Source organism: Furipterus horrens, unplaced genomic scaffold, assembly GCF_987537825.1.
Source record: "Furipterus horrens unplaced genomic scaffold, mFurHor1.1.pri manual_scaffold_3, whole genome shotgun sequence".
NCBI lineage: Eukaryota > Metazoa > Chordata > Mammalia > Chiroptera > Furipteridae > Furipterus > Furipterus horrens.
In genome coordinates this window covers 45,379,153-45,440,100 of record NW_028327173.1, presented here as the reverse complement: position 1 = coordinate 45,440,100, position 60,948 = coordinate 45,379,153, and the positions used below count along the sequence as shown (strand labels likewise).

Below are 60,948 nucleotides of genomic sequence, written 5' to 3'. Positions count from 1 at the left end.
TTCTCTGTTCCAGTTATCAGAAGTTAGAACTTCCTCATCATTGATTTAAATCAACATCCTATGTAAAACACAAGTGTGCTCTTACAAAATAAACAAATAAATAAGACTCCACCAGCCAGCCAAGATGCTGACACTTGGGCACACTGATTACAGATGGTGGCCATGGACGGCAACATTCCTGCTGATTCCGCAGTGATTCAAGGCTGCTTTTCTCTGCTGACCTGCCCTTTGAGTCTTTATGAACATTTACTTTGAGAAAGAAATACTTCTTGTTTTTCGCTTTGTCTAAACCCACTCACTTTATCAGACTAAGAAACACATATCTTCTTGCATCAGCCTGTGGTTGTCCAGGTCTAAAATGAGATTTTCTTTGTGTGTATATGTGTTTGGCTTGCATTGTTTTAAAATATACCACCCCTTAGTTAATTTGCTTTAATGGCTGTCTTATGAAAGAAATATATTTATTAAAAATGTGTTGATGGGACAATGATTGTTTTATTTTCATCACACACTAATCAAAACACATCTTTACATGAGAAACTACAACATGGATATAATACATTACTTTTACCAACTGAATACTAGAGTAAAGATGGGCTTTTGCTAATACAGAGAGACAGTGTTAACAGGGTGAAGTTAACATGAAGCATGATATGAAGCAATGCTTATGGCACTGGTAACCTTGAACCATCTTGTAACAAAAAAGAACAAAAGGATGAAATCCTGCATAAGGGCATTTAACTTAAAATGATCCTGGAAATTTAGAACCTAGTGCTTACGAGTAACAAAAAGACTTCACTCAAACCACTTAGATTTAAATCATGAAAACTCATTGTTTAATTACATTAAAGTAAATCAGCATTCTTGGAAATAAATAACAAAGTTTAATCTCTGCCTTGTTTAAAAAAATTCAAATCTGCGCATGTAATAAGGTATGTGCAGACTTCAAGCAGTTTAAATTGCCTTCTCATAGGAATTTAAAAGATTATTACAAATTTAATCGCTGAGATATAAATCCTAAAGAATGAAATACACATTACTTGCCTTCTACCATTAAATGTAAATAAAAGACATTTAAATATCAAAATTAGTAATTTCCTTTAGAAATATGGGGCTAAATTCCCCAATTAAACTCACTGTATTTGTAATTTTTTTAAAAAGATTTTATTTATTTTTAGTGGAGGGGAAAGGAGGGAGAAAAAAGGAGAGAAACCTCAATGTGTGGTTGCCTTTCGCGTGCCCCCAACTAGGGACCTGGCCCACAACCCATAAAACCTTTTAGCGCTGTTCACATTTTCACATTTGGGGATATAGCTAGTTGATTTTCTTCTGATTTCTTCCACTTTTGGAATTCCACAAGATTATAATGTTAAAGTATATCAAGAAGAACAGGAATTTCAAGCAGGATACAAAGCACATCAATACGGAAAATAAGTCTGGGTATTTCTGAGGAGGATCCAATGTTACAGTCATCAGTGTCAGAAGGACCATTGTGATTACTGACAGAAGAAACTGTAAGGAGGAAAAGAAGTATTATTAAGTAACACTAGTTAAATGCACTGGTAACACTCATTTATAGCTGTAACTCAGCAGAATTGCGGGGGAGGGCTGGAGGGTACGATTTTCATGGTGGAGCTCAGCCCCAGCTGCAAGTTAGAATCACCTGGGGTTAAATCTCTCAATGCCCACGCCACACCCAATACCAATTAAATCAGAGATTCTGGGGTAGGCCTTGGTATTTTTAAAAATTCTCTAAGTGATTCCCATGTGTAGCGAAAGCTTGAGAACCCCTGTCATACTTCATACCTCCCAGGCACTGAAGAGACTTATCTGGAACAGATAATGCTAGTGTGAGTAAATTCACAGCATGCTCCAGGACCCTATGTCCCTACAGGATATAAAATTCTAAGCTAATCTAAGAACCCATTTAAGGCAAAGTTATCTGGCAAGTGAAAAATTATATTTCATGCTCACTACGCTTTCAATGAGCTAGTGCTGTAGTAAGCATGGTAGGCCCTATGCAAGAAAATGTCCTCTGGCCTCAGAGTTTTCAATTTAATTAGGGGAATGCGTGAACTAGTTAAATAAAATCACAAGGTCACATTTTACTAAATGCCAAAATGAGGAGTAAAAGTAATTGCATTCACTGTAATTATGTAGCAGTCAGGTTTCTTCTCCAGGCCAGTGCACTGTACAACAGGACTTCCGCAATGATGGAAATATTCTATACCCGTGTGCTCCAAATAGGTAGGTGCTAACCACATGTGACTACTGAGCATCTGGAATGGGCTTGCTGCAAAAGAGGAGCTAAGTTTTTTATTGTTTTAATTTTGCTAAGTTTAAATTTCCACATGCGTCTAGTGGCTACTGTACTGGAGAGTTTAGCTCTATACTATGAGCTCCTTTAAGACATGGACCAGCCAGCTCTTATTTATTTTACTCCTAACATAGTATGTAAGTACAGACACTGCTTAAGTGAATGTATAAAGCAAGCAGTAAGCAACAGTTACGGACTTTCATGAAGGAGGCGGGACATAAATGGAACCCTAAAAGATGCTTTCATGGCTATACCATGAATAGAGAGTAATGCAGCGATCATTCCAGATGGAAGAGTGGGATGGATGAGAGCCAAAAAGGCTTAGAAACAGGTATAAATAGAATACAGGTATCCGTCAAAGGGTAAATCCCTGAGACTTGGGGAGAGTGAAAATTTCTGAAGTGAAATCATCAAATTAAACTCAAGAAATATGGGACTGATTGAAATGTCATAGCACTATGAATTTGAATCAGTATTAAAATACATACTAAAATTCCATTTTTTTAAAATTTGTTGTCATTTTTATTTTTATTTATCTGTTTTTAGAGAGCAGTGAAAGGAGAAAGAGAGGGAGAGAAACATCACTGTGCGGTTGCCTCTCACTCGCGCCTCCAACTGGGGACCTGACCTGCAACCTAGTCATGTGCCCTGACTGGGAGTCGAACCAGCGACACTTGGCTCGCAGGTCGATGCTCAATCCACTGAGCCACAGCAGCCAGGGCAAAATTCCTTCCATTTTTAAACAAACTCCATTGATTACCCCCATTGTCTGCTCTTTTTTACAGCAAAGTTTCCTAAAAGAATTGGCTATAACTTGGTGCATCCAATTCTTCCATTTATTAGTGATCCCATACCAACTAGGCTTTTACCTCAACCACTCCAAGGAAACTGCCCTGGTCAAAGCTCTGTAATAACCTCCACTGTACGAAATCAAATGTTCACTTATTATTGCTTTATATGATCTCCCAGCAGCATCTGAAATAGAACAACGCTCCCATATCCTTGAAACTGCTGTCCTTCCATCTCACTAGTTAATCCTTCTCAGCAGCTTTGCTGGTTCATTCTCATGTCCCCTATCTCTACGCCTTGTACTATCCCAAGGCTCAGTACTTAGTCTTGTTAATCTATACTCACACCTTTGGTGAGCTCATTCAGTGACATGACTACAGTAATTATTATCTATATGCCAAAGACTCAGATTACTGTCTTCATTCTAGACCTTTCCCTTAAATTCCAGATGTATATATCCAAGTGCTTCTTTTTTTTAAAAATTCTGCCTACTATACTTTTTTAAAAAAAATAATTTATTTGTTTGTTTGTTGGTTGATTTTTAGAGAGAGGGGAAAGGAGAAAGAGAGGGAGAGAAACATCACTGTGTGGTTGCCTCTCACTCGCACCCCCAAATGGGGACCTGACATGCAACCTAGTCATGTGTCCTGACTGGGAATCGAACCAGTGACACTTGGTTCACAGGCCAACACTCAGTCCACTGAGTAACAGCAGCCAGGGTTCCAAGTGCTTCTTAATATCTCCATTTGGATATCTAATAAGCATCTAAAACTAAAAACACATAAAAGCTATCTTTAATAAGATTAACGGCTGACTTCTCATCAGAAAACATGGAGGCCATAAGGCACTGGGAAGTATGACATTCAAATTGCTAAAAAGAAAGAAGAGACAATCCTATTTCTAGCAAATGCACCATTCCAAAATTTAAGAGAAATTAACATAAAACAAAGTCAATACATTTAAAAATACCAAAATAATACAAAGTATGTTCTACAAGCATATCAAAATTAAACTAGAATACAAAAACAGGAAGAAATCTGGTAAATCCCCAAATATTTGGAAACAACAGATTTCTTAATAATTCATGAGCCAAAGAATAAATCACAATGAAAATGGGCTATATTTTTAACTAAATACAACATGTCAAAATTTATAGAATGCTGCTTAAACATGGCACAGAAGGGAATTTATGGATTTGAAGGCCTATGTAACACATGGAAGAAAGCTCTCAAATCAATCGACCTTTAAGAAACTAGATGAAGAGTAAACCAAACCCAAAGCAAGCATAAGAAATAATAAAAGTAGAACCAAAATCAATGAAATAAATAAGCCAGGCAGAGAAAGATAATACCATATGATTTCACACATGTGTGGAATCTATGAAAAAACTGAACTAGCAAGCAAAATAGAGACACATAGATAGAAAGCAGGATGACAGCTATGGGGTAAGGGGAGGTTAAGGGGTAGAGGGACTGAGCAAAAAGAAAAAAGGACTCATGGACATGGACAACAGTATGATGATTGCAGTGGGGGAAGGGAGTATAAGACTCAATGGTAATAAAAATTACAATAAAAATACATATTTTTTTAATAGAGAAAATCAATGATTAGTAGTTGGTTCTGTAAAACAGTCAATGAAACCAAGAACCTAGCTAGACCGACCAAGGGAAAAAGAGAAGGCACAAATTCCCAAAATCAGGAGCAAAAAATAGACATCACTCCTTACCACATATGAAAATAAAAACAAATGATAAAGGACTACTATGAACAACTCTAAGTCAACAAATTAGATACCATAGATGAAATGAACAAATTTTAAGACACCACTACAAATGTCTCAAGAAATACAGAAAGTCTAAATAGACCTATAACAAGAGATTGAATTAATCATTTTTGAAGTCCCATAAAGAAAGGTCCAGGCACAGATGGCTTCACTGGTGAATTATACCAAAGGTTTATAGAAGAATTAATAGCAATCCTTCATAAACTCTTTCAAAAATTAGAAGTGGAACACTGCCCAAATCATTCCATGAGGCAAGTATTAATATTAACCCTGATACCCAAACCAAAAAAAGATATCACAGGAAAAGAAAACTTCAGATCAATATCCATTATGAATATAGAGGCAAGTCTACAAATGCTGGCAAACCCAAACAAGTGGCATATAAAAAGGATACGTACGTCATGATCAGTGGGCTTATCCCAAGAATGCAAGGTTAGTTCAACATACAAAAAAGCAACGTAACATGCCATATTAATACAATAAAAGGAGGGAAAAAAATCACATGCCCATATTATTAGATACACAAAAAGCATATGACAAAATCCAATAGCTTTATATGCTAAAAAAAAACACTCAATAAACTAGGAATATAAGAACTTCCTAATCAAGGCCATCTATAAAAAAAACTCACAGCTAACATCATAGTTAAGGTAAAAGACTAGATGCTTTACCCCTAAAATCAGGAAGAAGAAATGTTCACTCTGGCCACTTGGATTCAACATTGTACCAGAGATTCTACCCAGGGTAATTAGGCAAGGTGTTAAGAATTAAATGGCAGCCCAGACCAGTGTGGCTCAGTTCGCATTATCCCACAAAGTAAAAGGTCACCAATTAAATTCCTGGTCACAGCACGTGCCTGAGTTGTAGGCCTAGACCTGATTGGGGCATGTGTGAGAGGTAACTGATTGATGTTTCTCTCTCACATCGATGTTTCTCTCCCTCTCTTTCTCCCTCCCTTACCTTCTAACAATAAATAAATTCTTTAAAAATAACTATAATATAAAGTTATAGTAATCAAGACAATGTAGTAATGGCATAAGCTAAGTACCATTCCTTAAAAACTGAACAACTCACCAAACAGTGTATAATTCTGGGAAGAAATGTAAAACATGGAAGATATTTCCTAACAGAAATGGAAAAGGATTTCAGCTGTAGTTCTTCTTCTGAAGTCTTTTCAAATATTGAAAAGGAAGTTGCACAAGTTATAAAAAATGCCATCATTGTCACAACTGTGGGCATTAGGAGGTCATCCTTCAATAGAAGAGGTAGCATACTGTAAGAGAAAACAGAAACCATAATCACTTTGTAAAAATGTTTTAAATGAGTTTATAAGAACTATACTGAAAATATCATATGGAAATTGGTTTGACTCACCTAAATGTTGACACAAGTAAAAACCAAGTAGACATAAAAGGAATTTCACTTAAAACTAAGCAGACAGGCCTAGATATAATAAAGAAAAAAAATACTTTAGTCTTACAGAATATAATTTCAAGTCTTGTAAAAAAATATAAACATATTTTATGCCTTATTTTCAGGATAGCTAAAAGAACAAAATTAAAAACAGCCAGCAAGGTCTTCCTGTGGATTACTGATTCATTTTTTTATAGCTATCAATCCAAAGTAAATGAATCTAAACGCAGAGAAGGTGTCAACTACTTAAAATAACTGGAAAAGTGTTCTTCCAGAATTCGCTCTACCAATGGAATATTTTTTCTGTCATACAAAAAACAGCTTTAAAGAAAGTATCAGATACACAGATCTAACCAGAGAAAGACAGCTGCTTCAATATATTTGATCCTACTTAGTAAACATGAAATGAATTTCCAGTATAGTAGTTTTCACACTTCTTCGTTATGATCCTCCACGTTACATAGTACTCAGCTAAATTAAAAACTAAAGTTGTAACAGACAGGATCATCACCTGCCACTAAAGAGAGGACAACAGAGGCAAAGAACTATACAGGGAAACAAGTTGATGACAGTAGAATAAATAAAAAGAGGAAAAAAAAAAACAGTATGAAGAGGCTACATGAAAAGAGCAATAGTACAGGAACAGGAAATGTAATGCCAATAAATGGAGACACTGACTTTACTAAAGAGCTGTTTAGGGTAATAAGCCCAAACTCTGCAACCTTCTTACCACCAACCCCTAGTCCCATTACTTTCTAGATTCAACTGTGACAATAACGCTCAAGAAGGGGGCTAGCCAGAAGACCTGAGTCCGAGTCTCGTCTCTGCCACTTACTTACCGTATGTGCTTGAATAAATTATTAGTTTAACCTTTTTCTTATGTGTAATTGAAATAATAATATCTTGTATTGTTAAGTAGTTAAAAAAAACTCTTTATAAGTATTATCTAGTATTCAGGGCCTAAGAGCTAATCTGAATGGTCAGATTATAGGTCACTGAATGGGCTGGGCTGCCTTTCTATGGGATAGAAATTCTAGGGAAAATATACATGTTTGAAAGCAATACCTCTCTACAGTTCTATCCCCTGGCACTAGGGATTACTGTGGGGTCAGCCTGGCTTCATATAATAGTGGTAACTGAGGTTTAGACTTAGGAAGATGAAATCAAGCTGTCCTCCAGACTGAAATGATATGAGACTATTTTGTTCAGAGTAAAGGGGCCTTCCACACAGGCCAGCCCACTCACTATAAAGCTGTACACTGAGGTTTTATTCCAAAGCTCCACCTTCCATTTGCCATTGGTCTATCTGTACATTATCTTCCATAGGCACCTAGCAAACAGGGTGAGGGGTATAGAGGTTGTGGGTTTGGATTCAAGTATTCCAATGGGTTCTGGGAAAATATTGATACTATTTTAATATTGGGATAATATACCCCTGTCACCCAATTTCTATGAAGACCAAGAAAAAAATTTAATGCTCCTAAAACAAAGTAGTCTAGTTAGAGATTGCCAATAGGGTTTAACCAAAGGTTCTGACAACATGCATAGAAAGGAGCCAACATATGAAAACCTCTGAAGAGGTGACAGGAGAGAGAAGCAGGCTGTTGAATAGATATGGAAATGAGAAAGGCAAAGATGACAAACAGCTCCAGTCTGAGGAAAGCCCCTTTGGAAGACATATTTTTTATTAGCATATAGAATATATAGGAAGAAATAGAAAGAAATAATAAGTATATCAGTAATAATTCTATGAAATATTTTTTCATTTAAAATATAAAGAAGTAAAATTGTAAAAGATCATCGTTCTGAAAAAAATGTAATTTAAGAATTAATTTTGAGAGTGAATCCTGACTTCCGGCCAAGATGGAGGCGTAGACAGACATGCTGCATCTCCCTCCACAACTAAGAAGGAATACAACTACCTCAAAACTAGAAACAACCAGAAGTTCCAGAAAATCAAACTGCATGGAAATCCAGCAAACAAAGATATAAAGAAGGAATACTCATCCAGACAGGTAGGAGGGGCGGAAACAGGGCGGAGAGGACACAGTGTGGCCGGCAGAAAACGCAGTCACAAGTTTTAAAAAGTGAGGAGGGACATCTGGGGAGCGTTCCCAGCTCCTCACCGGACCTCGCAGCTCACGGTCCCAGCACCGGGGAAAATCAAGCCTGTTTTGTACTGTGCAGACCAGTGAGGGTTGGGGAGAAGGCACAGACTGGAGGTCTCTCAGCAGAGTCCACTTGTTTGTTTAAAGGGCCCCCATGGTCCTAAAAAATCCGCAGACCCACCCACTCTGGGGACAATGGCCAGGGCAGCAGCTAGAGGGGCGCCAGTCCGGTGTGGAAGTGGGAGAGGTGCCTGGAAAAGGGGCGAGTGCTAGGCAGGCAGCATTGTTCCCTCTTGGACCCCTCCTCCACATACAGTGCCACAACATGGTGAAACAGGTCGCCCTGTACTGACGAATGCCTAAGGCTCTGCCCCTTACAACATGACAGGAGTGACAGCTCTACCTGGGACACAGAGGCAAACAAACACAGAAGCCTGTCAGAATGAGGAGACAGAGAAGTATGGCCCAAAGAGTGAATGGATCAAGGTTCCAGTGGGAGAACTAAGCAATGAGGAGATAGCCAACCTCACAGATGAGGAGACAGACAACCTAACAGACACAGAGTTCAAAATACTGGTGATAAATATGCTCACAGGCTTGACAGATATGCTTGAGTACGGCAGACGCATAAGAGAAGAAGTGAAGGCTATGCTAAGTGAAACGAAGGAAAAATCTACACAAAACCAATGGTGTAGGGAAGGAAACCGGGGTTCAAATCAATGATTTGGAACATAAGGAAGAAAAAAAAAGTCAACCAGTGCAGAATGAGGAAGCAAGAATTGAAAAAAATGAGGAAAACTTTTCAAATTCTGTGAAGGTGAAGGACATACAGATCCAGGAAGCACGGAGGTTCCCAGGCGAGCTGGACCCAGAGGGGACCATACCAGGATGCGTCATGATCAAGATGCCAAAGGTGAAAGATAAAGAGAGAGTCCTGGGGGCAGCAAGAGAGAGAGGCAGAGAGTTGCCTACAGGGGGGTGCCTATAGGACTATCAGCTGATTTCTCAGAGGACACTTTGCAGGCAGGAAGGGACTGGCAAGCAGTATTCAATGTGATGAAAGGCAACCTGCAACCAGGATTACTCTACCCAGCAAGGCTATTATGTGGAATGGAAGGGCAGATGAAGTGCTTCCCAGACAAGGTAAAGCAAAAGAAGTTCCTCATCACCAAGCCATTATTATATGAAACGTCAAAGGGACTTACTTAAGAGAAAGAAGATCAAAACTATGAACACTAAAATGACAACAAACTCACAACTATCAACAACTGAATCTAAAAAATAAAAACAAAGTCCAACTGAGCAAACCAGAACAGGAACAGAATCATAGGTAGGAGGATCATCTGGAGGGTTATCAGCTGAGAGGCGGGAAGGGGAGAAATGGGGATATGGTGCAGGGATTAAGAAGCATAATCGGTTGGTACAAAATAGACAGGGGGAAATTAAGAATAATATAGGAAAGGGTGAAGCCAAAGAATTTATATGAACAACCCATGGACATGAACTAAGGAGGGGTGGACTGCTGGAGGGAATTGGGGTGCTGAGCAGAGGGGAGCAAAGGGAAAATAAAATTGGAACTACTATAACAACATAATTAATAAAATATACTTAAAAAGAATTAATTTTATGCAACTATGTAACATTTGTGTACTTGTGTTTTGCATTTAGGTAATTATATGTAAGTAATAAATTTATCTATTATAAATACATAATTAATAATAAGTAAATAAAACACTTGAAACATTTTTACTTACAATGATACCAAGAGAATGGACTTTTCATGTACGTGGAAAGAAAATAAAAAGAATGATAGTGCACAGGTAACCTTTAAGAAAAGGAAAAATGAGAAAAATAAAATATAACAACGTATAAAATAAGATAGCAATTTAATTATGAGTGTGAATAAAAATAATTTCAAGTAAAACTTTAAAGTTTACTGTATATTTTATTCAAATATGTAATCAAAATATTTTTGAAAAAACTGATTATAACACTATATTTAACCATCTAAAATAAACTCCTTGAAATTGTTATTAATAAACAAAACTACTAAATACTTCAGACACAACAGTCATACCATCATCCTCCCTTGGACTCTGACAATTTAAATTAAAAAGCATGAAGGAAAAGGTCAAAATCTAAAACTGGCAAAACAAATCTATTTCAGTGTTCTTAAAACATGCATTACAATAAAATATATTAAATGTTTTATAATCATTTATATAATACATATGATTTCACCGATATGTGGAATATAAAACAAAAAGTAACAAACTAACAAAACAAAAACAAACTCATAGATATAGACAACAGAATGGGGGTTACCAGAGGGGAAAGGCGGTAAAAGTGAGGGTGACCTGGGTCAAATACCTGGTGACCCAAGGAAACTGGATTTGGGGTGAAGACTATGCAATAGAGTACACAACTGCTGAATTGTAATCTACACCTGAGAATTATATGTTATTAATCAATGTTACCCCCAACAAATTCAATTTTATTTTTTATTTTTAAAGATTTTATTTATTTTAGAGAGAGGGGAAGGGAGGGAGAAAGAGGGGGAGAGAACATCAATACTGTATGTGGTTGCCTCTCGCACACCCCTAAATGGGGACCTGGCTGCAACCCAGGCATGTGCCCTGACTGGGAATCAAACCAATGACCCTTTGGTTCGCAGGCTGGCGGTCAGTCCACTGAGTCATACCAACCAGGGCAACAAATTTAATTTTAAAAGAAAAAAAATGAAACACTCACTTCAAAAAACTATAGCAATCATTTGTTATTTGGAGTGTTAAGTAAAAAATTACTTAGATCTATTTTCAGAAGTTTATATTCTGAATATTAGACATCTATGTATATACATCCGGTCTAGTTGTTTAAGTAAAACTCGTGGGTCACCAGCTTGTACATGCTGCACATCCAATCCCCCAGCCAGCCCTCCACACCGCCTCCTACATACACTATCCACCCGCTTCTCTCCGTTCGCTCTGCTGATGGTGGTGGGCGGGTGGGCTGCGCCTCCCCCACCTCTCTCTTGGGCTGCTGCAATAGCCTCCTCATTAGTAACACTCCTGCCTCCTTCCAATCCACTCTCCACTCAGCCGCCATGTCAGATCATGTAAATTTCCTTGTTTAAATTTCTTCAGTTGCTTCTCTTTGAATAAAATCCACACTCCTACATGAGCTGGGTCCTGCTTTCCTCTTCTGGTCGATCACTGTCCCCTCACACACTTCACACTAGCACTTCACACCTGTGCCTTTATGCCTCGAACATGCCAAATGTCTTCCTGCCTTAAGGAAAAACTTGCTTCTATCAAGTCAGAGCTCAGATCTTCTTGCGATCAGCTCTTTCTGGCTGGCCATTCAGTTCCAGGCTCAACTGTCACTTCCCTCGAAAGGCCTTCCCTTGCTCAGTCTAAAGTAGTGCCCCCTCACCATGCCCCACCAGCATCCTTTTTACATAACACTTTTCTTCATAGCCCTCATTACTCCCAGATACTTTCTCCTTAACTCATTTATTTTGTTCATTGTAATTCTTCTGCCACCAGCATAAACGGCCCCAATTAAAAGAGCAGGAATGCGCCCTGGCTGGTGTCGCTCAGTGGATTGAGCGCCAGCCTGCAAACCAGAGGGCTGCTGGTTCAATTCCCAGTCAGGGCACATGCCTGGGTGGCAGGCCAGGTCCCCAGTTGGGGGTGCACGAGATGCAACCACACACTGATGTTTCTCTTCCTCTCTTTCTCCCTCCCTTCCCTCTAAAAATAAATAAATAAAATATTTTCTTTTTAAAAAGAGAGAGCAGGAATGTGAACTGTCATTCACTTACATGCCAGAACTGTCCCTGGAACTCAATACATACTACTTGAACAAATTAAATATAAGTCATTTTGCTGCTATAAATAATTAGTATTCATACCATCAACTACCTCCATTATAGACTTCTATTGATAATTGAATTGAGAATATTTCAATCTTCATTGAAAGGAAAACACTTTAAAGTAATTGAAATGAGAAATGTTTATAAAGCTCTCAGCAGTATTCAACAAGAATTCAAAACATCACCAACGAAAATAAAATAACAAGTCATTAATATAAATTTTTAGTTTTTTAAATATAATGACTTGTATTAAAACATAGCACATAGAATAAAATTAGGAAACTCAGCAAAAGAAAATCTTTTTTCTGGCTTTTAATCCCTAAAAGTCAGTCACTCTAGCACCGCCACAGTTACTCAAACTCTGAAATTCCATTCCATCCTCTTAGAAATATACCTTTATTTAACATGCTATTTCCTAGAAAAACAACATTATCTTGTATGAGCTTGCAAATATTTCAAGTTAGGCATATTAAAGACATCAGAGCATTACTAACCACATCCTTCCTATCCTGAAAGTCCTATAGAATATTAACTACAATGACTTAAGTGTGCTCAGAATTCATTCACAGACTGAAACAACAGAAATCATCAATAAAAAGGGAATCAAAAGAAGAATATAAAGCTATCTTTTTTACTTCGTGGTACCCATATGCACTTTCAGAATATTTCACTGGTATGCTATGTTCTGGCTTGCTCTTAGAATGCAATGTATGTATGAAACCCAGAATTGAAACCCGATTTCTAAAATGTTGTCCCCTTATAAAGTCCACTGACTTAGTGTTTGCATAAACCATATTTTCTCGACATATTAAAAGATATTTATAAATGCCATTTTATAGGCCAAGGCACACAGAAACAAAATTATAAGTACCATGGAAATACAACCTGGAGGAAATTGTGAACCCACTCAGAGAAACTCTAAACTGAAGGACATAGAACCAATGCATGCATCTTCAAACTGGCACAAATCATCTTCCTAAAACAGAAATCTGTCCCCTCCTCTGCTTAAAAATCTTTTTCTTGGCTCCTTTTGCACACAAATCCAACTGCAACTTACTCAACCCGACATTCAAACTCTTATACAGTTCCATGGTTTTTGACTCTGATCTCTCACTAATCCTCTCAACACATACACACACACACATCACATAAATTTCATTATTCAATAGCCATTCCTAGAGCATTCCCTATTGTTTCTCACCTCTGTACCTTCAAACTCTTCCTCTCTCTTGAATTCTCTCCTGTTATATAACCTATTCCAGATCTTGCCCAGCTTTTAAAACTTGGCTCCAATCACGCTTGCTCTAAAAGGCTGTCTGACATCTGCACCTCAAGTATTTATATCTCCTTTTCCTGCACATCCATAGCACCTAATCTGTACCAAATAGAACTTAATACCATCTACTTTGGCACAGAATTATTTGAGCATATGTCTATTACACTGTTGTCTTCTTTGTATTCCCTCATTGACTAATACAAGAGAACTTAAAAAACTGTTAAATGAAACTGAGAGATTCTAATTGCTCAACCTAGTGCCCAACCCAGCACCTATGTCAGACACTCATAAATGCTCATCAGATAAACGAATGTCCCAATCCAATAAAACTGTTCAGAGCAAAAAAATAATTTTCTCTATTTTTAAAAGAACAGTTGCAGCAAGAATTAAGTAATGAGAAACTTACCAGAGTAAATCTGAATCCTCTGGGGGAGGGCTGGACTGTTAATTTTATACATGCAGGAAGCAGGCTCAAAAATGTAAAACAAAAGCTAAAAAATAAATTGAAAAATATTTTCTTTGCAGAGGTATATAGCTAAAACAAAGACTTTTTAAATGTAAGGATCACATTACTTATCAACTTAAATTGCTTTCAAATCAAAGTTTATTTTTATTTTTTAAATTTAAGACTAAATAACAAATAAAACCCACACATTGAAATATGTACACTCTTTAATATATACAAGATTATATAATAAGGAACAAAATATTACAGTTTTAAATGTTGCTTATGTTATTTTACTAGTTAGTATCATTTACAGAAAAGATACAAAGATAACTAGCTAAACGTCAATTATCGAACACTCAAAATAAGAAAACATAACCAGGTATAAAGAGACAATGCTACATCTGTAGCAGAAACATTCATTGAATGTACTCATAAGAGAATCTCTCTGGCACTAGCCAATGTGGCTCAGGGGTTGGAGCGTCATCTCGTAAAGTGAAAGGTCGCAGGTTGGATTCCTGGTCAAAGCACATGCCTGGGTTGCAGGTTTGGTCCCCAGTCGGGGCACTTCCAAGAAGCAACCAATCGATGTTTCTCACATCAATATTTCTCTCCTCCTCTCTCCCCCTCCCTTCCCCTCTCTCTAAAATTAATAAGCATGTCTTTGGGTGAGGAAATAAACAAACAAACAAATAAATAAATAAAATCTCTCTCAGGCCCTCATTTCACCAATAGCTGATTATCTGATTTTCGAGCCCATGGAAAATAAAAAATAGACAAATTAGAAAGGGAGCGGGAAGCTGCTAGAGCTCCCCCTCAGTGTGGCTGGTGGCAGGGGGAGCAAGAACTCAGGGAGCAGAGCCAGCTGGAGCCATGAAGTACCATGGCAATCAGCACCTGAAAGCCCTGGAAACAAGGAATATAATGCAACACAGGAAGGGATCTTCCCACTTGTGGTGGCTTCGTTGTGTGTCACTTGGCTAAACTGACTACAGTCCTTGTTACACGGGCTACAGAGGGAGGCAGCACCCATTCTGTAGCTCACACACACCTTCACCCAGTTATTCAAACACTAACCTTGGTGCTGCTTGGAAGAGATTTTGCAGATCTAATAAAAGTCCCTAATCGGTTGATTTTTAGTTAATCTATAGGAGGATAGTTGGAAATCCTTTAAAAGGGTTCAGTCCTTCCTTAAGCTCAGAGAGTCTTAACAGCAGCTGGTTCTGAATCACTCCTCCTTCCCCTGAAATATTCCTTCCTGATGCCTTGCGGACTTGCAGCTTGCTTAGCAAGCCCCCCAACCTGTATAAGCTGTTTCCTCATAGCAAATTCATACATGCGGGGACACACACACCGATCTCCCACTCATTCTTCTTCTCTAGTTGAACCCTGACTTACACACCACTGAAAATCACGACTCTTCAGCATAATGTCCAATCATGTTGAGCATTCGCAATTCGCTCTGTTTAAGGAGGAGGCAAGTAGATACAATCCAGGAAGATTTTCACATAAAATATTTCAAATAAAAGTGTTGCTGTATAGAGGGACGGGTTTACGTTATATGGAAAATTCCCTAACAATGCCAGGTAGGTGAGATATTACCATAACAGTTTTAGAGAAAAGCATATAAAATACTATATACCAACTTCATGTCTCTTACCTGATTATTATCTGGATGTGATGTGGCAAAATATCCTTGATCTTCAGAAAGACATTTAAGCTGCACCAGATATTGGCTACTTTATCCTTAAAAAAGATTTCTTGGTTTTACATTCTCATATAATTGAAAGAAATATTAAACTCCGCAAAGTACAGTCCATAAACTCTAAATAAACTTAGAGACATGAAGCTTTTGTTCAGTTTTATAACTAAGTTGATTAAACTCTCCAAGTTTTGCATACATACATACACAGACTAGCATTTTTTTTCCTTTTCTTTTTAAATTTTTTTTGCAATGGTAGTTGATCTCAATCACTATCCAACCATAATCTAGACGTTCCTAAGAAATACTTAATATTTTTCAAAGAACAGCACACTATCTCTAAATAATCATTATTAATCTTTAGAATATTTTCTAGAAATCAATTGTTTTCCTAATTTTAGAGCACATATTATGTGACTTGTTTTATCACACATCTGAAATTATCCAACTAACCTTCCTTGCTGCTAGCAATGACAAGAGTTAATTGCTAATACATCAAGAAGTTTAAAGACATTAGCAGTTGTGCTAGGATCACTTTCAAAATTAAATTTGTCACTACAGCTCTCTGTTCATGAAACCCATCCTCTACACAGCTGCTTGACTCACAGCCATGCAGGCATCACATCAAGAAGGCAGCCATCACGGGACAGCTGTACCATCCTACTTCCCTCACTCAGATCAAAGAAAATGCTCTTCAGATTTTGAGAGCAACAAGTGACTGGAGGCGACCTGCAACACCATCAAACATATATGATACTCATTTTTATAATTATCATGATAAACACCATTCTTGAAATGAACGGCAAGGCAAAACACCAGGCAGCTCACATGGAGAATTGAAGTTTTCTTTATATAAGTGTTAAGATTAGAAAAATATTTGAAAGTAAGCGCAATTTTCAAAGTTAGATCACAGCTTTGCCACACACTAGCTATATGACCTCAGTTTTCTGAACTGTAAAGTGGGTATAGAAGCTACCTCAGAAGTATTGTACAGATCAAACAAAATCACATGTGAGATATCTGGCATCCGAGTGGTGATAATAATAGTGATTATTTATGATCATCAACATCAGCAGCGGCAGCATCTCCATTGACATACAAGTCACACATTCCTTTTCCTTCACAAAACCAAACTCTTAGTCTCTTTCAAAATGCTGGTTCCATCCCCTTACAGATCCAATTTATATATTCAAAAAATAGATATGTATGTCTTTAAAATTCTTTTTAAAAGAAAAGCTTATTCAAAAGCAAATTATAAATATGTTGTCTCTGTCTAACTTTATTAAAAGATCTTTTGTTTCAGAAAAATGGTTTGTTTAATTTAATCACTAAATCTAAAACATCAAATTATCCATGTAATAAAAATTTAACAAGAGTGATTAAGCTATCATTAAATGAAATGAAAAATTCTCATTAAAAATTACTATGAATGAAGGTTCTATTTATATATCTCATAATGAATTATGAGATCTTTCTGAAGCAAACATGATTATTAGTTTAATAAATAATTTCCTAAGATTAAAAAGAGAATATAAACAATTTTTAAATATATTTATTGGTTTTAGAGAGAGAGGAAGGGAAAGAGAGAGAGAGAAACATCGATTAGTTTTTTTCACTTATCTATGCATTCATTGGTTGCTTCATGTATGTGCCCTGACTGGGGATTGAACCTACAACCTTAGCATATTGGGATGGCGCTCTAATCAACTGAGTTACCAAGTCAGGGCTGTAGTTGCAACTTCTCATGCTGTCTTTCATTATGAACCCCATTTCATTAGAAAAGAATGTATAATTGAATTATGGATCTCATGATGGCATAAATACTACCTATGCTTGTAATATGCTAGAACATGTCAGCTGAGCTAGAGGTTATATACTGGATTAAATAGTTGGCAAGGAATGATTACAAGAAGAGAGCAGCTGTGTGTCTTTTATAGGAAATCCCAGAGGTCACAGAAAAAGTAGCAGAAAGGAGTGTGAGAATTTTTAAACATGCCTCAAATAATCCACGATCAACTGGGAAGAGCCTTCTTAGAACCTGCAGGGTTTGTTCCTTTTCTGTAAAGAACGGCAGCCAGCAGAGAATGAAGGAAGCCACAACAGTACAAGCCAGCTTAATTAACAACACAAACCTAGAACAAAAACAAAGACAGCCAATAAGACAGGGAGAGGTTAATGCTTCTGAGAAATCAATCTGAATCTCACTAAATATAATAAATGCAAATGGAGAATAATGATAAATCTATGCCACCAATACAGGTTTAAGATAGGAGTCTACTCAAATCAGAGTGAAGAAATTCAAAACCATTAAGATGTGCACTTCTCCAATGGAAAACCTATCACCATCCTAATTAACATTTAACTGAGATGCCATTCCTATGCAGCCATGAAGAAATATGTCAAATCAGGATGTATTTCTAATTAGTATATAATGTAATGCTCTTAAATGGATGAAATCCTACAGCAATGCTCTAACAAACCAACCCACATTACCGTCAGTAAATGTACATTGATCAAAATATTTTTCTAGTTAGGAAGATTTAAAATAGCATAGAAAATGACTTACTCTCTCTTCCCACTCACCCCTTAGCCAACACATTAATAAGACATTACCAAAAGGGAAAACGAAAGACCCCCTTCCTCCAGGTAAGTCTGCCAAATAAATTCTCTGAAGTAATTTTTAAAATTCTGGTATTTAAAAGCTACTCACCCTTTTCCTTTGAGACCTTTTTTAAAACACTTGCCAAGTAAAAAGCAAAAAAATGGCAAGGAGTGGTAAAGTTCCATCTGTTTATAATTTAGAGCTAAGCAAAATGCCAGTGATCCGAGCAGGTCCCAGTTCCAAGAGACTCCAAGAACACCCCACAAAGCAAAGCCAAGACTCACAGAATTATATCTGTTCCTGTGTCAAGGAAATTATCTCCATAATTAAAAGAAGCAGATCTTGCATTTCATAGACTGTATTTTTCACACAATTTGAAAACAATATTTAATGAAAGCTATTTCTAAATAGAAATTGAAAGTATTTAAGTGATAAACATTTGGAATGATAAAGAATGGCCTCAAATATATTAAATCTGCTGTTAAACAGAGGAACTGACTTGTGTAGATTTAAAAGAACTCTAAATAGTTAACATGTAGCTTTGTTCCTGCTAGACTATTTCACCTAGAGAATAAACCTAGAGAATAAAATGATGCTTCAAAAGCATCAAACCTACCAAAACCTAGAGAATAAAATGATGCTTCAAAAGTTAAAAAAAAAACAATTTACTGATATCACTATAATTCTTCAATAATTAATATAAATTAATATCTGTGCTTGATTATAAACGAATAGCATTGTGATATTAAAACAACATCACCGTTGTAATGGTAAGCTAAGCCCTCAGGTTTACCTCCTTTCCTTCCCTAGACCCCCTTAAAATGATAGGAAATTTTTTAAAGTATAAATTCACAGCCATAAAGAGAACGGGGAGATGGGTTACAACAGATCTAGATTTCAACACATTTCCAGAAGACAGAAAGTGGTAACAGATAAAACAGGATGGAAGAAGCCACAGCACAGAAGCAGCTTAGGCAAGCAAGGAGCCAATCTACCCTGCGAGCCCTAGAGAACTCTGGAGACACCAAGTATGTTAGAGGGCTTGAGCAATATTTTGAAAAGAAATCAAGAGGATTAACTGAAAATCCCTAGATGAAGATATCAAATCCCACCTCACTCCTGTGCAAAGATTATCTAGCAGCCAAATCATTTACCCTCCCACCCCCACCCCAGCCAACAAAAGGACTATTTCCCCAAAAGAAATGGAATAAACCACCTGGGACAGCTAGTGGGGAAGTTAACCCTATAGTGCAAATCTCCCCACGCTCTGAAATTTAAGGATCCCAAAGCGTACTGGCCAGCTCCCTGCCCACTTCACCTACAATGGATCGAATAAATAAAGATCTCACATGCAGCTTTTTCTTCTGACTCTTAAATAAGAATATACTCTAGGATCAAATAGACATTGAAGACAACAACCTAAGACCAAAATGAAAAGGGAAAAATATTGACCCTAGAAGAATGGAAATAATTCAGAAAACACTAAGAGGGAAAAAAAAAGAGTAAATTGAAATTTAAGATACACTTAACAAAACAAATGATATTCAATAGAAGTGTTAGAAATACAGAAAAGATAAATCTTCCGAACCATAAAAAGACAGATGCTGAAGATGGAGATGAAAGACTAAACAACACCTGTCCAATGAGCTCAAGAAAGAATGAAGTGAGAAAATTATCAAAGAAATAATATAATATAAGAGAATATCCCAGAACTAAAGAACATTCGTCTACAAAATGAATGACCCACAGAGTGTCCAAAACAACTGTCAAAAACACCTAATGCCTAAATAAATCACTGTAAAACTTCAGAGTCCAAAAAATAAAAAATAGTACTGACAACAGCAACAGTAACAACAGATAAAAATAGCAATACTTACACAGTACTTAGTATTTCCCAGATATTGTTTTAAATGCTTTACAAATATTAATTCAATTCATTCTCAAAATGTGTACAAAGTAAGGGTTATTATTATGCTCATTTTACAAATGAGGAAAGTACACAGTAGTTTAAAAATGTGTCGCCATAAACCGACATATCCCAAAAGCTTCAAGAGCTTGATCCAAGTCACCGACGAGATTTACCAGAAGGTTAAAATGAAAATGAATGACAATTGGTGAAGATGAACACCTAAAACTTTTATACCATTGTTAATGGAAGTGTTAATTAGCATAGCACGCTTCAAAATCATTTGGGAATATCTAAAATTAAACATGTGCACACCCTGTAACTCAGCAATTCCACTCATAAAAATATATATTCATATGTGTAGAGACATGAACAAGAATATTCATAGCAGCATATTCATCACAGCCAAAACCTGGAGGCAATCCAAATGTCGATCAGTAGTAGAATTCTATGTTTTCTTGCAATGGAATATTATAAAGCAATGTAAGTGAACAAATTACAGCTACATACAACTACATGAATAACTCTCACAAACAAAATGTTGGACCCAAAACACCAAACATGAAGGAACATCTAGGGTGTTGTCTCTTGTATATAAAGTTCAAAAAGCGGGGCAGACTAAACTAGAATAGTAGTACTTTGCTACCTTTGGGAAGGGAGGAGGGAGAAGAACTTGGGAGGCAAACAAGTGTGGTTTGGGGTACCGGCAGCATGCTATTTCTCGATATAGGTTATAGTTTGCCAATTCACTAAACTGCGCACTTACATTTAGTGCACTTTTCTGTATCAGTGTTATATTTCTAAGTAAATATAGCTTTAAAAATCAAAATTACACATAAAATCCACATAGTAAATTTTAATTTTTCAGTTCAGTTTCCTGAAGTTTCCAGTAGCACTGTTAGAGAAACATTTTGTTTTAAAACTCAAAAAACTACAAGACTGTTTTTCCTTTGTTAGTGTCAGATAACATTTACAAACGAGAGAAGGTATGTTACACCTTTTTCAAATCAGGAGAGTATAACTATACTTGGCCTTCTTTTTTCCAGCTCTCCAGAAGAGCTAACCACTTACCAAGCCAAATAGGTGTGAAAAAGCAGTCCTACTTTTAACATTTAAGTAAAAGCTCCATGAGGAGATTCTTATATACCACTGTGAAAATAGTTTACAGAAGCAAGTACCCAACAAATAAGATATTACATAATTACACCAATTGAGCCTAGATTTCATAATATGTATGCATTTGACTTCATTTCTAAGTTAGTAAAGGATACTGAAAATGTCCATAGTCAATAAGAATAAGGCCTGGATACAGCAATATGCATAATGCATTAGCAACCTGTAAAGAAAAACACTGTGAATTAGCAGAGTAATCTTGTTAACTTAAATCAAACAGGGTAAAAGTGTAGTTTGATTTAACACAGTAGCAAATGTTCCCTTTCTCACCATCTGGTTACCAAAAAATTTTCATTTTTATAAAACAACTCTAAACACTAGTTTTTGTGGAGGTGATACATGGATAGGATACTTCAGTAAAAGGAAAAAATTACTAAAAGGTATTTGTCAGAGAAAGCACTTTTAGATATACAGATCAGAGATGTTAATCTAATTATTAACCTATATTAAATCACCAAAAAGAGTACTTGTTAACTGTGTCTACAAGACAATATAGCAGCTTTGCAAAATGCCTTTCAGTTCAGTCATTCTCACAAGCCAACTCAAAGCTCAGATTTACCCATTAAGCAATAAACTCAACATCCTGTGTAATCCAGCAGTATATTACTTTGAGCATTCGGTGCATCTTATTGCTATAGTTGGGCATTAAAAAATTAAGGTAAATTGATGTTTTCTAAATGAAAATTAACTGGTAGAGACATAAAATTCCCTATTAGTGTTTCCAAAAGCATGGCTCCCTTCAGTTCCATACTCAATAGTTAAGTTAATAAAGTATTTCAGAGACGAAATGTAAGGTTGTTTTAAAACTCACCTTTTTCTTAGCTGACATTTCTTTTAAACAACAACAGTATAAAACCACTGCAGGTATGTAAATCAGCAAATCAGCAATTAACACTACAAGAAACAAGCAAGTGATTTTAATTGTGAGACATTAAGGATCCATATACAATAATGTATTAATTGTATCCCTCCCTCCAACACTGAATGGGAATTCTATTAACACAAGGTTCCCACCCACTCTGGACAAGTTCTCCCTTCACCTCTGCTAAATTTCAATTGATATGGTTTCACACAGTCTCTTTTCTTAATTTTTTCTAACAAATTCACACATTAAAGCAATTAGATGTATCCAAAATTAATTCTCTCTTTGCTCTGACTTGGATTTAATAATTAAGAATACTCAAAGCAAGAGAAGATAATCTTTTTAAAAAATATCTATATAGTCGAAATTTTCTGGTGTGAAGAATACCTCAAATGTGGGGACAGATACATATAAGAATCTTTTAAAAATATTATTTAGCCCTGGCTGGTGTGGCTCAGTGGATTGAGCTCTGGCCTATGAACCAAAGATCACAGGTTTGATTCCCAGTCAGGGCACATGCCTGGGTTGCAGACCAGGTTCCAAGTTTCTTTCTCCCTCCTTTCCCCTCTCTCTAAAAATAAATAAATAAAATCTTTAAAAAATATATTATTTAAAAATACATAAACTTGTACTAGTTAATACATACAAAGAACTTGGGAGAGCCAGAAAACTTAAGGAATGTTTTTACAAAAAAGCAACTCATAATTCCAAATGTCCAATCCTTTTAGACCACAGAAAAACAAATAATGTGCATTAATTTCTTCAACAATACAATGCAGCTATCCAAAGAGTCCATTTTTTTCTTGTACTACACAAAATAGTGTTCAAAATAAGGTAATGATAGAAATCTGTCAGTGTTAGATGCATGTGATCTATTTTCTGCTCCAGATGCCACATTTAAGATGACAAACCAAAGTGACAAACATATTCCCAAAGAGCACAACCAGAGGCCTCAGAAACAGAATCACATTCAATAAACTCATCATCTAAGGAATAACTAAACTATCTGACAATGTCTAATCTGGAGTAGAGGTGACTTCAAATGTCTTCAGGTATTAAGGATACAGTATAAAGGATTAGACTTGTTCTATGCAGCCCAAGGAAACAGAACCTAAAATAACTAGTGGAAGTTCAATATAAGAAGGAAATTTTTAATGATTGGGGCTCTCTAAAACTAAAATAGTCTCTAAAGACTGTAAATTCCCACCCTGGCTGTATAGCTCAGTTGGTTAGTGTCGACCCAATACACCAAAGCTACGGGTTCCATCTCCAGTCAGGGCACATGTTAAGAAACAACCAATGAATGCATAAATTAAGTGGAACAATAAATCAATGTTTCTCCCCCCACCAATCAATAAATATTTTTAAAAAGAAAGAAAGAAAATTGTGAGCTCCCTGCAGATATGAGGGGGAACCAAAAACAAACAAACAAACAAACAAAAATGGAATTACGTTCTGGAGGGCGGGCGCCTTGTAGTACAGGTTCCCCCTGCTAGGTGAGTATTCTAGGAACCCATCTCTATCAGTGTACCAGCTGGTGTGGTTGTGAGAGGCTGCATTGGGCTTCAGTGAATTTTTTTAAGACATTTTCAACACATAAGTCCATTTCATGATGGGTAATTTACAAGTGTACCTGCCCACAATGCACTGAGTGTTCAGCAGTTTTTGACCAAAAACAGCATGACCCCTATTTCCTACCCTCCCTGTTCACTGACTCTCACCCAAAGTAACCTTTTTTTGTTTCCCCAGATTAAAAGGTCCTCAAAGAGAAACATATTGCCAATGTGGAAGAGGTGAAACAAAAAATGATAAAAGCACTAAAAGGCATCAAACTCAATGAGTTCAAAACTGTTTTGAGCAGTGGAAAAAAGTCTTGATCGGTGTTCTGCATCAAACAGAGAGTACTTTGAAGGTGACTGAAGTTTAAGGATATAAGAAAAATAGAGAATTTTTAATAACTATATTCCTTTTTTGGGGGGGTCCCCCTCATATAGGTGTTGGTGCAAGGGCTACATAACCATGTGGTGAGGATGCAGCTCAGACAGGAGTAGAGGACTGTGGGGAAAAGGGAACGGTGTGGGAGAGGGAAGGCCAGGCAAGACAGATTATCACTTGGGCCTGAGATTCCATAACTGGATGAATAATAAAAAGAAAAAACTCTACTAAATTTAGACTGATTAAGGAAAAGTTCCAGGCTAGCACTAAAGTCTAAGTCATGTAAAGCTTTTAAAGCAATCTAAGCTTACTACCTTCAAGTCTTGGAATAGAACACAATAAATTCTCAATAAACATTTGTTAAGTGGATTATTTAATTTAGTGACAAGGCAAAGCAACAGAATAAATGACATACAACTTAAAGTTTACTGTAAGAAAAAGGCTAACGGGATTTGGAATTAGGGTATTAAGCAATAACCTAAACCACTAAAACTTCAGTTTATAGCTATCCAACCTCAAGTGAGCTATTCATCTCACCTGTGCCTCAGTTTCTTCACCTTAAAATAAAGGTAATAGCAGTATTTACTTCATTTGGGTGTTCAAATTATTAAGACAATAAATGTAAACCACCCAGAATTATTCCTTTCTACTTTTTCCTCTTTCAGTTTACAAGTCACATTGGTCATGCATGCTACATATATATATACACACACACACATATATATGTATATATATATATTTGTATAGTCTTAAAATAAGCGGGAACAAAAATTAAAACCTTTTACTAGTTCAAAAACTTTTTTTAAATCAAAAATTTCACTTAATACCTATTTGTTCTTTTACCTGTTGCACGCATGAAGAGTTTGTGCGCCTGACTCTCATATCCACGTGAGGTATGGAGAGCAATCCAGTCTGGATTTATAATCTTTGCCCTGCAAATCAAAGCATATATACATGTACTCACTTTATTCCCCGTCACTTTCAGCATAAGGACATCTGAGGACATATAAGTCTACTTTGAGAAGCGGCCACCGCTCTTATAAACCAATAGAGTCAAGGTCTAAGCTTTAATCTTTTTATTTAATCATGTGAAACTGACTTAAGCTATACAACAGTCTGCCTTGCTCACTTTCAATGAAACCTTGAAATAACACGTTACTAAGAACCGTACCTTCACAATTCTTTCCGTGTAAAAACAATCCGATGTGTCACATTTCATTTATTAGGCACATATTTTATAAAGAACAATATGCTGGTATTGACCAGAGGATCATGTTTTATGATTTATAATCTTTTCAGTTATCATAACAAAAAGCAATAAAAAGCTATCAATCATTAGTCATTGCATAAAACTAAACTGTTAAAGATAAAATAAGTTTTCAATCACATTATGTTACCCTGAACACTGCAAAATATAACTGATTATCATGTAGTCTGAGAACTTGTTTTTAATCCAGGAAGCTATTTTTTATGAAATACAAAATAGTAAAACAAATAGGATGAGTTTGGAAGATACTGTGAAGAAGTTCCTCAAATTTCTGCTTACACACTTCAAGTCTGAAATGGAATAGCACTACAGAGAACTGTTTCTCCACCAAACAGAAGTTCCTAATCATCTATAAACCACTCCATTTCTGTAAAAGAAGGAATTCTAATCCCAATCTTAAATCACAAGTGAAACGCTAGAGTAATTCTAGTTTCTAACTTGACAGGGTAATCAGAATACCATTTGGATCCATATTTTTCATTTACTTGGGGCCATTCCAGAAAAAAAGCTTTCCCATGCACAACTAACCATATTAGATATATTTCTCAGTCATCCATGCATAATTGGTAACAACTCTGCTAGATTTTTGCTTTTCTTTTTATTGTTATTATGATTTTAATCTTCACCCAGGGATATGTTTATTGATTTTAGAGAGAGAGAGGGAGAGAGAAACATGGATGTGACAGAAACATGGATCACTTGCCTTCCTCACGTACTCCAACCAGGGATCAAACCCACAACCCAGGTAGTGCCCTGACCAAGAATCAAACACACAACCTTTTTTGGTGTACAGGACGATACTCCAACCAACTGTGCCACCCTGTCAGGGCTACATTTTCCCCTTTCTTTCTAGCTTTTCCTCCAAAGGAATTATGCAAATATTCAAACTCGGATAGTTAACTTTTTAACAAGCCAACTGTAAAGGTATATTGCTTTCTTTGCAAACCATAATAAAATTTTAGCTACAAACAATCTCTCCTATATTCAATAAAGCCAGGTCACGCTGTTCTTTACTATATCTGTTAAGAACATAAATATTTAGTTACATTAAGGAAGAAAAACTTACACATATGCACACAAAAGACTGTGATAAGCTGTAAGAGGTGGATAATCCAGTCCCCAGTATAGTAAATTGTTATCACTGCTGTTAAAATACCTGGAAAAAAGAAAAGAAAAAGCATCATTCTATTAATCAATATTCAGGACAAGACTTATATTTAACATCTCATCTCATTTAACTTAATTAAAATGAAAAGATATGTTAGATGAGTTTTAAAAATTCATCTAAATGTTCTTATCTTTTCCCTTTCTAAAAATTGTTGTGAATTCACAATTAAGTTATTATTGAGTAAGTAACTAAATAATTTGTCTAAACCAAGACATTCTTGAGTAAAAGAGGAAGCTATCAATAATTAAGCCATAAAAATAGATGTAAACCAGCATTGTCCTAGACAAACCAGAACTTATCACTCAGCTATTACTAAACTTAATCAATGACTAACTTATATAAAAGAAAATATGCAACAACAAAAAACAAATTATTTCTTAAAATCTAAAAAATTAAAGAAACAATATCAAAGCACAATCTTAAAAAGAAAAAAGTGAATATCAAAGAACACAAAGATTTTGTTTATGGGAAGAGAAATACTTCATGAAACAGGTGGAAGACTTTGAAAACAAGTCAACCGACATGTAATGAGAGCCTATGTTTTGCAAGATTCTGTGAATTAAGGAAGAAAACTACGTCTAGTGTTCATAAACTAATAGGCTCCTCCCGATGGCCAGAATGGAAAGAAACTATACAATTACTATGATTCAAAAAATAAAAGTAAAGTTTATACAAAACAAATTTCCAAATTATATCCATGAAAACTAGTCAGCTGCTTCTATCCAATTTCTTTTCTCAGTCGTAAGAATTTACAGTAATGGAGACCAAACTATGTAACTCACAAATAATCATTGTTCATAATAAGCCTGTTTAAATGGGTAACAATTTCTCAGCATCTTATGTTGGAATTTAAAAAAAAAAAAAACTTTTTAAATTAGCACTCATTATGATCCCAAGTCTGTTAATGTCCATTTTCTTAATGTCAGTCACACAGAGGTTTAAATGGAAGGAACTGGGATTAATAAAACGATCAAAGTGTGCTGGACAGCCAAGAGATCTGGGCATAGGGTACTAAGTATGGTACTATCTGGTGATGAGTGCAGCAGTCACATCCATGTAAGTAATCCAGGATCCTATAGCTGGCTGGGACCTGAAGCCAAGAGGCAGTGCATCCAAGAATCTCCATGTTCGCTGGAGCCCCTTGAGGCAGCTTGAATCTGAGAAACTGGGCCAGCCATAGTGGAGGCCAAGGGCCCACTTCTCTAAACAGGGTTGCTTGAAGATAGGCACCAATTATGTTATTTCCAAATCCATGTTACTGCAGGGCACATTAGCATCAACTTTTATTATATAAACCTCATAGAGAGAGGTGTCAAAGGATGTAAAGCTGTTAAACCACTCCCTGACACAAAGTGCAAAATAGCCGTTCTAACTTGACTGTTAGTCTCAAAACTATTGCATGTATATAGCAATAGAAAATCATCAAAAGACTCAAGAATCACATTTTGACAACCGCAATTTGATTTAGTTTTCAGCTTCTATTAAGGCAAAAGCTAGTTTTCATTTATTTTAACCTTGAGATTCAATGGAGAGAAGTAAAAGGTGCAGAGGGTAAGCAGTAAGCATGCAAAGATATATACTAATAGTATATGCTAGCAGAGATATACTAACTGAACGGACTTGGAAGAAAGGACAACTGTGTTCCCTATTCTTATGGACATGCATAAGTAAGAAAAGAGAAATTAATGAAAAGATACTTAAGTGTTCAGTAAACTTCAAAACCTATTTTACTGCTCAGTTTTGATCTTTCTCTTTTTCTTAAATAAGTCCCTTCAGCATTTCATATAATAAAGGTTTGGTGATGATGAACTCCTTTAGCTTTACCTTGTCTGGAAAGCACTTTATCTGCCCTTCCATTCTAAATGATAGCTTTGCTGGATAGATCAATCTAGGTTGTGGATCCTTGCTTTTCATCACTTTGAATACTTCTTGCCAGTCCCTTATTGCCTGCAAAGTTCCTTTTGAAAAATCAGCTGATAGTCTTATGGGAACTCCTTTGTAGGTAACTCTGCTTTTCTCTTGCTGCTTTTAAGATTCTCTCTTTACTTTTAACCTTTGGCATTTTAATTATGATGCATCTTGGTGTGGTCCTCTTTGGGTCTAGTTTGTTTGGGACTCTCTGTGCTTCCTGGACATGTATGTCTACTTCCTTCGCCAAATTATGGAAGTTTTCTTTAATTTTTCACATCATTTTTCAATTTCTTGTTCTTCCTTGTCTCCTTCTGGTGTGCCTGATTCAGATGTTGGCACTTTTGGAGATGTCCCAGAGCTTTATACTCTCCTTGTTTTTTTGAATTCTTGTTTCTTCATTCTGTTCTGGTTGAATGTTTTTCTTATGTCCAAATCATTGATTTGAATCCCAGCTACCTTCCCTTCAGTGTTGGTTCCCTGTGGATTTTCCTTTAGTTCACTTAGTGTAGCTTTCATTTCTTCCCTAATGTTTTTGCTTTACCCAGTGAGTTTTCTGAACATCCTGACTACCAGTGTTTTCAACTCTGCATCTGTTAGGTTGGCTATATCCATTTCATTTAGTTATTTTTCTGGGGCTTTGTTCTATTCTTTCATTTGGGCTGTATTTCTCTGTCTCCTCACTTTGGCAGCCTCCCTGTGTTTGTTTCTGTGTACTAGAGAGAGCAGCTCTGACCCCCTGTCTCAGCTCATCTGTTATGTTGTATGGGGTGCAGCCTTAAGTATTTGCCAGGTTGGGGCAACCCACTTCACCATTTTTTGGCTCTGTGGAGGTGTGGGGTCGGAGAGGGACAATGCTGCTGCTTGGCTTCTGGAGGCTTGCCTGGCACTCACTCGGTTTCCAGTCACTTCACTCACTTCACCCACTTCCCCTGTGTCTGGCACCAGTCTAGCTGTTGCCCTGGTGGTAGTTCCCAGAGTTGATGGGTTTGCATATGTTCTAAGCCCATGTAGACCCTTTAAACAGACTCTCCTGAGAAACTCGCAGGTTATTATGCCACCCCAACCCCCACTTGTTTTTACAGTCAGAGGTTGTGAGGCTTTATCTTACGGGTGCTGGAATCCTGGGTTGCGTGGTCTGGCCTGGAGCTGGGATGGCTCGCTCCCAAGGTGTCCCTCCTGATTTTTATCCACCACATGTGAATATGGGGCCATCTGTTCCACTGCTGCTGCCACCACCACCATCACTCTGCGCCACACCATGTCCTCTTCACCCCAACTCCCAGCCTCCACCCCTCCTACCCATCTGGATGAACTTGGTTGTTGGACTTACATACAAGTCAATTTTCTGGCAGTTCTAGGTGTTTTTTGTTTTGAGGTTAGCTTGATTCTTCTTGTAGTTGCGTGAGGAGGCAAAGCATGTCTAGCTACGCCTCTATCTTGACCAGAAGTCCCTGAACTAAAACATTATATACCTGGTAGCTCAGAGATTCACCCACATCCATGGTTCCAGGCACAGCCAATACTGGTAATTCTGGCTCCTTCCCTCCACTCACTCTTTACTCTGCCCCTTCTCCCCTCCCAAATTTTTATCCACTACACGTGGATAGGGACCAGTCCATTCTGTGTCTCCGCCCCTCCTACCAGTCTGGATGGATGTGGTTTCTTTAATGCCATAGTTGTCAGACTTCCATTCAACTCAGTTTCTGAAAGTTCTGAGTGATGGTGGTTCTATATTTTAATTGTAATTTTGATGTGGTTGTAAGTGGAGCTGAGTCATGTTTGCCTATGCCACCGTCCTCTATTAACATCTCTGTTTACATTGGGAACTACTTACCAAAGAACAGCCAAGAATACAATTATCTTCTCTGTGTAATATTTACAAAAGAATAGAAAATTGCAAAGCTCAAAAGCAGTGGTCTGATTCTCTGTAACAAATATACCTTATTCTACTTATCAAGCAAGACAACAATATTATGAATGTACTAATAATCTGAACAGTGATGTGTACTGGTTAAATCAATGTCTGAGGATCTGACCAAAGCAATCAACAGAACAATATAAAGATTTTGCATAGACAGTCTCTAATAAAACAATCTAACAGACATCCAACAAAGTCAATAAATAATGTCATCAATTATTATCAGAATATGTTCAATAAAAATGACAAAAGCAGGAATTTCTGTGACAATATAACCACAGCTAACATTTATTGAGAGCTTATTATATTGTAGGCACGAGTGTACTTTATATATGTCATTTTATTCAATCCTCAAATAACCCAGTGAAATATGCATTCTATTATTTCCATTCTACAAGTGATAAAACTATAGCAGAGAAAGTTTAAAAACTGCCAAAGGTCCCACAGCTTGTAAATAAGCAGTAGTGCCAGGACCTGAATGCAAGTGGTCTGACTGTAGCACCTGTATCCTCCACCCTCAGCTACTCGTTTTCTTCATCTCATATGTTCCCAACAGAGAAACTTGGCGAAATCTCCAGAGGAAATATTGTTAGCCCATAGACCTCCACTGTTTATGTCCAGAAGAGCTTCTAGGCACAGAGTGTTCTACCATCAAAGTTCTAGTTCAGTATTATATTCCAGCTGGTAACTGATTATACAGGTAACTTCCAGAGGTATGATATTTCAAAACAGGCCTACCCTATGCAAAGTAATATATGTGACATCCTTATACAGAAAGATGAGGATGTTCAAGATGAAAAAATTAGTAGCATTATTTTCCTTTTAAATATCTTAATTGACTATGATAAACAATAAAATCAAGTTATAATTGTCCATACCATTGTTTGATTGGTAAATTAAAAGTAATTTCTTGCCAGTGTCTCTGAGCTTCATAATCACCAAACATAGGGGGTTTTCCAGCACCTAAAGTGAAAAGTGAAAAGAGCAAATCAACCATATACTTTAGAGTATCAGTGATTTTTATTTCCTTATAAAAATTTTATAAATTTTAGAGGTAGCATAGGTATAGAAAAAGAACAGAGAAGTTACCAGAAAAGTCAGCCAGGTGAGATCTGAATCCTAGCACTGCCAGCACAGTCGGTGAATGTGTGACTTTAGGCAAATTATTTAACCTCCCTAAGCTTCAGCATGTTAAAAGCAGGATCAATACTACCTAGTTAGAGGACTATTGGAATAAAGAAGATAATAGATATAAAATGCACAGTACAGTACCTAGCAAAACAGTAAACATTCAATAAATATTGTTAACATGAGTTATTAATGTTAGTTATTAATTAGTTGATATTACTAATTATGATATATCCAAGTTTATTTTTATTTCATGATACTATCAACTATACTGTCCAATAAGTATTAAAAACAATAATAATAACAACTGTCTGCATTTGAAAGAGGGCTTTTATAAACTAAACATAAGTAACTGAAGGTCAAGTATAGAACCAAAAAAAGAGACTATATATTACAAAGATATGAGTTAGGTCAGGCTTTACTATCAAATGAGTTATATCGTCGTCGTCGTCGTCGTCGTCGGCAGCCGTCCGTCTCAAGAGACGATGGCGTAGCTTCCTTCTTGAGAGTCTATCTGCACCCCCGAGAATGGCTGTGCAGTCCGACTCGGGAGTGACAATCCCTGCCGCACTTGTTGCAGGTGAAGGCAGATGGCTGTTGTTGCTGCTGTTGACGCTGCTTCCGCCTCGATCTTTTCTGGACCGCCTCCTCGTTGCGCGCAGCCTCTGCGCGTGACGTACCTTGCCTGACCGCGAGCCTCCAGGCTAGGCGGTCGTCTGCTTGAACTTCCCATGTGTTGAGATTGATGGAGCATTGTGTCATGTCCTTTTTGCAGATGTCTTTAAACCGTAGTTTTGGGCGCCCTGTCATCCTCTGACCTTCTGCTAACTTGCCGCAGAGGAGGTCTTTGGGAATATGGCCTGCATCCATTCTTTTGACATGGCCGAGCCACCTGAGGCGTCTCTCACTAAGAACTCCATGCAAACTGCTCATGTTGGCTCGCTTCAGCACCTCGGTGTTGGGGACCTTATCCTGCCAGGCGACATGCAGGACGCGCCGCAGGCACCTCATGTGGAAGCTGTTGAGTTTCCTTTCGTGCCTTGCGTAGGTGGTCCACGTCTCGCTGCCATAGAGGAGAGTGCTGAGTACGCAGGCTTGGTAGATGCGCAGTCTGGTTTTCTCAGTGAGGCTGGAATTGTTCCACGCTCGCCGGTTCAGTTTGGCCATAACTGTGGCTGCCCTGGCAATTCTCCGGTTGACCTCCAAGTCGACTGACAGAGAGCTCGAGATGGTGGACCCGAGGTAAGTGAAGTCGTTGACAACCTCCAGAGTGTATCTGTCGATGGTGATGCATGGGGGAGTCCCCGTGCCTTGAGCCATAACGTTCGTCTTCGTCAGGCTGATGGCTAGTCCGAACTCCTTGCATGCGTGGGAAAGGCAAGTGACTAGCTGCTGGAGTCCCTCTTCGGACTGTGATGTCAAGGCTACGTCGTCGGTGAAGAGCATCTCACGGATGAGCACCTCTTTGACTTTGGTCTTGGCTCGTAGGCGGGCCAGGTTGTAGAGCTTGCCATCGGATCTGGTGTGAATGAAGACACCCTCGCTGCAGTCCTTAAAGGCGTATTGGAGGAGCATGGAGAAGAAGATTCCGAACAGCGTAGGCGTGAGGACGCAGCCCTGTTTTACTCCGCTGCTGACTGGGAAGGCCTCAGAGGTTGCGCCGTTGTAGGACACCGTGCTGTGCATGTTGTGAAAGGACATGACCACAGCAAGCAGATGTGGTGGACAGCCAATCTTCCGTAGCAAGCTGAAGAGTCCACTTCAACTGACCAGATCAAACGCCTTCGTGAGGTCGATAAAGGCGAGGTAGAGTGGTTTATGCTGCTCGTGACACTTCTCCTGCAGCTGGCGTAGGGAGAAGATCATGTCCACTGTTGATCGGCCAGCTCTGAAGCCACACTGGGACTCTGGGTAGACGCGGGAAGCAAGGGTCTGCAGGCGGGCAAGAGCGACCCGGGCGAATACTTTGCCGACGACGCTGAGGAGAGAGATGCCCCGGTAGTTGTTGCAGTCGCTGCGGTCTCCTTTGTTCTTGTACATGGTGATAATGTTGGCGTCTCTCATATCCTGGGGGATGTAACCCTCCTTCCAGCAGAGACAGAGTAGATGGTGGAGCGGCTGTAGCAGGACTGGTTTCCCGCTCTTTAGGATTTCTGGAGGGATTCCGTCGCTTCCTGGTGCTTTCCCGCAAGCGAGGCGGTCGATGGCTTTGCCGAGCTCTGCCACAGTAGGTGGGGTGTCTAGCTCCTCCATGACTGGTAGGTCTGGGATGGCGTTAAGAGCAGTGTCTGTTACGGTGTTCTTCGTTGCGTACAGCTCGAGGTAGTGCTCGGTCCACCGCCGCATTTGCTGTTCCTGGTCAGTGATGACCTCACCTGTCTTGGACTTAAGGGGGGCGATCTTGGAGGGGATTGGGCCTGTTGCCTTCTTGATACCCTCATACATTCCTCGTGCGTTGCCTATATCGGCGGCTTCCTGGATGCTTCTGCACAGGTTATATAGAAACTGGTAATTTATACCTTTTTTTTAATTTCAAAATTGCAAATGAAGTGATAATGGATCTTTAATGTAACAACTGATAGCACCTACTACAAGCCAAATACAACAGTGTACTAAGTATTATTATTATCCCCATTTTACAACTGGAAAAACAGAGGCAATGGCCACCCAGGTAACAAACAGCAGAGTCTGGATCTGAACCCAAGAAGCCTGGCTCCAGAATCCATGCTCTTAGTTCCTCCTCCATATTGCCTCACAACTTGGTTACATCATTTAAAATGACATAAAGATAATTGCATTTAGTAAACACCCACTATTTAACTAGCAGTTGACTACCAAATTGTTACAAGGCCCAAAGAGGTACAGTACAGTCACAGGTTTTTCAATCAACAAGTGAAAATCACTTAGGCAAGGTGTGCCATATTGGAGAATGATATATTATTGCTCACTGATATTTAACCCAGATTATATCCCGCTTTGAAACACTAGATTAAGTAGTTGTTTTTGTTTTTTGTTTTTTTTTTGTTTTTGCATCTAATAGCTGTATTATACAATATTCTTTAAATTTAGCATCTCCAACCAAGGAGGTACTCCCACTATGAGACAGTCATGGGAAAAGCAGTTAACAACTCCAAAGCAGATGCATTGAGTGACTGTCACAAGGAATTATCCACAGTACATAGACACATTTATGTATGTACACACACACACACACACACACACACACACCAGTCTCTCATAAAGTACTGTATCTTGTTTATTTTTATATTCTCTGGATGTAATGACACCTAGTAGATTCTCACTGAATGATAATATAGCAAAGATGTTAATATAAACAGTGTGATATAGCAAGGATTTTTTTAAAAGATTTTACTTATTACTTTTAGAGAGGAGGTAAGACAGGGAGAAAGAGAGGGAGAGAAACATCAGTGTGAGAGAGAATATCAATTGCTTGCCTCTCACAGCCGCTGAAACCCGACGGAACCTGCAGCCTAGGCGTGTGCCCTGACCAGCAATCAACCAGCGAACTCTCGCTTTGGGGAACTACACCCATCCAACTGAGCCACACCAGCCAGGGCCAGCAAGGATTTTTAATTCAAAAGATTTGAGTTCCTGATTTTCCACTTACTCAATGTGTAACATTAAATAATTTTTAGTGGCAGACCAATTAATTATGCCACAGCTACTTTGCCTGTATATTGGTTCTTGCCCCAAAACATCTTTAAGTTACTGTCTGACAGTGAAATTCCGAGCCTCTGTTCATGCTGCCTACTCCCTATTCATGCATCTCTTCTATAAACTGATATCCAACCTACAAAACCCCCCTAAATTCCAAATTCTCAATGAAACTTTCCCTTATAAATTAAAAATATATTGATCATTAATTACTGACGTCTCACGATACTTACATTTTCAATCTCATATGTTTTGTCACATTACTATTTAGTTTCTGTGATTTTCCAGAATTCAAAGGAAACATTACTAGGCAGAGAGTACATACTTTCATTAAAAATGTCCTTAATCAACTGAACAGGAGGGGGAGAATAACATAAATTTTTAAAAAGGTAAAATGATTCCCATTGAATTACTTTTTTGTATGTGTATTTTACCGGTGTGTGTGTTCCTGTTTTCAGAAATATAGCCGTTGTCTATAGGGGAAAGGAACTGATTTTTATTTTTTGTTTCTTTTTTTAATTTGTTTATTTTGGGTCCACTGGGATAATAAAAGTCATAAAAATTTTTACATAATTTCCTATACCTGAAAAAATCCAGCTTTCTAGATTTTCTGAAACTGCTCTAGACTGTGGTCAAATGTGGAAGAATTTATTACCATTTTCTAACAAATAGAAGAATGGATAATGACTCTCTTTAGAGTTGAGAAACAAGTTTCTATCCAGAGTCTGACCTACTTCAATAAATTCAGCTGACACTGGCTATGAAATTAGTACTTAAGTTTTTAAAACCGCTAAAGTGCCCTTAAAGCAACCCAGAAGGACAACCCAACTATACCTATGGGAGCTCCACCTGGGAAGAACAAAAAGGATTTCTTTCACTCTGATTAATTCTACAAATTCATTTATATGAGATTCCGGATTACATAAAGAAAACACACTAATGTATTTACAAAGCTTCAATTTTGTCTCATTCTCAGGAAAGTGGGTTTAAGCACCACTTAAATATTCTTTTTATTAACTGCTGAATTATTCAAAATTGTTAGAATTTTAAATAATAACAAGTAGTTTCTTTGAAAACAATATACACTCCTTGCCTTTACACTGAAATTTTAAACATCCTAAGAGAAGAAAAATTGGCTAAAATTTTTCAGAATAAAATCCCCTTTTTTTATGTTCCTGGTGAGTAAGAAACATTACAGCCCTGACTGGTGTGGCTTAGTAGATGAGCACTGGCCTGCGAACTGGAAGGTCACCAGTTCGATTCCCAGTCAGGGCACATGCCTGGGTTGCAGGCCAGGTCCCCAGTCGGGGGCATGTGAGAGGCAACCAATCAGTGTTTCTCTCCTTATCTTTCTCCCTTCCTTCCCCTCTCTCTAAAAATACATAAAGTCTTTAAAAAAAAGAAACATTACAAATGGCAATAGGTAAGCTGAGAGAATTTAACCAACTAAACAGAACACAAACATACTTTAACAATTAATATTTTGCAAAAAGAAAAAAGAAAATCATTCCCTATGACTTTCTCTTCCAGAACAGCCAATAGAGCTTTGGGAGAAAAGAAATAGTTATTAAAAGTGGTTCAAGTGTTGCTATTTGCTCTAAAATCATCGGTAATACTTTAGATCAAGTATAAAGGAATTATGAATCTCTGTAAGATATGATAAACAATCAATATGAAAATCAGAATTTGTCTCCTCCCATGGCTTGTTTAAAAGTAACAAGCGATATTTATTCAGTATGTTTAGGTCTATAAAAACTAATTACATAAGCAGCATGTGTATTTATACCTCTTACATATGTGAAAATATGAAAGGGGTATACATTTTAGAAAACTTTAAATTACAATATAAATAGTTTCTCTATCCAATATATGCATTTCCAAAGAAGAAATAGAAACTAATACTAAGCTTCCCCACCCCTGTGCTCCCTAATTACAATCTAAAAATAAATTAAATAAGAAGGAAACTAGCCCTCAATTGGTGGCTCAGTCAGTTGGAACGCTGTGCCATGCACCAAAAGGTTGTGGGTTCAATTCCCAGTAAGGGCACATACTTAGGTTGTGGGTTTGATCCCCAGTCAGGGAGTGTATGGAAGACCACTGATCAATGCTCCTCTTTCACATCAATGTTTTTCTTTCTCTCCTACTCTCTCTAAAAAAAAAAAAAAAAAAAATCAACTGATTTTTTTTAAATATTTTAAAGCAAACTAAAATAAGCATGTCAAAAACAAAGTATAACCACCCCCACCAAAAAATTATGGCATTTAGTAGAAAGAAAAAAATCTTAATGAAATCACAGATGTTATACTTATTCATTAATTCTCCCAGCCTCCCATGACACAGAAGTTCTTCACGTGTGAATGCAAAATCACTACCTACGAAAGATGCCTATAAATATTCTACTAATATATAACAACAATACTTCTCTCATACAGTAATCCAAAAGTAATATTTTTCTGTTGACTTTCTTATGGGACAATTTAAGAGCATAGATGCTAAAATCTAGCACTATACTTTTAAAAAAAAAGATAATATTGGTTTCCCCTGCTATCCAAAAGTAGAGCATTCCTGCTCTGGCTGATTTGGCTCAGGAAGTTGAGCACTGGCCTGCAAACTGAAGGTTGCCAGTTTGATTCCAGTTCAGGGCACATGCCTGGGGGTGTGGGCCAGGTCCCCAGTTAGGGGTGTGTGAGAGGCAGCTGTTCAATGCATGTCTCATACATCAATGTTTCTCTCCTTCTCTTTCTCCCTCCATCCTCTTTTCTCTAAAAAAATAAATAAAAATGTTTAAAAAAAAAGTGAGACATTTCTATGAAAACTTTCATAAGCTGAAATGGCATAAAGCAGAGTATCTCACACTTTCCAAAAGTTCATGTTACCCCATTTTTACAAAAGGCCTACATTAGTACAGTAAACAGCTTTTTTTATAGAAGTTAAAATCTTCACATTTCTTTCAGATAGCAAAAACGGTACTAACGTACAAATAGGGTTATTCTAGGAATACAAGGTTGGTTCAATGCTAGAAAGAACAAAAATATACTCAGTCATGAATTAAAGGCACCCATTAAAATTAGGAACAAGGTAAAGATGCCTGAATCACTACTTCTATTCAACACTGTAACAAGGTCCTAGCAATAAAAGTAAATAAAAAATAACTTAAAAATAAAAAAGAAATTTAAAATGTAAGTAGTAGAAAGTAAGAAATAAAACTGTCATTTGCCCTGACTGGTGTAGCTCAGTAGGTTAGCATTGTCCTGTAAACCGAAGGGTGGCCGGTTCAACTCCCAGTCAGGGCACATGCCTGGTTTGCAGGCCAGGTCCCCAGTGTGGGGCTCACTAGAGGCAACCTATTGATGTTTCTGTTACACATCATGTCTCTCCCTCTCTTTCTCCCTCCCTTCCCCTCTCTAAAAGTAAATAAATAAAATCTTCTTTTTAAACTTTCATTAGTCCCAGATCATTTTTTTTAATAGCAAATCCAAAGGATCCTTCAGATAAATTACCAGAAATGAGTTTAGAAAGGAGTCAACTACATTTTTATACACCAACAACAAGCATTTAGAAACATACATTTAAAAAAGATACCATCTACAATAGTCAAGAATATATATATATATATCTTAGAAATTTATATCTATGTAGGTATAGATATAGATATAGCTATAGATATATCTTAGGAATACCTCTAAGAAAGAGTGTGTAAGCCCTTTACATAAAACAGTAATTTTTAACCAGTGTGCTGCAGCAGGCACACAGTTGTGCCACAAAAACTTTAAAACATGCAATACCTACTATTTTATCAGTGGCACTAACTTCTATTTCCTTAGACTGTCAAATAAAACAATGACAACAGCCAACACAATAGCCATCTAGTGTGAATTAATCAAAATTATACCTATTTTTTTGTCAGATTAGCAAGAAATAAATTTTTTGTTGTGCCATGGAATTTTAGTAATTAGTTTATATGTGTCATGAGGTGAAAAAGTTTGAAAATCGCTGATATAGAAAAGTATAAAATTTTATTGAAAGGCATTAAAGACTTAAATAAATGGAGGGACATACCATCTTAATGAATTAGAAGTCCCACTATAGTAATGATTGTCAATCCCTGCCCCCACGCCACACACACACACACACACACACACACACACACACACACTAATCAAAAATATTGAAGAATGTAATTCCAGTAAAAATCCAGTAATAACTATGTATGTTGTCAGATGGGTACTAGACTTATTGGGGGAATCACATTGTAAGTTATATAAATGTCTAACCATTATGCTGTACACCTGAAACTAATATAACATTGAATGAGAAGTATAATTGAAATTTTTTAAAATAAAAATAAAAAATAAAAACATCACCGAAAACTAAAAAAAATTTAAGAAACTGCTATTCATCAAAAGACAACTTAAAGTGTGAAAAGATAAGCCATAAACTAGGAGAAGATACTTGCAACTTGTACAAAGGTTGGCTTCCAGAATATATAAAACACCTAAGGAAAATAACAACTATATAGTATAAGAAAAAATGTAATAAAATATACAAACAATATAAGCAAATACCACAGAAAAGAAAAATAAATGGCCAATAAACACAAAAACATGCTCAATCTTTTAGAAGTGAATTAAATTCAAATTAAATAAATTTAGTAATAAAGAAAATTCAAATTAAAACTACAATAAATATTTCACACACTGCAACCTGGCAGAAATTCAAAAGTTTAACACTACCAAATGTTGTGAAAAATGTGGATTTGCTGGAACCCTCCCACTTGGGCACTGCCTCAACATCAGAAGGGCTTAGAATGGATGACCTAGATCAACTTTGCTCTGGGAATTGGCATAAATATTTTCTAGTTCATCTCTTGTACTTGCTTTACTCTACATCTGAGGTTGGGTGTGAGCTGAGAGAGAAGCAGGACTAAAAGGACCTGCCTACTTTGGTTCTAGCAGAGAAGAAAGGAGTCATGCAGTTGGCCCAGCCTGTTCACTAGAGAGCTGCACTCAAGTATGAAGTTGGAGCCTAACTCTAGTAATTAACTGCTCTGTGATCAGCTGAAGATGGATATGGACTTATGTGTTCCTGTGCCTCCAGACATAAATCTCATCTCTCAAAATTCACTCTTTTTAGTAAGGCTAAAATGTACCCAAATCCAACTCCTTCAAACCTGAACTCAAACATCATCTCCAAAAAGTCTTCTCTAACGCATCCTGATCATTTATTTATCTGTCATCTTGGTACCTCAGACATACTTCTATGTTATATAACTATATAATGATCACACTGTATTATGACCACTTATCTACAAAAACGTGGGCCCTTTAGGTACTGAATTTTCACCTTGTATTTCTAAAGCTGAGTACAATGCCTGGAACATGAGAGGTGCTAAATAAATACTCACGGGGTTAAATTTAATGTCATCTCCAGTCTCCAGGTCCACACTCCATCAAGTCTCCCTCCCTCCCTCACATCACTCTCAACCTTCTTCTCCACTGATCTCTTCCTTTCAATCTAGTGACATGCTTTCTCTACCCTAAACAAAGCAAACAAACAAACACAAGCCTCCTTTGATTCTACTCCCCCTTGAAGTACTAGCTCATTTTTCTCTCCAAAGGCTAGTATATAAAAATTGCAGGCCATTGTAACCGCATGCAAAGCCCATGCCTCTGCTTAGCTCTTACACAAATTCTGTTTATTCGAATTAAATGTATTTTCTTGACCATACCAATAAAACCTGAAATTCTTCTCTGTCCCACTTGAAAACTGTAAAGTATTACCAAAAAACAAATAAACAAACAAAAACTATTCAAAGGAATATTTACCAGTCTTTTAAACAGTAAAAATGTGTTACCTGAATAAGAATTAAGAGAAACTGTCCATCGTACTGTTAGTCCTAATAAGACCACAGTTGTCATCAAGTACCATTTCTCCATGTTTCTTCAAATTTAGGGAGGGAAAAATGGGACCAGTGCCGGTATACTTTTAAGTCACTTCTTTTCTAGATCAGAGAATGTTGCCAACTCTTTGGAATTAGGAGTTTAGGAGGATTTTAAGTGATGCTTCTTTTCCAACCAGTTAAATATTGATTCTTTTTCTTTTTCTCTTTTGTCTAGGAAGAAGTAGCCTGCAGAGGGAAAGAATAAAAGGATACCAAGATTTAGCTGAGCATAGTACCTATAACAACAAACCCATTAAAACAAGTAGAAAGATGGAGAATTGCAGGGGGCGTGGGGTCAGTCGAAGGGCCCAGAGGAAATGGGGTAGTTTTGATTCCCTTCTTCCTTAGTCCTTTAGTTGGTAAACATACCTAAAAAGGCAGCTCTCCCTGTTAAATGGGACTCAATATATCTAAAGATAAAGGATCTGCTCTTACAAGCAAATATTTCTGAGTATAGAAAAACAACAGAGATATGTAGATAGTAGAACATTCAATTCTATCCAGATCATGTTCACCTACAGGTAAAAATAAGACCACAAAGGTAAACAAAGGGGTGATTTATACTTGGAACAGGCAAAGGAATTTTTCTTTCTTTTTAGTTTGAGAAAGTCTTTCACTAAAGTAATTATCTAGTTTGATTTTTTTACTTCTTTTCTTCCAAAATATACTTGCACTAACTACACCAACTCTGCGTCGTAAGAGAATAAGCCTGCAAGAATCAGAAAGAACAGTCCCGACTCTTAAAAAAAAAAAAAAAAAGCAGTAAAATGCAATTAACCACTTACATTTTTTTTCCACTTTTTCCTATGAGGTTTTAAAATCAGAAAGCTTTTAAAAGTTGTGGGCGAATGCACCTAGATCATTACAACATTTTCACCTGTATCCAAACTGATCCTCAAAACCCATCCCAGTTCCCTGAGAGAAGTTGGAACAAGTTCATTTTGCCTGTGGAAATCCTGGCCATTCTTCCAAGTTCAGTTTAAGTTCAACCTCCTCAGTAAAGATTTCCCTGATCACTTCCAAAGCTCTTTCCCCCACTTCTAAACACCTCCAGTCAACACTGTCTATGTCATTTTCAGTAAAAAGAATATTTCCAATCCATACATTAGGATCTAAAAACAAAAACAAACAAACAAAAACTGTGGGGCCATTTTAACCACAGGATATACATTCATTTAAATATATTTTTAAAATACAATGAAATAAATCAACTGAAAATTTAGGGAAAAATTGGCACATTCCATCAATAGGTGGACAAAAATGATTTTCTTATTCTAGAACTAATTAAGTCAAGCATCTCAATCAGGTAGAATGACACAAAGTGTTTAGTAAAGCTATGTAACTATGTAATTCATATTTGGGTTACATAAACCCCCTCTTTCTTCCCTTCTACTACATCATCTTTGATCATTTTAGTGTTCACTACAATTTTTATCATAGAGGCAAAGAGAAAAAATTATAATTAAATCACTTTTTGATGCTGATTCTGGTTTTGACAAGGTTATAGGCCCTTACAAACTATGCAAATTCTAGTCTAACTCAAAAAGCTCCTTTTATCAACAATTTCCATTATATATACCAAAACTGCAATACAACCCTCTACATTTTGCTTAGACGCCATATATAAAATTGATTTTACAAATGCTGGCTCCTGGATTTAAACATATAGCTTAACTAATATTCTGTCTTGGAAATTTAAATCACTACTATGACCAAGTTAAACCAATTATTCACAGCTCCAGATAATCATGTTTAAGTACTTCCCCGTGAACCAATAAACTACCAATAACAAAATAATCACAATGAACTTAAAGAATATAATGCTTAATAATACCATGCTGATCAAGTTTGTTAATCACACAATGATGGAAGGGATAGCTAAGTGACACACTAAAGACTCATACCCAAAGAGATATGGACAACATCTATGATGGACCAAATCTAACTCCAGAATTCAAGTCCTGCACTTAAACATGAAAAAACAAATCAACAAAAATCAACTGCATGAGAACTGAAAGGAAAGCAACAGATAATAGATGATAATGATCAGTTCTGTATGGTCCCAGAACTGATAACCAATGTTACAGATATTTTGATTAATTATTAGGAAATCTTTTCTAACAATTAGAGCTGTCCACCTTGGCTGGGTAGCTCAGTTGATTAGCGCATTGTCCTGATAAACCAAGGTTATGGGTTCAACCAATGAACCATAAATAAGTGGACCAACAAATCAGTGTTCTGCTCTCTCTCTCTCTCTCTCCTGACCCCTCTTCCTTTTTCTCCCTCCCCCCCCACCTTCCTCTCTCTTTCTCAAATCAATAAATTAAAAATTAAAAAAATAGAGCTGTACAAACATGAAATGAGTTTCTTGAGAGAGGAGTTCCTCTTTAACAGTTTCAAACACAAGCTGAGCGACTACTTGACAAGAATATTTTTAGTGTAGAATAAATGACTAATTTATAAAGTGCCTTCTAAATTGATTCTGCAAGCATATTATGTACCTGAATTAATATAAATTATGACAATACAAAAGAAGATCTGGTCTCTCAACATGTTAATGTTTCCCCTAATTCCCAATAGTTGCCCAATACTGTCACATTTATAGGGTTTCTTTGATGAGTAAAACGGATAGGCCTTCCCATCCTCCACAAGTGGCTCATGTTAGAAACTGAAGGATATCAAAAACATCTCTTCCAGACATCCATTACGCTTACCATAAAATCCAAATACCCCAGCCATAAGACCTTCTATGATCTGACCCTTACCTGCCTCTCCAATTTCGTGTCCTTCCACTTTCCCACAAGTTCTTCCTCTCTAGAACCTGTCAGGTTCATTCACACCTCAATTCCTTTCCAGTTCTATTCCCTCTTCTTAGAATGCTCTTAACACAACTCACTGGCCAATCTTTTGTCCTTCATGTTATATCTCAAGTCATTCTCTCAAAAGACCATCCCTGACCATACCACAAACGTTTCCAGCTCTTACTCTTTGTACCATTACCTTCTTTAATTTTCTTCCTAATTCTTTTCACCATCAGAAATTATATTTTTACACAACATGAAACAATCTGACAAACATAATTCTAAGTAAGAAAAGCTAGACACCATAAAATATATTTGGTTCCACTTATGAGAGCCTCTTAATAGGTAAAACTAATTTAAGGTGGCAGAAATTAGGAAAGAGACTATCTTTGGGGAGAAAAGAGGACATGGTAATTGAAAGAGGTCTCCAGGGAGTTCTTCTAAGATGCTATGAATGTGCTGGTTCTTGATTTGAGTGTTGAATAGATGTGTTTACTTTATGATAAATCAACAAATTACAACTTACGTGTACAGTATTATCTTGTACAGTATATCCCAATAAAAAGGTATAAAAGGAAATTACTTTTATTTTTGTCAACTAGAATATAAGTATGCTCCATACAAGCAGGGAGGGATCCTCCTGTCTCAACTGTTGCTTTGTTCCTGCACTTATAGAAAAGGTCAACAGAAAGCAGGTCATCACACAGTACAGGCTGAACCTGACTTACCATGGTTGGACTTAGGACTTCCAACACTACCGCGGTGAGAAATCTATATGCATTCAGTAGAAACCATACTCGAATTTTTAATTTCCGTCATTTCCTGGGCTAGTGACATGCTCTACAATTCTAATGCTGGGCGGCAGTAGCCAGCCCACCTGCAGATCCCTGTCAGCCACACCAGTACAAGGGTGAACAACCCATACCCCAGAGTGGACTACTGTATTGCTAGCGTGTTTTGGACTTTTTCCACATCCCATGAGTCTACAAAACAACCTATATGTCTCTTGCTTCTGGTGAGAAGGGGAAGACAATTACTCTTGAGATGAAACTCAAGATAATTGCCCAACTTTAGACTAATATAAGTGTTCTGAGCAAATTTAAGGTAGGCTAGGCTATGATGTTGGGTAGTTTAGGTGTATTAAATGTATTCTCAATTTAGGATGGGTTTGACGATGGGTTTATCTGGATATAACCTCGTCCAATAGGAGGAGGCCTTATATTTGCTGAATGGTGATCTTCACGTGTGAAATGAGGAAGTATCTAGTTTTACTGAGTCCTTAATGGTTAACGATTTATATGAGGCTCTTCTTCTCATTCAGTAAAAAGGGTTCTTCATTAGTTTCCGTCTGTAAAGTAAAATACAGTAACTTTCTAACCTAGCCACTGAGCCAGGAAGTTGCCACGTTGGCAGCTGAGTTTTCCATCCTGCTTTGCCCTGACAGCGCGTCTCCCATAAGAAATGCCGGCTGTCCACTTCCCAGGGGCCGAATCTGTTCCTTTTGGTCTGAAAGGTCCTTTGCCCAACACCCAGGGAGTGCTGCCTTCCCAGGTGAGCACATCTTGCAAAAAGGACCCCTTCCAATGCCCCCCGCCCCCGCCTTTCTCCAGAGGGCCAGACCCTCAGTACCGCAGGAACAGGGGGCCAAGCCGCTCCAGCCAACGGGTCCCCCTGCTATCATGTCACCGCATCCTCCACCCCACGCTCAAGCGAGCCTGCAGACTGGGTTGCGGAGGCCTGGATGCAGTCCTTTTCAGAGAAGAGGAGCTGAGAGCCGAGTCGCCAGCTGCGCGCAGCTCGCACAGGCTCGCGACGTATAGCATGTCCCCAGCGCCTCCCCACCCTGACGGGGCGGTCCAGAACCCTAGGACACGAGCCTTACCCCGCTGCCCACTGCACGTTGAGACTCGAGCCTACAGCGGATCCCATGAAGGCGCCTGCGCGCTCGCCCTCGCGGCGCAGCGCCCCTCCGTCCTTCCGTCTTTGCTTGCTCGCTCCCCCCACCCCCGCCCCCGTGCGCCCGGCACGGGAGCGAGCCCGTCCAGCGTGAGGGGAGGGGCGGAGGAAAGGCGCGGAGAGGTGGTGGCCGATTTAGGAGGCGTGGCACGAGCGGCTGGAACCCAAGAGGCCTGCGATCCCGGGTTATGCTTGGGGCAGGTGGAAAGCCCCTCGCTCTTCTTTCCTGGGATCGCGGCCAAGGCCTGAGCTGCTGCTTAGTCCACGAATTCCTGCCAGGGGCGCGTCCTGGCTCTCTTCACTCAGTGGAGAGCCCTGAGCTGGTTCTCATCACCAGGCAGTAGGTCTTCTGGGCCTGTGTCCTCGAGAAATCAGAAGGCCAATCTGCTTCACTTTCTTCAAGCTGCCTGCCTGTATTAAGATTAGGAAGGCACTTCACGTAAGAAACGTTATTGAACGTCCATTTTTGAGAACCTGAGGGTTATGCAGAAAAACAGCCCTGTCCTCCAACAGCCACTACACTTTCCCCATCAGGCAGCTTTTCCAAACCACCTATTCCCGAACTGCCAAAAACAACTACATTTCCTCCTTGTTCAGAGAACACTCTCATTCTCCCCTCTGAATCCTGCCATTCTGTATAAAAACGCCCCTCTAATTTGTAATCCGTAAGTATCAGCAAATATTTGGCTCTGGCTTTATACTATGCAGGTCTGAATGACTCTCTGGATCTTTTTTCATCTGTGAAATGAGTGAATGGGACTAGGTAAATAAACTTTCAGATATAAAACTTTATTCTATATTTAAAAGACCCTCGGCACCGGAAATATGAACAAATATGGCCAAGCCTCTGCCCTCAAGATCTTTAATTCTTATTGGAAAGACATTTTCATAAGAGGATAGAAAGCAACAGAAGGGAGCATATGCTGAATGCGGGTTATTGTTATATGCATTAAGCATTATAGGAGTTCAGAGAAAAGGGTTCACTGTAAACTAAAAAACTATCAGGAAATGCTCTCCCTGGAGGAATCGGTTGAGCTTTGAAGGAAAGCCTGGGCTTACATAAACCAAAAGGATGGGAATGGGACTTCAGATCAAGGAAAAGGTTCAAGCCAAATTTATGCAGGTGAAAAGTGCAGAACACATGGGCCTGGACTGAGATGGTGACTGTGGAACTAGAAAAGAAGAGATTACTACAAAAGGAAAAATGTACAAGTCTTGGTAACATACTAGACATGTAGAAAAAGTGAAACAAAAGAGGGAAAAATCAAGGAGGATTCCCAAGAGTTCAATCTGAATTACTAGGAAGACCTAGGGAATCCCAGAGAAGAAGCCGACTTGGAGTGAAAGATATGCATTGTATTCAGTTTGAGGTGACACTGAGTCAACCAAGTAGTAACATTCAGGTGCCAGTTGAGAGTCAGACTCTAGGAAGAAAGTTGGGGCTGAAGATAAAGATATGAAAAGTCTTTCATTTGGCTGAAGAATAAGGGATACAGTACAGTACCAGAGTAGGCAACCATACTTGAGTAAACGCATGTTTAAGGCGAAGCGGAGAAAGGCAAGTTGATGAAGAATATTAAATGGTTACAACTCTAGGGGGAAGTCCAGTACGTTGCAAGATTTAATCATGTTGTGAACGAGAACCATGTTCGGCATACCAAAAATCACAATTTTTAGATTCTAATTGACTTCATCAATTGTAAGAAGCCCCAGTATTTTATATACTACTAAGAAGGGGGGAAAATGTTACCATTTAAACTAGTTATGATTGTAAAACATATAAATTTCAGAAATATTAAGATATGAAAAATATACAACTTAAAATGGTGAAAGTTGGTATCAATCTCTCCTTTCTGGCACATTATTAACAAAGTTAGTGCTTAAAATGTTCATTGAATAAAGAGTAGAGGGGATTTCAAAGCCTTTAATTCATAGCCGAACTGCCCCACTTTGACATCTACATACCTTCCAGTAGGTACTATCACCTCTGAATGCCCAGTGCCTCTCCATACACATACTCGGGAATTGCATTTTGAATGAGGTCATTAGGGTAAACCCTAATCCAATATGACTAAAAATTGTATAAGAAGAGGAAATTTGTACACAGACATGCCCATCCACAGAGGAAAGACCATATGAAGAGACAGAAAAGATAGCTGTCTACAAGCAAAGGAAAGAAGTCTCAGAAGAACCCAAGTCTACTGATACCTTGATCTCAAACTTCTAGCCTCCAGATGTGTGACAATATAAATTTCTGTTGTTTAAGCCACCCATGTATTTTGTATGGCAGCCCTAACAAATACATACCTTTCCAAAGATAACATGGTTATTATCAATAAATACTTAATGAGCTAGTCAAACCTCCTCACACAAAACATACTTTCATGATAGTTTCTAGTCTCTTCCCTGGATCATTGGCACCCACTAAGAGAACAAACTTTTTTTCTATATTAGGCCCAGGGCTTCCCTGATTCTAAGTAAAAACCATTCATCTGATTATAGCTCTTTGAAATAGAATCCCTTTCCCTGCCTGTACATCTTCATCAATTGATCCTTGTATGTCATTTCCCATTCTTCTGAAATCTCCCAAATTTCATTATTCCCTTGCTCCATCCAGGGACTAACTCTGCTCTTTAAGTAGCATAGAGTTAGAGTTAACCTCAACATTTCCAAGTTTCAATATAGCCATTAACAAAACAGTAGTCTCTTTTATATACTAAAGTCTTTCCATCCCATTTATTTGATCCTCACAATAACGCTGAGAGAATGAATGGTGGAGCAGGTATTATTATCCTCTTTTGACATACAAGAAAACTTGAGAGCAATATTTTCCAAAGTATGTTCCAAAGAACTTTCATTTAGTGAAATAACTACTGCACACACACACACGCGCACACGTATGAGAATAGTCTCTAAATGCAGAGATAAGTTTGAACACAATGCATTCCAGAAATCAAAAAAGAATATCTTACTCCAAGTCTTCTCAGAGCCTTTTATGTGTTATAGACATCATGATTCTAGATGAATACAGTCAACCCTTGGATAGCACAGGTTTGAACTGTGTGAATCCACTTATATGTCAATTTTTTTCCAATAAATACCTGCACTGTTTTCAATTTGCAGTTGAGAGTCTGTGGACACAAAGACCCAAGTGTGCATTGGTCTATGTCATTTTACATAGGAGATTTGAGCATCCTGGGATTTTGGTATTCATGAGGGTGGGGAGTCCTAGAACCAATTCTCTGTAGATATTGAGGGGTAACTACATTTTGGGAGAATCAGAAGTTATGTGCAGATTTTAACTGTCAGGAGCTATGTGCCCCTACACCCAAAGTTATTCAAGAACAACTGTATAGAATTTTCAGCTTTATTTAACCATGGAATCTTATCTCCACACCCTACCTCACCTCCCACTTCCCATTCTATAGAATGGTCCATGAAACACTTTAAAACGCTGGTTTGAAACATTATGTAATTTCTCTAAGAGATACAGCAAATAAATGTTAGAACTATGATTAAACTCAGATTTTAATTACTTTCATTCATTTCCAGGTCTATAATTAAAAAACCTCAAAAGTACAGAAATTGCACACAAAAGAAAGACAAAATATTTACATAATGACTGTCATTAGTATGACTGTGACTTTTGAAAATTAAGTTAGTTGTGAAAGAAAATTAAATGGAAAAATAAATCCATAAAATTCAGAAATAAAATGAAATGAACTTAAGTGTGTATCCAGTTGGTGGCTTGATACACAAAGAATAACTGTTCCTAGGGACTTTGAAATAATAATTTGATGGTCGGTCACTAATAGGATATACCCTAAGAAAAAAGATCTGTTTAAAAAAATAAAGAAAATAATTGTTAGAATCATGTTGCTCGTATTAGAATTAGTACTGTTGTTCTAAGACTACTGTATGTGTAAAACGGGATAAAGAAAATAAAGATTTATGTGATATTCAAATTCTGTCATCCCTGGTGTTTTGTTATCCGGATTCTTATATGGGAAAAATGAGTTAAAGGTGTAAGATAGAAATTAAATATCAGTATGAACTCATTTTTTATTTTATTGAATTATTGAAAAGAAGAAAGTAAGGAAGACAGAAGTAGAGGAAGAGAAAGAGAAAGAGGGAAGGGAAGAAGGAAAAAAGGAAGGGAGGGAAGAAAGGAATAGAAAGAAAGCCTATTTCCTAGCTCTTTTTACTGAAAGGACTAAAAACAAAGCTCAATTTAGCAATGAGCATCCTTAGCACACAGATTATGGTCTTGAAATACTATTCCTATTAAAAGGAACCAGGTATCCCTGTAGAATAACTAATTACAGGTTGGAAAACAAATGTACAATAATAAATCTGGAATATTTTGTTATACCAGATATCAAGGAAACTATCAAAAACCACTAGCGTCAATGTCAAAAAGACTTGGAACCCAACTTGAAGAGACTCCCACTGGCCATAGATGGGACACACTGAGCATCAATAAGTGTAAGAACTACAGTGGATTGAAACACATCAAATGTTAATTGACTGCTAAATTGTCTATTGAATTCTCCTTGAGTTCATAATGATACTTTAAAAAAAGAAAAGGTCGCCAATGGAGGAAGTTAGTAAACCACTCATTATTTTGAAATCTGGTAAAAAAAGAAATCCAGATGTTATTCTGCCTTTGTTATATAAATTATTCCACATGTAGCCAAATATAGTTGATACAGGAAAGATTCTCTTTATAGAGTATTTGAGCTTCTCTTCCCTTCCCACTCCCTCTCATCCTTCCTCTTTCCCTTACCTTTCCTCTTTTTTGCACACATGTGCAGTCACCCTTATTTCAATATCAAACAGCCTTATAGAAGACAGAAGTTGCTTTGGGGACTGCAACAACTAACCTCCTATTGGAATGGGACCAAAATAAAATCAACCTAAACTGCATTGTTATCTGCTGTGAACAAAGTGATTTAAATTTCTTTATTGCTTAAATAAAGCTAATCAAGTTAATTTATAATTATCTATGGATGTATTTACTTATTTAACAAATATTTATTTAGTAAATAGCATGTCCTTAAGGAGTTTATAGACCAATATTACATGCAGCCCAGGAGGATATAAATCATCGTTATTTTTACTGTCAATTTCAGATGCCACTTATAATTATTTTTATACAAATACAGATTTTTCGAATGTATATATGTATATAATATACATATAAAAATAACTTTGGCCCTGGCTGGTGTAGCTCAGTGGACTGAGTGCTGGCCTCCGAACCAAAGGGTTGCTGGTTTGATTACCAGTCAGAGCACATGCCTGGGTTGTGGGCCAGGTGCCCAGTTGGGGGTACCCAAGAGGCAACTATACATTAATGTTTCTCTCCCTCTCTTTCTCCTTCTCTTCCCCTTTCCCTAAAATTAAATAAATAAATAAAGATTTTGTCAATATGGATAATAAAAGAATTAATACATGTTCCTGCCACATAGTTCAAACAGTGTTATTGTAACAGAATCTAGGAAGAATTCTAAGAACATACATTCATATTTTTATGTCTTTATATAAATATTCCACAGATATAATTTGGTGTGTAAGTCTATGTTTTATAAAATCATAAAATTTTAAAACTCTTATTTTTAAAAGTTATTAAAACAGAAGATGGTGCTTATAGCTTTACTGATAAAAAGAGTTCTCTAATGTGCCAATGTAATGTGTTCATTGGTTCATGGTCCCCAAAACTCCAAGGAGTATAACAAGTTGACATCTCTCTCAGCCCAGGATTTTGAATTTAAATTTAAATATATACTATATGACATAACTTAACCTAACCTATTTTGCAGAATTATAAACATCTATAATTTCCAATAATGAGTAGCACTATTGGGTCAGTGTTCAAGCAGATTTGTAAAGCCAATGTGATAGTACAAATGTTACTTTATTATTTTATGTCCAGTACCTTTCACAACTGAGTGGATTGTCACACTCTATTATGTGGCACACAGATCCATCAGCTAGAGCTATCATGGTACTTGTCTAAAATGGTCTTTGAAAATGAAAATTTGAACTAAATATAAAGGAGGCAACCTGCCAGTAAGAACTATTCAAACCAAAAAGTCTCCCCAAGGAAAATGATATGAACTCCATTTTAAAATCATATAAATCAAACTGGTAGGAGGTTCCAACCTGTAAATTTTACAGTAAGTACATCAAAATTTAAAGTAAGATTTTTAAATAAATTTTTATTTATAGTAAAGAATGAAAGTCCCTACCAAAGAAACAGGGTAAGTGACAAAATAAAGCCTTTTTCTTCCTACTTGGATTATTGCTTTTGATCTCAATTTTTTTTCTTTTCTTTTTTTTTTTAAGATTGCCAACTAAAAAAGAGCACTGAGGAGGGGGGTGGAATATGATATAAAAACTACGTTTTATCATCATTTTGTTTTACAGTGAGTTGGGGGTCTGGTTTTAATGAGGCAAGGGATGGCAGGTATTGTCAATAGTAACACTCCTAAATCCTCTAGGAACATGGATTTAAAAATCTAAATGAGATACCACATGTGCCCAGTAATACTGGCTACTACATATCACCTGAATGATTCTCATAAAATGAAGAAAAGAACCTAGGTACTATGATGGCATGAAGAAAAATAATCTTGCCTGGATATGCAGTGAAGACAGGTTTTGGAAAAAAAAATCTATCTATAAAAAGTTATTTCTATAATTGATAGAGTTAGTTTTCTGGTATAAAAGCTGAATGGAACAGAACTAAACTGTTATTGAATCCATGGTAGTCAGTTAAGCAGAAGAAATAACCTCTAGGTGTCCTTTCTCCTCCAGGATTTCTTTCAGGATCTGGAGAAGAGGGTGAGAAAAAGGAAAGTATCTCCTCCCCTCAATTACGGCACCCAAATCTGCAACCCGAGAATGTATGATAAGAAGAAATTATTTTTGAAGTTTTTTTCAAAACCCCTACCCAAAGCTGTAGTGGAGTATCAATGTGTTTACTTCTCAAATACTGGCGCGCTTGTTCTTTATAATTGTTCTTGGGAAAGATTGGAACTATAGCATTACCCTGGGTACACATTTAGGCTGATTGTGAGGGTGGGGCCAGAGAGTACTAAATCCTATTCAGATAAATGAAAGGGGCTGGAAAAGAAAAGTGTGAACAGTCATTCTCCAAAATAGATCCCAATGAAATGCAATTACAATTTATCAGGTACCCTGTGTTTTCCTCTCCAAAGAATTCTACAGAACATTGTGGTTTAAATGAAACACACCAAAGCTGGTATCTAGTTACATTAAGTCTTAACGTGACTGCTTGGTTTGCTCTCTGCTGGAAGCTTTCTGTCTGTATATACTTCTCTTCACAAATGAATTTTCCCTAGAGGCATCAGGGGAATGGAAACCTTTCTCTGGGGACTCCTTTTCTAATTTTTGCCTCTTGCCTTTTGTAAAATACTCAGGTCCTTTAAGCCATTTCACAGTGTGAGATTTAATTACATTCTGAGTTGTTGTTTTTTTTTTTTTGGTCCTTCTTTGGTGTTACTAATTTAACGGACCCCCCCACCCACCGCCACCACCCAGTAGAGGTTTTCTTGAGTTCTGAGATCTATGACATGCATGTCAAATTTTGAAAAACCTTGTGTTCTTAACAAAGTTCTCTACTTTCTCAGCATACCTATCTTATATTGAATTAATAAAGTTTTTGTAGTTGTTTAAATAAATTAAATGTCACACTTTAAATAGAGAAGGCTCTACCTCACTGACCTATTTTTCATCTGTGGTTTAGAAAAAGGCAAGATTAGCATGGATATTGCATTTTCAAGGACCTCACCACTATTAAATAGACTGTTAAGTGCATTTTATGGCTGAAGAGTCTGTTCCCAGTTCAGTCTACAAGACGTGCCACGTTCATCTCTACCTGCTACATTGAACATTCACTGACTAAAATACTTGCGTGGATGTAATACCCATGCTCTGTATCTTTTAAGTACATAACTCGAAATATTTTAGGACTAGTAAAATGTAACTCAATAGAAGTCCTAAGAATACGTATTGTCCCTCAAGAAAAATACAGTGTTCATATTTATTCAATGATATGCTTCTTGTGCTCCATTAGCACCTGCATATTATAAGGTGACCAGATGCTGAAAAATAACACAGGCACTCATAAAATGAGATTACAAGTCTTATTTAAACCGAAAAAGAACAACAGTAGCTGGTTAAAACTCCATCCTCACATCAACCTGCTCTCAGGGTTTCAAGGCTCTGAAAAGATTGCTTTATAGGCTTATATTTCTTTATTTTAAAATATTAATTTTTTTGGAGGAAATGGGAGGGAGAAAGAGAGGGGGAGAAACATTGATTGGTTGCTACTAGCACACTCCCTGACCAGGGACTGAGTCCACAACCCAGGCAAGTGCCCTGACTGGGAATCGAACCGGTGACCTTTTGCCTTGTGGCGTGTTGTCCAGCCACTTGAGCCACACTGGTCAGAGTATTACTATGTTTTAATAAACAGGATAGATATTTTATCATCTATTCTCATTGTAATTTGGGCCAACTTCAGCATTTGTTATTGTTTTTTAGGAATTTCTGCCTGTTTACAATTTTACACAGATGATCTTTAACACAAAAGAAAATATCAATAAATGAGCATACGATAAAACTCTAATAAATTAAGAAATTATTTTTCTGCATCTTTCTCTTTCATCAGAGTTTATAATCTACTGTATTGTGTTAGCAATCCCAAAAAGAAGTAAGTCTGGTAAAAGAGAACTCTATTAGTAGGACTACTTACATGCTTTTGCTCATTTGGCATGCCAGGACTTTGATTTCAATTGTTTGGTAGACTCCACGTAATCTAGATCCATGCATGGTAGTAATTAAAAGGATTCTTCAATTCAGAACTATATCTACCAAAAAAGATCCCCTTAGGTGGGGAAAAAAGACAATCTGTTCTGAGGGTTCCCAGTAGCTCAGACATGCATCCTAAAGCACTTAAGCCTTTTAAATTCCCCAACTTTAAGTTTCTCTGAGAAAATTCTCTTAATCATTCTAAATTTAGAAGAAAATCTCGTTTGGTTCTTTTCCATTTCTACCACAAATAGTAATTCAGACTTTCCCACTGTGCCCAGTCAGCATTACTATAATCATTCTTCTATACCTCGTTCCCCTTTGCTAACACCTCCCTTACAGCACCTCAGTGCATTCCTCCTTGCATTGTAGTTAGTTATACTCATATTTGCCTGCAACTAGATAGTAAGCTTCTTAAGAGGAGAGTGAATCCCTTATTTATTTCTATATCCTTTACCATTTTCAGCACAATATTTTGAACCAGTGAGTTTACAATAAATATTTGCTGAATTTATTTAAAAGTGCATTAACCAACCAATTAATAATCAATATTACATTAAGACTAAATTGCCAGTGGGACCAACAAATATACTTTGAATATACTTGACAGTACATTTGGTTTCAAAAATATCCCAAAAGGAAAAGTCTTCTAGACCTATTTGAACATTTTTTTTCCTACCATGCAACAATGTCTTTTATTATGTATGAGTTTCAAGTTACTGTTCAATCCGTTTATACACAGGCAAAAATAAGTGTGCTGTTTAACACATCATTGGCTAGAGAAGGGAGAATTATCTCTAAAACATGCTTAACCAAGAGGCCAATTCATCTGCCGACCTCCAAAACATGAAGATGAACATGACTGTCCCCATCTGAGCCTTCACTCACCACCCTGTGATAACCCTTCTTCAGGCCCAAGTCAGCTGCACATTTCTTGCCAACTATCATTAAATGTTGAAGACGACTTTCATCATCAGCTTCTGCTACAGAAGTATTGGATATATGCTTCACCAGAAAATGTGTCGGTGCTTGAGGGGAAATGTCATGGAAAGCGAGACACTGGTCATCCTCAAAAATCATTTTGGCGGGGATTTCTTTGCAAATATCTTCTGAAGATCGTGTCACCAGCAGGCCAGGTGGCCTGAGCCTTGGCGATATCCTCTGCCATCACGGTCACCCCCCTGCACGGCCACCAGCTGAACATTTTATAAAGCAACTTTGACCAAGTTATTTATGACTTGGTAAATTATGTATTCCACAAATACACTAAGGCTAGGTTTCTTGTTTTTAAAAAAATAGAGCATTGATACTAAATAAACGAGATAATTAAAATTCTCGTTTTACTTTTCTCAGAATTGCCTAAATTCTTTCTTTAGTCTTTTCCTTTACTTGGTTGAGATGAAACTTTTAAAGTTAATTATAACAGCAGTAGGGCTACAAAGTTGTCAAGTTTTCTTGATCCAGGATCGTGAGTAAGCTTTGTCTGCAAAAGGTTGCTGTGGATTTAAGCCACTACTGTGGATTTAAGAGCACAAGATTGACAGCCAGAAGATCTGGTTCAAATCCTGATGCTACTACTGGGAACTGACTGTGTTACTTTATCTAAGATAGTTTACCTTTCCAACCTCAGTTTTCTTACTGACAAAACTGGAGGTCGTTGCCCTAGCCAGTGTAGCTGAGTTGATGTGGCACCGTTTCACAAAGCAAAAGGTCGCCGTTTAGATTCTCAGTCAGGACACATGCCTGTGTTGTGGGTTTGGTGACCCTTTAGGGCAGGTATAAGAGGCAACAAATTGATGTTTCTCTTTCACATGAATGTTTCTCTCTCACTTTCTTCCTCCCTTCCTCTCTTTCTAAAAATAAATAAATGAAATCTTTGGGGAAAAAATTGGAGGGTTTTATACTAGATAATCTCCGAAGTTCCACTAATTTTTAAAATCCTATAAATTTATTACAAATAACATTAATATTTGTGTTTAAGTAGCCTTTTATTGGAAAAAAGTAATGTGTGCATGTGGTACATTTAAAATGGCCACATTTTTTTTGCACCTCCTCCCAATAAGAGGTGGAGTCTATTTCCTCAGGCCTTGATCTGATCTGGGCTGATGACTTTAGGTAATGAATGTGGCACCAGGGTTGTATGAGTTTCTCTAGAGTGGAGGCCTCAGGAGGCCTTGCAGCTTCAGTTCCTGTCCTCTTTAAACACAGGCATCATATCAAGGAGCTGAAGCCATGCTGGAGACAGATGGCTCAGGTGACAGCATCAGCAGCCGGACACTAAGTTCATCTTCAGTCATGCAGCTCTTGTCCAGTCACCAGATGACTGTAGTCACATGGCTAAGAGAAGACCAAGAGAGCTGCCTGGCTGAGCCCAGCCCTAATTGCTAACCCTTAGAATTATAACCAAAATAAAATAGCTGTTTAGCCACCAAGCTTTGAGGTGATTTGTTATATAGCAATCAATAACTGACATAATATATCTGGTAAAAAATTTTAGTGCAAGCAAAAATATGCCTTCCTTCCTCCCCCAAAACTCAGTCCCCGTTCCCAGATACAATAGCCCCCATATGGTAGTATATTCTACTCACTGCTCTCTATCTTGCTTGATTCCCTTACTATAATATAAAACTTACATCAGCCACGCAGGTGGCCTTGGAGCACTCCATTATGTAACTATAGCATAATTTATTTAACCAGGCCCCTTCAAATGGACATTAAGGTAGGATCTGCTTTTCTGTTATTTATAAACATTAATGCAATAATCATCTTTACACATGTACATCTATGCTTACCTGTGAGTATATCTATAGGAGGTGGGGGATGATGATCAAGAATGATGCTTCCCACCTCTCTCAGATCTGTAGATAGTCCACTCCAACAAACAAACTTCTACCCAACAGCCAGAATGAGCCAGACAGTCCTATGGGCCAGCTAATGCCAATGAGCATGATCCCTACTGAAGGCAACTTAGTTTTTGTTTAGCTTCGTTCTCCCTGCCCAAATCACCCTCTGTTCTCAGTGCTGTGTGTTCCTCCTGGTACGCTATAACAGGCCTCTGATCTTTTACCAAAAGCTACAATTGCCATATTCTTTGCCCAGACCCAAACTTTCTGATTATGATACCCAATATTACTGCTGCCTCTCACTGAACAGAGAAGTAACAAACAGATGAATACTGATAATAATAGTGATTTTTCTCTGCATTACATCCCTAAGAGTATACTTGCGTTACCTGTTTCCCCTCTCCACTCCAGCTCATCTTATTTTGTACTCTCTAGAGCCACTGTTCTGGCTGTAATTTTCCAGCTTTCTCATAGTTTTGGAGCAGACTTGACCCTCTCCATAAATGTCTGACAGGAGAACACAAGCCTCCGCAGCTCTGTCCAAAGCACACACCAGCACTACTTCACCAAAGCTTCTCAAATGCTCTTTTTATAAAATGATATCTGTCTCACTTTCCAAATGAAAAAAAAAAAAAAGAAAACAACCTAAACCCCCAGTCATGAGAAGCCCAGTTTTTGAGATATGCAAACCCTCTGCCTCAGGCCGCTGAAGTCAAATGACACCCAGAGTAACTGAGCAAACCGGGGCTCAGCTATGTGGCACCTTGACATATAACCCAACAATTAGTGTTAAAGGAAACAGGTTTTTATTCACAGCGTTCCAACCTAGGTAGGGGGCAAGGCTCAAAGCGTTCCTGCTCAGAGCACTGTTTTCCCATGAGACTCAGCACTTCCCTTGCTTTCCAAGAGACTGTAAGCTAAAACCATCCCCAAAAGTTCCCCATATCCTTATCTGTTCTTAAGATGGCTGTGCAAACTAATATCGATCTTCCCCAGAATGCCTACTTGTGGGTTTCAGAGTCGCCATCCTCTTGCAGTAGCTATCTCTTTCAGGATCAGGGGCATGTTTTTCTCAGCCTCCATATAATGGCTCAGGAAAACCTGTGCCGTGTTACACTGGATCATGGCAGATGGAGTCCAAGGAGGTACACGTCCCAAGAGAGTGACTTCTCTATACGTCCTTCAAAGAAACAGAAGTCTGAAGCTTGACATTCCTGGTCACAGTTCAGCTCCCAGCATCTCCCACGAATCCATGCTTGGTTAAGCAGGTCCCTACACAGCTCCATCAGTTCTGCCGCCATCTTCTCCTTCTTACTCCAGACCTCATGGTGTGCTCTTACTCCAAACCACATAGCTTCCCCCTTACAGCCAGACCTCATAAACAACTCCCATCTATGCCCTTTCAGATGGTGTGACTTCTTCTCTTTCAGCCTGCCCTTATTTTAAATGTTCAGCCTGGAACTTCCTATGTGACCTCACATCTGGCCCCTCCTATAATGTGCCATTTTTGCCAGTTCCCCCATAGCTTTTACCTTCTTTCAGCTGCCATCTTTAGTCAGGGCAAGAGTTCCCAATGACTTCTGGGATGGGCGTCTGCTCCCTGCTTCTTCTGCAGGTGCTGTATAAGCTCTCTCAGCTATTTCACAAGTCCCTGAATATTCTCAGAGTCACGTATACCTTTTGTCCTCTCCCCTTCAAGACAGCCATGGCTATTAACTTGCATTGTTATACAAAGTATCTTGAATGCCTTATCATCCACTTTTCCCTTCCCCCAACAAGGGCTGTGAGGGTTTTCTTCTATTTTCAATGGACCTTTTTCTGCATCCCATTACACCAGCACATAGAACCAAGACTTTCCCATGACCCTGTCTCCCAGATGAAAGGCATCTTCAGTCAAGTACTTCTGAGTTCTACACCTCAGCACAACTCTCCTATGCTTTCATTAATAATGAGTTGAATCCATCCACAAAATACATGAGACTAGAAAATGATACTGTTTCCTATCCTCCCTTACAGCTACAAGTGGCCATCATGTCCAAGTTTTGTCAATGATATGTGGGGGGAAATTAGCTGGTAGGTCACCTTTGAAACTTTGTTTTCCTGACAAAAAAGGTAGTTGCAGCATGTTCTGCCCTTTTAACCCCTACCCGTCTTCCTGTATTTAGTATGAAAGTAATACCAGGAACTCTAACAGCCATCTTACAACCATAGGTCATGTATTAGTTTCCTATTGCCACATTACCACAAATTTTGTGGCATAAAAAAAATATTATAGTTCTAGAGGGTGGAGCTTTTCCAGCTTTGAAAGACTGTCTGCATTCCTTGGCTCATGGCCCCTTCCTCCATCTTCAAAACAGCAGCATAATATCTTCACATCTATCTGTTTCTTTGACCTCTGCTTCTGTCAGCACATTTCCTTCTCTGACACTGACTCTCCTGTCTCTCTCTTGTAAAGACCCTGTGATTACACTATGTCCCTCTGGGTAAATCAGGGTAATCTCTCCATCTCAATATTCTCAAATAAATCAAATCTACAAAATCTCTTTTTCCATGTAAAGTAATATATTCATAGGTTCTGAATATTTGGATGTGAATCTCTTTGGTAGGGGAGGGGCCTTTATTTTTTCTACCAAAAGTAATATGAATAATGACCAAAAGCTGATAATGGTGAAACAGAAAGATGGGAAGAGCCCAGATTCTTGATGATATTACAGTACCAGCCCTGGATGGCGTGACTACCTGTAGACAATTAAGTGCCTTCATTGCTTAAGTCACCATCAGGTTTTCATTTTCTTGCAGCTGAACATAGTCTAACCGGTATATTGCTTTCATTGGGCAGGAGTTAACATGTTGGACAGAGATTGTGTTTGGAAAAGTGCTTTGCATGCTTTGGTCATATTGAATTCCCTGAAAGCACCATACTGTTTTATCTTTGAGTTGTTATTTTTCCTTCCTACATTCTTTTCTTTCTACCCTCTCACATGCACCAACCTTTACACCACCCCTGGCGAACTCATATTCATCATTTTGATTTCTACCTAGCTGTCTCTTCCTGTCAGTCTATAAGTCTTCCCTGATCTACTTCTGCTCACCAGCTGCCTTGGTGTTTCCATGACAGCCTGATCCTCCCAATCATATTGCCTTTTCCTACCTATGAGGTCTTCGAAGACAGAGACTGTGTTTGCCTTACTTTTGGCTGGACCCAGATGCTAACAGATAACATCAGGAATCAGTCTTCCTCCATCCCTCAGATCCACTTTTCTTCCTCTTGGCTTATTTCTGGGTTTCTTCCCACATGTAACAAAAAGGCCAACAGTAGC

General features: G+C 37.7%; 1 protein-coding gene and 1 pseudogene across 1 annotated transcript; both read right to left on the bottom strand.

Annotated features, from left to right (window-relative positions):
• Positions 1-475: 475 nt before the first annotated feature.
• On the bottom strand, positions 476-41,240 carry ALG6 (ALG6 alpha-1,3-glucosyltransferase). The gene is made up of 14 exons (XM_090269559.1): positions 41,107-41,240; positions 31,328-31,412; positions 26,519-26,608; positions 25,029-25,117; positions 22,200-22,282; positions 21,487-21,551; positions 18,418-18,603; positions 17,704-17,839; positions 15,666-15,751; positions 13,967-14,051; positions 10,165-10,235; positions 6,264-6,332; positions 5,964-6,162; positions 476-1,512 (listed from the first exon to the last, which is right to left on the bottom strand). The coding sequence occupies exons 1-14, from the start codon at positions 41,186-41,188 to the stop codon at positions 1,315-1,317; spliced, it is 1,524 nt and encodes a 507-aa protein (XP_090125685.1). The 5' UTR covers positions 41,189-41,240; the 3' UTR covers positions 476-1,314.
• A 14,353-nt stretch (positions 41,241-55,593) lies between these two features.
• LOC150015016 (adenosine 5'-monophosphoramidase HINT1 pseudogene) lies at positions 55,594-55,953 on the bottom strand (annotated as a pseudogene).
• Between the last annotated feature and the right edge of the window lie 4,995 nt (positions 55,954-60,948).

Excerpts from the sequence above, each read along its gene's own strand:
- ALG6 (XM_090269559.1), bottom strand. The coding sequence starts at position 41,188 with ATGGAGAAATGGTACTTGATGACAACTGTGGTCTTATTAGGACTAACA. Across the intron at positions 22,283-25,028 it reads ACTCTTCATGCGTGCAACAG|TGTTAATTGCTGATTTGCTG; the intron begins GTAAAAGAACAA and ends TGTTTCTTGTAG. Across the intron at positions 6,333-10,164 it reads TCCATTCTCTTGGTATCATT|GCCTGTCTGCTTAGTTTTAA; the intron begins GTAAGTAAAAAT and ends TATTATATCTAG.